Source organism: Trifolium pratense, linkage group LG2 (assembly GCF_020283565.1).
Source record: "Trifolium pratense cultivar HEN17-A07 linkage group LG2, ARS_RC_1.1, whole genome shotgun sequence".
NCBI lineage: Eukaryota > Viridiplantae > Streptophyta > Magnoliopsida > Fabales > Fabaceae > Trifolium > Trifolium pratense.
Window position 1 is genome coordinate 48,298,575 of NC_060060.1, and position 72,089 is coordinate 48,370,663.

A 72,089-nucleotide genomic window follows, 5' to 3' on the forward strand; every position below is an offset into this window, starting at 1 on the left:
TTATAGAGTTTAATGGATATGTACTGTCAGTGTAAATTAATTTTACACAGACATTCAATAGGAATCAAACATTTCTCCATGTCATACAATTATAGTGGGGTATAGTGAGATGATTTGATGGAATACACGATTGGTATTAATTGACAGTGTAAAATTAGTTTACATTGTCTGTGCATATATATTTTTCTCATTTTGATAAGTTTTAAAATATATATTAAATATTTTTGTAAAAAAAAATTAAATATTTGGACCCACTAAATATGACATAATTGTATTTATATTTCTAAAACTTTAATAATGGCAAAAAATAATTCACCAAAAAAATAAATAATAATAATGACAAAAAATTGAGAGATAAACAAATGGAGAGGATCTTGATTCCTTAGATACCTGATAAAAATTTAGCAAGTGTACTAAATAGTCGTCAAGTAATAAAATCAAAGTTCGTATCCACAGGGATTGTTTCAATCTCGACAAAATAATTAAATTAATTTAGGATTAATAATTAAAATGCAAAGGGGGGAGTTTAACTTGGTTTGGATTTTTATCATAAACTTAGAAATAACTTGGGATTCAAATTGAATGAAAGAAAAACGATTGATCCTTTTGGTTCATCTAATTACTACTTCTCTTGGTAATTTCATGTATGATTACAAATTTACTCAATTTAGTTTCACGATTAGATTAAATCAAAAATGATTATGCCCAATGTCTTGGTAACATAATCCTCTCCCTTGATCATCGATTCCTAATGTCTTAGATAATCTATGATCAATTGAGGATTACCAACTTTAATCTATAAAATCTCAATTAACAATCCGAAATGTCTTAAGTGAAAGTTAATCGATCAATTATTCCTAGATCGATGATTCATTCCTATCGTCATAGTAAAACAAACCATTAAAATCATCATATAAGTCGCGAATTTATACAAAGCATTAAGCACAAGGAAAAATCAAAGAAACTAACTTCGTAATTCATTGATCATATCAAATGATAATCACATGGTTCAAGATAAAATTGAAATTAGAATCCCCTAAGGACCAATCATGAGAATTTAGCTAGACATCATACTAAAGAAACAATGAAATAAAGATAAAACCATGTAATAGTGTGCAGGCTTGGTATGCGAGCTGCTTGTTTCAATTCATTCCTGATGCGTTCGTGATGTCCCGCTCCTGCTTGTTGCTCCCCGTGATCGGTGATCCTCCCTCCTTATATATGTGTTGTTACCTTTTTCTTAAAAACCCAAAGAAACCTAATGGTTTCTATTATTTTTCTCTCGGGTCAACAACAACAACTTAAGGCCCACGTGCTTTTTTTTTTTACTTGGCAATCCGATGCTTTCTTTTCTATTAAGACCAACTCTACACTTAATATTATTAGGATACTTTTTACTTCTAGACAATTGATCAATAATTTCACTCAATCATCAACCTGTTTAAGTGAACAAAGAAAATAAGAACTACATAAAATATCATATTAATAGAGAAAAATATATAATTGACTTAATAAATAAATAAAAACACAAGTTATTAAAAATGACTTTAAATTAAATACTAAACCAATAAAATTTAATTAAAACTTAATTAAAAAGACTCTAAAATAGCGACTGATGAGGATTCATCACAACCCCAAACTTGAACTGTTACTTGTCCTCAAGGAACACATTTATCAAATGAACGATCACAAAGGGTTGACAACTTCCTTACACTACTTCAAATACAATCAACTCGGAACTTCCTCTAAGCACCTCAATGATCAAACCTTCAATGCAATTTCTCTTCACAATGACTTCAATAGAGACAAACTCAAATAATAATTCACAATATTTGACCAAGCTCAATAATCACTTCACACACTCACTTTCTCTCAACTGTTTAATCGGGTGATCACTCAATCAACACAAACTAAACTATTCTACCATAGGCTTGCAAGAATTCTAGCAATCAATCGATAAGCAAATGAAATACACACTTTTGAGGTCTTAAAGGATATAACTTGGCTTAGGTAAAGGTGGATGTTTTTGGGAAGTAAGCTAAAAACTTGGAGTCAAGGACATACCCAATTTCGCAGAATTTTCAACACACATATTCCATTTTTCAAAAATATACTAGAGAACAACTTATTTCCACTTATTTTTCAATCTAAACACATATAAACATCAGACAACCGCAAACTATTTTTCATTCATTTTCTCAACAATCAACAACATTGCTCTTCTTATTTTTCTTTTGCGAAGAGGTTAATCACAATTATGTTTTCAAACATTTAATACACTTTTTTACCTCTTGACTTTCTCTCTTTTTTTTTTCTTTCACACATTTGTCTTTCTTTTGCTTTTATCAATCTTTCAATACAAAACATTTCTTTTCCTCTCAACCACGCCAGGCTCAGATGCCAGTGACTTCATGATTCAATTTTTTTTTCAAGCTGCGCCAGGCACAGTTAGCAGCAACATTCTCCAGTATATATCCACCCCAACTTAATTGGTTGCCAGTTCCAAAAGCAACCCCAAACTTAAGCATTTGCAATATGTATCAATCAATGAAAATCAACTTAACTCCAAGAAAATGTTTTTTTTTTTTTTTTTTTTTTTATAAAATAGGGGTTAAGTGATCAATCAACAAATAAATGTAAGGCTCAAGGGGGCTAAGCAAATGATATAAGCATGTAAGGGTAGGCTACAAAGGCTCAAGGTACCAACCAAAGTTGCCTCAGTGTGTAATCATTGCAATCAATCAATTAAAAGAACACAAGCAAATTCTAGAGAATAAGTAAAGTAGTGGACTCACAAAGCGAGAAACAATCCAAGTGTTCAGGCTCAAAATCTCACAGTTTAAACGGCCGGATTATCGAACGGTCAAAATTGTGAATTTTCCTCAGCTTGTCTTTCAATCCATCAATCGCAAAAATCCGTTGCACTGCAAGAAATTTCCCGTCAGATGCTCAAATTAAAGACCAAGATAATTGTATGTAGAAGTGAATGAAAAGATGGTGTCAAACAAATGAGACTTTCCAAAAGATAAAGGTGCTCATTAAAAACAAAGTAAAATGTGCAAGTGATCATCACAGTCATCCAAGATCAGTCAATTATTATAGACACCAGAAAGAAAAGATAAAAGTACTTGAATAAAAAGGGAGAGAAAAAGGATATAAATGGACCATAGAGATCCCATGGGTTGCCTCCCATGAAGCGCGTGTTTAACGTCCCGAGCTCGACGCACCATCATCCAAGTTAGGGAGGATACTTCAAATTTGATTCCACTCGGCTCCTCTTTTCCTCCTTCTTCAAAGGGGTGAGCAACCTACTAACGATCACCGGTTGTTTACAATCATCTCCCAAAAATACAAATTTTCCATTAGGAGGGAGTGCTTTCAAATCCGGAGAAATTGACTTTGTTGCTTCTTTCTTTGAATTCTCACTCTCATCTTCAATGACATCCGCTTTAAAGCATTGTGGAATCTCATCTTGATTTCTCATACCTTCAAAGATGTTGAAGTTAACTTTCTCATCATTGAACCTCAACATTAAATCACCCATCTCCACATCAATTAGAGCTCTCCCGGTTGCCAAAAAGGGTCTTCCCAATAAAAGAGGCACTTCGGCATTTTCCTCCATATCGAGAATTACAAAATCTGCCGGAAAGACAAATTCGGCCACTCTTACCAAAACATCTTGTAAGATTCCATAGGGGTATGTGATTGACCGATCCGCAAGAGATAATTGCATCTTGGTGGGTTTAGCTACGGCACCAGGTATTTTTTTCATCATAGAGAGGGGCATCAAGTTGATGCTTGCTCCTAAGTCACAAAGTGCTCTCCCAACATGTAAATTCCCAATAGAACAAGGTATAGTGAAACTACCGGGATCTTTCTTCTTTTGTGGGAGTTTTCTTTGAAGAATTGCACTACACTCTTCCGTCAACAACACGATTTCATCCTCTTTAGGCTTCCTCTTATTAGTCAACAACTCCTTCATGAACTTGGCATACATAGGCATTTGCTCCAAAGCTTCTATAAACGGAATTGTGACTTGAAGGCTATTAAACATCTCCATGAACTTCTTAAAGTCAATATCTTTTCTCTTACTCTTCTTTTTGTGAGGGTAGGGTAGCTTTTCATGAGGTAGAACTACTTGAGCTTTTTCTCCATCTTTCAAAATTTTACTCTTAATTTTCTTCAAATTTGAGTCGTTATCGACAAATCTTGCATCGTCTTTTTTCTTCTCTTCCACCTTTCTCTCATTTTCAACTCCTCCCTCTTTTTCTTTTTCTTTCTCACTTTTTTCTATTTTTTCATTTTCACTCTTATTTTCGACATCTTTCTCAAGCTCACCACTTCTCTCATTTTCAACTTCTCCCTCATGATATTTTTCCTTTCCACTCCTTCCTTTTACCACCTCATCCTCAACTTCATTTGACATATTTTCCTTGGAACGTGGCTCACTTACCGGTGTAGGCACCACTCTACTTCGCAAATGAATTGCATTACAACTCTCCTTTTTAGGATTATTGCATGTGTTTCCTTCAAATCTGCCATTAGATGACGACGCAACTTGCCTAGACAATTGGCCCATTTGTGTTTCTAAATTCTTGATGTAGGCTTCATGATTTTTATTTGTTGATTCTTGACTTATCTTCATAGCTTCTTGACTTGTCTTCATAGCCTCGAAATTTACTTGTATCATCTTCATGACTTGAGAAAGAGTTTCTTCCAATGGTGAAGGTCTACTTGGTGGAAGTTGAGCTTGTGATGTTGACACTTGTTGTACTTGAGCATGAACAAGCTTGTTGGTGGTCAAGTGTTTTATAAAAGTCTCCATGTGAATATTCATGAGCTTGAAATTTGCTAACAAAGCCCTTTGAGTGTCAAGCTCCATCGTACTCACTTTATTCTTAGCTCCTTTCTCATTAAGAGCTCTATATTCATTTTGCGCCATGGCTTCCACAAGCTCTTTAGCCTCGTTTGCAACCTTGTTATTGATGGAACCACTCGCGGATACATCAAGTAACATGCGAGTTTGTGCTCTTAAACCTTGAGTAAAATATTGCATTTGAGCCAAATTATCCACACCATGATCGGGACACTTCTTCAAGAGGAGTTTGAACCTTTCCCATCCGTCATAAAGAGACTCAGAATCTCCTTGTTCGAAGTTTGTGATCTCGGCTTTTTTTTCTAGGAACTTGTAAATTGGGAAAAAGCGCTCCGAAAATTTGACTCTCAATTCGTTCCATGTTTTAATTGTCCCGTTAGGCAAGGTATCCAGCCAATCTCTGGCTCTTCCGGTAAGAGAAAATTTGAATAGCCTCAACCTTTTAGCACATTCCGAGACACCCGGAGGGTCGGTGTAATCACACACATCTAAGAAGTTACTCAAATGCAGATTTGGACACTCTGAGTCGGCCCCAGAAAACTTGTTCTCCTTTAAAGCTTTTATGACGGAACTTCTGATATCAAAAGCTACCGGGTTTGCCGGTTGAAACCCTCTAAAATCTTGATCTCCATTTTCTCCTCTACCATAATCTCCCAAGGTTCTCCTTGGTGGTGGCGGTGGTTGCACCTCCGCCATTTTAATTGTACCTGAGCAAACACAAACAAACAAATACCCAAGCAGCACAACAATATATAAAAGAAAAACTAATAAGGCTAAATAATAGAAAGAAGAAAAAAGAAAAAAGAAAAAAAAAAAAAAAAATTTTGTACTAAAATCCTAAGTAAAGCTAAATTGCCTTGTCAAAATTAATCAACAATCCCCGGCAACGGCGCCAAAAACTTGATAAAAATTTAGCAAGTGTACTAAATAGTCGTCAAGTAATAAAATCAAAGTTCGTATCCACAGGGATTGTTTCAATCTCGACAAAATAATTAAATTAATTTAGGATTAATAATTAAAATGCAAAGGGGGGAGTTTAACTTGGTTTGGATTTTTATCATAAACTTAGAAATAACTTGGGATTCAAATTGAATGAAAGAAAAACGATTGATCCTTTTGGTTCATCTAATTACTACTTCTCTTGGTAATTTCATGTATGATTACAAATTTACTCAATTTAGTTTCACGATTAGATTAAATCAAAAATGATTATGCCCAATGTCTTGGTAACATAATCCTCTCCCTTGATCATCGATTCCTAATGTCTTAGATAATCTATGATCAATTGAGGATTACCAACTTTAATCTATAAAATCTCAATTAACAATCCGAAATGTCTTAAGTGAAAGTTAATCGATCAATTATTCCTAGATCGATGATTCATTCCTATCGTCATAGTAAAACAAACCATTAAAATCATCATATAAGTCGCGAATTTATACAAAGCATTAAGCACAAGGAAAAATCAAAGAAACTAACTTCGTAATTCATTGATCATATCAAATGATAATCACATGGTTCAAGATAAAATTGAAATTAGAATCCCCTAAGGACCAATCATGAGAATTTAGCTAGACATCATACTAAAGAAACAATGAAATAAAGATAAAACCATGTAATAGTGTGCAGGCTTGGTATGCGAGCTGCTTGTTTCAATTCATTCCTGATGCGTTCGTGATGTCCCGCTCCTGCTTGTTGCTCCCCGTGATCGGTGATCCTCCCTCCTTATATATGTGTTGTTACCTTTTTCTTAAAAACCCAAAGAAACCTAATGGTTTCTATTATTTTTCTCTCGGGTCAACAACAACAACTTAAGGCCCACGTGCTTTTTTTTTTTACTTGGCAATCCGATGCTTTCTTTTCTATTAAGACCAACTCTACACTTAATATTATTAGGATACTTTTTACTTCTAGACAATTGATCAATAATTTCACTCAATCATCAACCTGTTTAAGTGAACAAAGAAAATAAGAACTACATAAAATATCATATTAATAGAGAAAAATATATAATTGACTTAATAAATAAATAAAAACACAAGTTATTAAAAATGACTTTAAATTAAATACTAAACCAATAAAATTTAATTAAAACTTAATTAAAAAGACTCTAAAATAGCGACTGATGAGGATTCATCAATACCGAATGCAAATTTAAAACATTGTGAGAGAATAAATTACACACACAATTAAAGAGAATTTGACTTTCAACTGATATGAAAAAATATTTGTTAAAAAAAGTCAACTTTAAATAGATTTTAACGATGATTAGTTTTTTTGCTAAAAAAAATAATAATTAGTTTTTACAATTGCGAGTTGAAAAAATATTGGTTTATTATAAAACAAAAAAGAAAAAAGAAGTGATTAATTTTTTCTTTTGTGTTATTTCTTTGGTTTTTAGAAAAATAGATTTCTTTTGTCAAAAATAAAGAAAAAGAAAATTAGATCTTAATAATTCAGAATTCAATCATAAGGTAAGTAAAACTTTTAGTTAAGAATTATTCCTATTAAATATCAAGCTCAGATTCTCCTGAACGACTATGATTTATTTATTTTTATAAGTAGAATAACTATGATTATTTATTTATTTTTGAATGTTGAATAACTATGAATTTGAAAATAAGGAAAAGTACAAGTAATTTTCGTACACGCCACCTGAATTTATTTATTGATAAAGACATGCTACCTGATCTGAAATCATATGGTAGCTACCCACTCAAAAAATACTAATTATAATAGTATAAATTATTTTAAGATTTGTAACATAGAATATGGAGAAGTATGTAAGAGGGCCAGGAATAATGTAAGAGGAATCTGCCAAGTTTTGCGCAAAAAATGAATCTTGTTCTGAATATGATCTCATGTGCTCATTCAAAAGGATAATAATAACCGTATAGTATATCATTTATTAAATGTTCATAGTTGTCGATCTACAATGCTAGTGTATAAGATATGTGTATAAAAAGAGGGAAAATGTTATTCCAACGCAATTTTCAAATAAAAATACAATTAATATATATTTTTTGTTTTTTTAATATTATTACTATGTATCGATTTCTGTGCATATAAGTGGTAGAAAGGTGTGTCAATTTTGTATCCCCAAATTTTGTATTTAGATAACACTCCTCAAAAAAGAGCGTGCAGTGTATGTATAAAAAGATAAGTCTTTTTAACCAATTAGATTGGTTCAATATTGAAAATATAAGACTCTCATAACGTGACAAATAATGTTCGGATATCCACTGCTAGATATACTTTTTTTTTATGAAACGGCAAAATATTATTAATAATAACCGGTCTCTGCACAAGACGAACAGAGGCCGGGATAAATGGAATTACAAAATAGAGCCGTCGTATATAAGCGGAACACCAATGTGAAAGCTAAAAGACGTATACTACCAAGTTCACACTCCACAGTCACCATACCACCTAGAGCAAACACCACAAACACCAGACCACCAAAGAGGACCATCTAACTCCCGATCTCGAATCAAAAGTGATCGGCCCATCAGAATACAAAAAGCAGCTTTGTGAGACAAAAATTAATGGGGCAATGACAGAATGAAAACCTAGGCAGTTAAGTCCCCAGCTCGCAGTCAACACCGATGCGAAAAATGTCGACCAGATACAAAGAAACCTGAAAATCTCAGCAGATTTGGAAACCCTCAGAGACTCAAAAGACGAGTCCTGCAAATCTCAACAGATTTGAAAGCGGTCAGAGAATCCCGTATTGAGGAGAACCAAACACACACAACATTAACCTCCCACCGGCGGCGCCAAAACCAACGCCTCTACTTCAACACCTCACCACCACACCCTCGCAACACCTCCAACTCAGTACTGTCGCAGCCGCTACCATACACGGTATCAAAACCAACATCACCTCCACTAACAGAACATGTACAAGATACCCTCCAAATCCATCACCACCTCAACTACAGAACATGGATGTACAAGACACCCCCCCAAATCCATAACTATGAACAGTACGCAGTGAACAGTATGAAACACCTCCAGATCACCACCGTGAACAGAACATGGTATAACACTCCTTCACTGCTAGATATACTAATATAGATTATCTCCATAAAAAAATATGGATGAAAAAAATTGGTGTGGTACTTAAGTCATTAAGCTCTCATTAGTAGTTTTTTTTTTTTTTTTGACTAAAAATAAAGGATATTCATTCATTCAAACTGATAGAGTACATCGATGTAATACAAATTCAAATTTGCTAAAAACAAAAAGGATGAATCTGCAAACAAACTCACAGCATCCATGTTAATAGCATAAAACGGCAAATTACATAAGCCTACATATATGACTATATTGAAGTGTCTGGAATGTCCATGCCCCCAGATCTGCAGCGTTGATGACACAATCAAACCGCAAATACCACTCTCTTTGCATCTTTTTTTCTCTCATCTCCTAAGTTCTAACCCTAGCCGTCACTTTTTTTCTTCTTCTTAGTTTATCAAAGAGGGGTGATTTCAGGTCAAATCTTGACCTAAAATCACCCCTCCAAATTGTTTTTTCTTTCTCGTTATTAAATAAGTGTGATTTTTCACATATTTGTTTGGTTTTGTGTTATTTGTTATCCCGTCCTTGTGCGGTGTATTCTGTTGTGCCGTCTCTGTGCGGTGTATTTTGTTTTCCCGTCTTTTGTGCGGTGTTCATTTGTTTCAGGTTGAAGGATTAGATCTAATCAAGCTCTCATTAGTAGTTAAACACATGGGAACGGTGAACCCCAAATACTAATTTATTAGGCGGGGAAGTTTAATGGTTTAAATATCACCTTGAATCCTTGATCAATATGAGACACAACAATAAAATGACATGTTATGAGAAACAACACTAACATTTTGATTCCTGGAATTGTAACTTGTAACATTCACTTTCGAATGTATTAAAATTGTAAACAATCCATACGTGTATCTTGTATTAACCATTTTGACCCTCAAATCTATTTTTAGGTAGTTAATCTTAACTTCGATCAAATGTGTTTTTATTGATCAATTTAGTCATAAAGTCACTAACAAAAAGAAACTAAAGTTGTTTTGTAATTTTGATCCATGTAAGAACCAACTTGACAAAAATTGATAGTTTTGTCCAATTTGTTGATATGTTAAGTGTGGGTTAGAAGTCTCACATTGGATGAAAAAATGAATATTGAGCAACATATATAAGTTAGACGTGATATATATATCTGCTTAATGCCTTGAGATTTTTTAATATGATTTGTTCAAATTTAATTGTACGGTTGCGCTCTTGGTTCATTGTGATAATCTTCTGAGCTCCCTGATCATACATAGTAGTGGTATAAATGTCAAATTTGATCAGCTCATTGTATCGAAAGTCATCAATAGTGGTACAAGTGTATGTGGATGAAGAAGTTTTCGCATGATGAAGAGCACACTAAAACGAATGAATGAATTCATACTTGAGAAAGCGATATTGTGGATGTGTCAAATGTAAGTTAAAGCTCGACATTAAATAAAAAATCTAATATTGAGCAACATATATACTAGATGACCCACACACACACACACACACATATATATATATATATATATATATATATATATATATATATATATATATATATATATATATATATATATATATATATATATATAATATCTTATAAGTTTTAATTGAGATGTAATTAATTTCATTTGTGTAATTACTTTTGAGCTAATATGATGATCATCTCTAGAGATCTCTCATGGCCTAACACAGTTCTTGACTAAGATCACTATTTCCTCATGGCCTAGTGAAAATTTGAATTGCAAGAACACTATTTCCTCGAAACAAAATGAGAAAAAAAAATTGAACGTGAAATGTGGTTAATTCAATTAGTAGTCAACCATCTATTCAACATAATTAACATATTTGTTCACATGATTAACCAAGAGACACGGGTATGAAAAAATAAGTACTCTAAAATATATATTTGGCTTAATTAGTCTATTTGGTCCATTAAAGATATTTTAGTTCTCACAATGGTCCCTTAAAGAAAAAAAGATCCGGATTGGTCCCTTAAAGAAAAAAATGCACCGATTGGTCCTTTAAAGACATATATGTTTGTCATATTAGTCTTTTCCGTTAAATTTTAACTCCAAATATAACAAAAAATTCCAATGGTTAAATTTTAAAAATTAATAAGGTTTTTGGTGAACCACTTACACTTAATGACATCCACAATTCAGTCTACTAAAACTAACGTTTTTTTTTGTAAAAAATTGACGGAAAGGACCAATTGAGAAACAGATGTGTCTTTAAGGGATCAATCCGGACCTTTTTTTTCTTTAAGGGACCATTGTAAAACCTAAAATATCTTTAAGGGACCAAAAGACTAATTAAACCTATATATTTTTATTATGAAATAAGCACATAGCTAGATTTTTTTATTTTTTTATCATGATATATAGTTACGAAATTTCTACTACTATTAATGATTACTAATTTTCTTTTAGAAACTTGTTTAATTGTATTTTTTTTATACATAGGAGTCAAAAATCGAACTTAAGAGATCTAAAATTCATACCACTTTAACCAATTCATTCATTTGTTAAAATTGCATAGATTTAAACAAAACATAAAAATTGCATCATTTTTTTTTATAATAAAGAGAGCCTAAGCCTGAGAGAAAAGAAACTACAACGAAACTATACGAAAGGTAGGATTCTCCAATAAATCAAAGAGCAACAAATTACTAATACTACTAGGACAAGCATTAAAGAAACAAATCTCCCAACTCATCAAACATCCATAATTAGTGAAAACATCCACACAATAGTTTATTTTCCGATATGAATGATGAACAACTACTTTCCAATCGAACGCAAGCATGCGACGAATTTTCTCAACTAGAATCTTCCTTTTCCAACTGCCATGCCCATGTGAAGAAATAGCTTGCACAATAACAAGAGACTCAACATACAACTCATTGAAAAAGGTTTTTTCTAATTAACCCTCACATAAATTGAGGGTAGGTGCCCTATGATGATGTGGCACCAATGAAATTCATCCACATTTATTTAAGTCAAACATAATTAATTTTTTACCACAAAGTAATTTAGACTACTTTTATTTTCATTTAATTATATTTTAGGTATTATATTCTATGAATTTATATTTTGGACCTAATTACTTTTGATTTGTTTGCTTCTTCTTCAAATTGTATTACGTCTCAAACAATTTTCTTCTTCGCGTAAAAAAAAAAAAAAAAACTTTCTTCTTATCGTCAAAAATTTTTCTTCTTCTTCTTAATGCTTTCAATCTCTGCCGCAGCCTCCACCACCGTCATGTTAGCATTCTACGGCTCATCCGCTTTTGTGTTATCCGATGTCAATCTTTACTGCAGCATTCGCCACCGATCTACCGGATTTCTTCCAGATTCTAAAACTTGTGATTTTCAATTTCTTAGATGTTATGTTTTAGCGTATTTTTTCCTATTTTTTTTTCCTTATTTTTTCCTGTTATGTCATAGAATGTGATTCCTATTCATCGTCATTTTGTTTTTGTTTTCTTTGGTTGTCCATATCGGGAAAAAATTGAAAACAAAATAGTTTAGAGAAGACAAAACGAAATTAGGAGAATGTAATCAAGAAAATTGATCCACTTGATTGGCCACTGAGTTAAGAAGAATTTGATTTATGATTGTTGACTAATAAGGAATTATGATTCAATATTTACTATATTATTGAAAATTCAAAACTCAAATTAATCAAATTAATTGCACTAAGTAATGGGTTACAATGAGTAAACCGTCAAATACCCCCTTAAAATTTTAAAATTCGTCAAATACCTCATGAAATTTGGAAATAGGAAAATACCCCTTGAAATTTTAAAAAGTCAATCAAATTGCCCCCTTGTACTACCCGTCAAAGTCCACGCCAGAGGGCAATTTGATTGACTTTTTAAAATTTCAGAGGGGGTATTTGCCTATTTCCAAATTTCATGGGATATTTGATGAATTTAAAATTTCAGGGGGTATTTCACAATTTACTCGGGTTACAATATGCAATAGACACGGATTTTGTAAGGAATGATCTAGTAATAAATAAAAATTATTTGTTTTGCCTTTCCATAAAAGGAAATAGAGACTAGGTATATCAAGTAACGTACTCTTAAACTTGTTTAGGGTTTAGCTGATCAGAAGTAAAAATATAAATAGTTCATCCGAACTAAAAGAGAGGTCGGACCATTGTCGAAAAACAATCACATAGAAGCTTGATCGATCACAAGTGCGGTCTACCTAAAATTTATCCGATCAAAATGAAAAGGTTCGACTATTTTAGGAAGACGAACTAACTCTTGAACTTGTTTAGGGTTTAGGGTTTAACTACTGAACATAAGTAAAAATTTAAATAGTTCATCTGAACTAAAAGAAAGGTCGGACCATTGTCGCAAAACAATCACACAGAAGCTTGATTGATCACAAGTGCGGTCTACATGAAATTTATCCTATCAAAATGAAAAGGTTCAACTATTTTAGGAAGACGAACTAATTCTTGAACTTGTTTAGAAGTAAAAATATAAATAGTTCATCTGAACTAAAAGAAAGGTCGGACCATTGTCGGAAAACATACACACGGGAGCTCGCCCGATCACAAGTGCGGTCTACCTGAAATTTATCCAATCAAAATGAAAAGGTTCGACTATTATAAGAAGATGAACTAACTCTTGAACTTGTTTAGGGTTCAGGGTTTAACTATTGATCACAAGTAAAAATATAAATAGTTCATCTGAAATAAAAGAAAGGTCAGACCATTGTCGCAAACCTAAACCTAATTACTTAACCTAATTTTTTCCCCTCTTTTTTCTAAGATCGACATCATGTCAACCAACATTAATCTATGCAATGATTTAAAGAGATTGAAAAAATAAATACTATATACTCTCTCTGTTTCAAATTATTTGTCGTTTTAGAAAAAAATAAAATTAAGAAAGTGTATTTTTGCACTTAATTTCCTATTATACCTTATTTTAATTCACCAATAAGCTTAATTTGTTTTTTTCCATGCATTTTATCTTTCCAATAAATTTAATATGTTATGTACCAATTTTTTTAAAAAACAAACATTTTTTTTTTGAAAACTTAAAAAAATAAACTTTAATTTTCCAAATATATAAATCTTTTACGGTTTCGACTACTCCTAAATATTTGGAATTTACATGAGTGACTTAGATAGTTAACAATTTTTTTTTCTAAAACGACAAGTAATTTGAAACGGATGAAGTATTTACACCGGAATAGCATAAATTATTTGATTTGATTTTTTTTGAAGCATTATTTGATTTCATTTAATAAATGTACAAGTGGAATTGTATATTTAAATTAGAGATATTAGTTTTTTTTTCTTTGTTGTTTTTGTTCTCTTATTATTTTTATTTAAACTAACATTGATATATATTTATTTTTTCGAGCCTATAACATTGATTTTTTTTTTACTAATAACATTGATATTTTAGAATCAATATATAATGTTTAGAAACAAGCATTCAATGATCAAATTAATTCTAATTATATTTACACATAGTCTAAAATATAATTAAAGAAAACTAGTAACATAAAATATAATTAATTGAAAATAAAAGTAGTCAAAATAATTTATGGTAAAAAATTAATTATGTTTAGCTTAAATACACATGGATGAATTTCATTGGTGCCACATCAGCATAAAACAACTACCCTCAATTTATGTAAGGGTTGAGAAGTAGTCACCCTTGCTTAGATTTTTAAACATGAGTTATGTACAATTAAATTTTGTGAGCTAAGCGGTTTCTAATTTTGCATTGCAGCTTCATAATTTTTTCAGGCAGATAGTGGGACCATAACTTATAACACTTTAGTTTCAAAAACGACACCTCATTTATTTCTCATATTCATGTCCATGTGACATGTATGGGAAACTATAGTGTCCAATCCAACATAGAGAATAGAAATATTGCAAAGGATGGGGTTGTTGTGGTCCCTTTTTGCATGATTATTAACAATGTTAATTAATGTATGTGTTACTCTGACAAACGGGTAATTTTTCAAGCAGTTTCATAGTTTCACTTGTCGGATAAACTGCACACACTTTTTGGTCATTCCTTTCCATTCTAGCTTCTCCTCATAATCTCACATGGTATCCACTAGTTTCTTTTCATTTTCTTTTCAATGATAAAAAGATTGCATTGATAAAGTGTATGATCATAAAGTAATACATCAAATGCATACAAACACCAATATCAAACAAACAAGGGTCATTCAACTCTAAAAAAAACCAAGGGTCATTCAACTCTAGCCCAATTGACAACATAGTTATATCTCAATTCTCAAACACACCACCTAATAGTAGGCTTTGTCTAACATGCTCAAATGAAGAAAGTTCTCCATGGTGCACAAGTTAGCAATTATACTATAACGAATACGAATTTTATAAAATTCACCGTTGGATTGAAAGTTTATATCGTATAGATCATCCATAAAAAATTTGAAAATCATTTGATATGTCATTGCGACCCATCAATATTAACGGTAGTCAATAAAAAACCATAACCGTTAATCTTGATGAGTCTCAATCACATATCAAATGATTTTCAATTTTTTTCAAATTTTTTATCGATGATCTATACGATATAAACTTTTAATCCAACGGTGGATTTTGTAAAATTCGTATTCATTATAGTATAATTGCTAACTTGTGCACCGTGGAAGACTTTTTTCACTTGTGCATATTAGACTTGCCCACTAATAGTAATGTAAAGAGTATTTCTTTTCCCGCTCTCCAATATTTCTTAGGTGTCCTATAAAATGATCAAAATACACCCTTCACTATTTAGGTGAATTCAATTTGTAGGTTGCATAACGACTATTGTAAAAATACGATCATTTTGTCACTCTCACCGACCATTTTCCCACCCCATAAAAGGTTTTGAAATAAACATGTTTCATTGGTTAACATGCGAACATTTTTTCTAGAGTTCGTGGGAATGGATTGAACACGTACTTGAACCCCAGGGTACGTGATTCGAATCTCACGAAAGGCAAAAACTCCACTAGAGAGGGGGGTGGAGAAGATCGTGAGGTGGCTGTGCCGGGACCACCTAAGGTGGTGGGGCCTGCGCTGTTACAAAAAAATGGTAGTGAGAATGGATTGAACACGTACTTGAACCCCAAGCTACGTGGTTCAATTCCCACGGAAGGCAAAAGCTCCACTAGAGAGAGGGGTGGGGAAGATCGTGAGGTGGCAGTGACGGGACCACCTAAGGTGGTGGGGCCTGGGCTGTTACAGTTCGCATGTTAGATATAGCGAACATTATGTGTATGAACCTTCAAACACAAACACACCACCACCAACTTTTTCCCCTCCAATCCAAACCCTAAAAACCACTCCATTTTTTACGAAAACATGTTTCCAACACACAATCCAAGCATCAAGGGACGCCACAGACATCACACTGAGTTGAATACAAATGTAATATCACTCTAAAACCTTCCTCATTTGCTTTGTCAAGCTTTTCGTTTCATCCATGTCAAAAAACTTTCACTGGTATAGTTCGCCAGTTATCTAGTGAACTACTATGGGAGAGTTTGCGAGTTAAGTAGCGAACCACTCTGATATTGCAATTGTTATGTTTTTCATTACTACCTCCGTCCCTAATTATAAGACCCTGTTTGACCACTGCACGTACGCCAATGCACAATTTTAATCACTAATATATTTAATTGTCTACTAGTAAAAATTATAAAAATTTAATATTTTGAAAATACTCATCAAAACAAATTGAACAAGATCTTATATGCTATAATATTTACATTTATATTTTATTAAAAAAATACAGTCAAAACAAGGTAAATAAAATAGTATATTTTTGTCAAAAAGAATCTTATAATTAGTGACATAAGTAGTAACTTTTTTCAATTATTATGCTTGATGCAAAACCAAGTAATAGCTCTAAAATATGCATACTCTTTAGTAGGAGTTTTATGAATAAATGTTGCTTAAAGTGGAAATGTATTTTGGTTGATTATTAATAAGTTATCATATGAGCTTTAAGGGAGAGCTTCCTTTAAGAATGGATAGTAAATAATGATGGCAAAGGAGTTAAAATGCTGCATTATGGCAATTGTGGACATTACCAAAACCTTTTAGTGAGAAAAGCCAAGATCTAAGTGAAAAATAACAAATTTTCTAAAAGATAGTAAAAGAAAATAACACATCTAGTAAAATAAAAGTATAATAAATCTACGTAATAAAATAACACATCTAGTTAAAATAAAAATACAACAAATATAGTAAAATTAAATCTACACTATTTCCGTTTACACGCCACTTCAGCTACACCGGCGCGGCCAACCTTCCTACATCAAATATGAATTGGGATAATAATAATAATAATAATAATAATAATAATAATAATAGAGCGTAGAGACTATTATGTATGTAGGTTGATGACCACATTTCACGGGTCATGACTATGAGATATTAAGTCTATACATAGGTATAAATATTAGGAGTAATATTTATACTGGATTAACCCACCATGAGAATACTACATAGTATGTTATGAAAGTGTCGTAAGATACTCTCATAATGATAATAGTGTATATCATTCTTTCACCGAAATAACGTCGGTTAATGGACATTTGATGAATTATGCTGAGGGACATGAGTGTCCTAGATGATATTTGTCCCTCCTGCATAACAGGAGATGTCTTAGGCCTCTTGATGAAACATAAATGTAAAATTGCATGCCCATGCCGAATTTAGTCGATATAAGATATTTTACTTATTCGTTATTCAGTATGTTTCGGGATCAAGAAATATAAATATTGAACTATACAAGGGTGACAATATCTACGCCTTGTGTTCAATATAGATATGAGAGGATAAATGAGTAATATATTGTACACATATATATTATCATGGAAATGTTTTTGATCATCTGTCATTCTTGTCACTTGGATAACATTGATGCGTTGCTAGATACCGCTGACTATTTATAATATTAAAATAAGATTTAATGTTATTGTCAACGTGACAAGAACCTATATGGTGACACATAATAGAACGGTCAAAAGGCGAAATGTAACTAAGACTTATTGATAAAGTGCAGTTAAAAAGCCCTAATTAGTTAGCAAAGACTAATGGGCTTAATGAAGCCCAATAGTGATCACCTTGGCTTGCAGAACACACAAGTGATCCTATAAATAGAACCCTTATGCTAAAATCATTGTTTGCTCATGTTTTTGAAAGAACCAAATTAAAAACGCACACTCTATCCATGAACAGAACTGTTCGTGTGGACGAGTAGAGACTTTGCTACGTTTGCTCAGCTTGTGTTCAAAACGTCTCTTCCTCAGTTCGAAAGGTAACAATATTATCACTGGTTCAATATAAGTTTATAATGATCCAAGAAATTAAAATCAAATTTTTTAAATTCCGTTACATCTAATATATCGATTTCCCTTCATCACGGTCATGCCAGCTCCGGCAAAAGTCCTGGACGTTTCTGAAAAGCTCACCAGGTATATATCATGAATACTTTAAAATTGGAATTTATTAAATAAATTTGATGGTTAAATATGGTAGTATAAAATAAGAACCTAGTCCTTATTTAAAAATGTAGTGTAATGTAAACTCAACATTAATCCAATGGTATATGCTTCGTCATACCTCACAATTATTAATTCCTTAACAAAATTTCACTTCCCAATATAAGGGCAGCCTACCTTGGCCCCTTCTGGTATTGGTCTTGTAAGAGCTTGGAAGTGAGAGCTATAAAGTTAAAAAGTTTCAGAAACAAAATTAACTTGCCTTTTTCAAAAACAATTAACACCTCTGTCTTTGTCTCCTCACAATTTTAATAATCTCTCTAGTTTTAAGATATATTAAAATATTAATACATCTAATCTATAATATACGATACATTGTTACCGTTTCAGTTAATTTTTATTATCTTATTGTATTATGTTGGTTAACGTTCACTCCTATTTTGACGAATATTTTTATTAAAAAACATATATATGTTGGAGAAGATTAATTAGATGAGTGTAACAAACAATGACAATAATTACAATAAGGAAAAAACTATAGCTATAGTTCAGCTATAGGTACTTTGTATATATTTTTTTGGTACATTAACTATAGCTATAGTTCAACTATAGGTACTTTTATATTTGAACTTTTGATAGATGATACTTTCTTATTTTATTACATCATTCATATATAAAGTTTATTAATAAAAAATACATATTTATGTATACTTTTTGTATTTTATTCCTCAATTTTTAAAGATGTTAAGTCTCAGTATATGTACTTAATTCCTTACACTGTGACCCTTTTATACTTCAAAGATCCTCTTTTCCATCTAGTTATTCCACAAACAAACTTCTCTCTTTCAACCTTCTTCACCTCTCTCTCTCTCTCTCTCTCTCTCTCTCTCTCTCTCTCTCTCCCACCCTCTCTAAGGCTAATGCTTATTGTGTGATTTTCATTCTAATTTCTTCACTTAACCTTTTTCCATATAGCACTACTAGCACTTAAAAAAAAAAAAAAATAGCTCAAGCAATATAATTATTCTACAAAAAGTTACCAATTATGGGTAAGGAAAGGTATTGGGTTGGAAAATCTTCCAAAAAAAGTGTTATAGTTGAAGAAAATGAAACAAGAACAACAACACCACCTAGTGGTTGCATGTGTGCTATTTTTCAATTCTTTGATTTTCATCCATTTCATTTTCCTAACTCCATAAATCATCAACAAGAAATCACTTCTTGCATCTCAAAACACCACACTACTACTTCTACTACTATTGTCCCAAAAGGTATATAATAGTGTTTTAATGTTTTTTTTTTACTCAATGTTATAATGTTTAATTTTTTATTTATTTTTTTAAAGTTTTTCAATCATTTTTTTTGTTAAATTTTTTAAACATGTTTTAAGGTTTAATTACTTTTTTTTCTTTCTTTGTCTTTTTTTCTGCTTTTGTTATAATGTTGTTTGTACAATTTCAGGTGCTGAAGCTCCTAGGAATAGCTTGGAATCTAATGATGGCATAGTTTCAGCTTCTCTTTCAAAAGAAGAAAATTTTAAAATTCCAGTAAGTTTATTAATTACTTGTCACTCTTTTTTATCTTTTTTTTTAAGGATACTTATTTTTGTATCCTACTTCTTTAAAATGTTCACTTTATTATTATTTTTTTATAGAAATGTTCACTTTATTATGGTATGAAGTAAGTATTATAAGATGTACCAAAAAATAAAAAAGTAAATATTATAAGTACATGTATAAAAAAATTATGCATTGTATTAAATAGAAACAATTTAGCTGCTGGAAATATTTTCAGTTTTAATTTTCTTAAATTTATGTTTATTTTAAATTTGTAACAAAAATATTGGGATAGAGAAGACTTTTAAAAATAATAAAAAAAGTACTTTGATCTTTAATTTCAAATATTTTTGAAAACAATAGAACTTTTTTAAAAAAGATTAAAAGAAAATGGTGAGAGATATATTAAATCTTTTTTAGCAGCGCAATTTATTGTTCGTATACTTTTTTATTCATGTATAATTATCTTATATATAATATATAATTTTAAGTAAACTATTTAAAGTGAAAATTTAAAAATAAACTTGGCAAGTAATTTCTTTTTCTATTTTTTTCTTTCTATTTACGTTTGAGAGACAAATTTAATTTCAGTATTTTTAGTTCATTATTTCACACCAAGTTCTAGTTGGGTTTGTTTAAGTGAGTAAATGATGGTGTACTATAAAGTAATGATTTTGATTTTGACCACTTATTGATTTTTGAAAATCCAGATGAATATACAAATTAAAACAAAAAGGAGCAATGGTGGTAATTTGACTGATTTGTCCTCAGAAATAAGCACTTCACCAGGAACAAAGACACCAACTTTAGTTGCAAGATTAATGGGCTTAGAACTTCTTCCAAATTCAAGCTCACCCTCTTTTTCTTCACCTCTTTCAACACCAAATTCTCTAGGGAAGAATAATATTATTCAACATCTTAACCAAGGTAGAACAAACCAACAAAAAATTCAAACCAAAGCAAGAAATAGCATTGATAGTAGTGAAATTACAAGAATACCCTCATCTAGAAAATCAGATTTTTATCATCATAGACTCTCTCTTCAAATCAACAAAGAAAATAATCTTGGTGATGAGGATTTTGAGATACCTAGATTTTCATTTTCAAAGAGGAAAGTTGATGAGAATAATTGCAAAAGTCCAAGTCAACATGCAAAGCAAATTGTTAAACAAGTTGAGGAAAGTGTTGCTAGTAGAAAAGTTGGTCAAGACATTACCAACACTCTCAAAAGCAAGCAGGTGAACACTCTGATACCGTAAAATTTTATCATGTATAATGTCGAACATATAATCATTTAATATTATGTTATTTTTTAATATTTAATTATTTTGAAATGAATTTTAATTTTAAATTAATTTTATTTTTAGGATATCTGTACTCAACAAAACTTCAGAGTATCGGATAATTTACCAACCAAAGATCAATTACAAGCAAGAGAAGAACTTTTAGGACAATTAAGAATCAAGAAATATCCTAAAACAACAACATTGAAAGATTCAAACCCTTCATCATGTTCACAAAGGATTAGATTCATAGAAAACAAACACAAGCCAAACACAACTTCAAAAGATCAAAACACAAAACCAAAGGCTTATGCATTGAAAGAAGAGCAAGAATCCAGGGACAAGAAATTGGTCCCAAAATGTAAGAAAGATACAAATGAAAAGTTTAGCTCAAGATTCAAAAGGCCACCACAAACATCAGATATAAACATTTGTCCAACATCAAATTCTAGAGCCAATGACATCAAAAGTAATGTCAAAAGCAAGAAAACACAGTCATTATCAAGCAATCTCCTCAACAACATCAATGTTGTCCAAAATGTTCTCTCTATTAAGAGAGTGTCTTCTCCTCTCGCAACCAAAATTCATCAGAAAAAGGTACTGAATTTTTAATAGTTTCAAGTTTAACTTTTTGGTGTAATTTTTTTGATTAAAAGAACATTTTATTTTTAGGGAATTCAAATAAATTTCAAAAACATTTTTTTTTTAATTTTAAAATGGAGAAAATATCTTTAACTAGAATTTTACTTTTATATGTATTTTTTTTTTTTTACTTTTATATATATATTCATCGTACACTTTCTTAACACTTGTAGATATTTGACGGGTTAATTGAGCAAGATCGTATAATTGAATTTGATCAGATACATGTGCAAAAAATATTATACCGTGTATAAAATTAATATCCTTTAACCAAGTCAATTTTGTTTTCTATCTAATTTTAACTATGTGCCTAATTAACAAGATCAAATTATATCTTCTAGTTTATTTTCTGCAACACACTTTTAATTCCATAACCAACATAGTATTCCATCATATAGTTAAGTCCAGTAAGACTTGCTCAGTCGATGTCTACTAAAAATATTATTAGAGGAATCGAAATTTGAATCCCAAATTTTTCACTTCTCAGCAATTATAGTGTGTCTTTCTTTTCTTTTCTTTTTTGACACAAATAGTGTGTCATTCTTTTCATTCAATTTTTAACCATTTCAATTTTCATGTTGTTTGCCAAAAATAACATTAAAAACAAAACAGTCACAGGTATCTGAAACTCAATGTTGTTCGAGCCAAAGGTACAAACAAGAAGGAACAACCACACTCTCAACTCAAGAAACAAGCACCAACGTCATTGAAGACAAATTTAACGGTGTCTCTACCATAGAAACTCACAAAACAGAATTTCAGTACATCACAGAAATCTTAAACAAACATGTCACAACCACAACAACAAAAAATGTGTCTTTTAACACATGGTTCTCTCCAAAACATCCACTTGACCCATCAATCTTCAACCACCTTGAACACAATTTCGACAATAAAGATCGAAACTTTACCACAAAAAATCATTTGGGTCATCGTTGGAATCGAAAATTGATGTTCGATTTGGTGGATGAAGTTTTACAAGAGATTTTGAAGTCAAAGGGTGGTGAAAAAAATCTATGTTTTTCGCAACGGTTTTGTAACCAGTTGACAATTACGGAATTAATGGAGAGAGTTTGGAAAAGGGTAGGAGAGTTTCCATGCGCGAAATGTGACGTTTTGGATGATATCGATAATTTAATCGAATCAGAAGACATGGAAAAATCGATCAAGGATGTAGGTGAAGAAGAAAGTGAAGAGTTGGTGATGGAGATTGAAGGGAGCATATTAGACACATTGATGCATGAAATTTGGTTATGACTATATGGTTGAAATTACGATTTTGATCTTTGAAATGATTCTTACAATTTAGTTTTCAAAAAGTTTAATTAGGCAACGTGTTTGTCCCTATAGCTTTTGTTCATGTGTAATTATTAAACTCTAAAATCATCTCTCAAATTCAAAATCATATAAATCATTCAATTTTCTACATGCATATTTTGGTTGATTCTGAGTTTGATATAGTTACTTTTATATTTTTTATTTTCACAAAAACAACACTTTAAATTTTCAACAAAATATATAGTGATTTGGTTAAACTCAGAATCAATCTAATTATGAATTAAAAATTGTAAAGATGATTTTTTATTTAATAAAAGTTTACTTGATTTTGATAAACTAAATGCATGTTAATATTATTGTAGATATGTTAGATTTAGTGTGTGACTTTACAAAAATTACTAGGCAGGATTACTTTTGAAAAATCACACCGAAATACCGTAATTCTAACATATTTATCATGATATCAATGTAAGTTAAACGTGATATGGTGGGTTTGGTTTATGCCCCCACCCTTTCTTTTGTTTTTCATTTTAATAATATTTTTGGTGAGATGGTAGAGGAGTGGTAATGTATTGAGGTGCCAACATAGTTGAGATGTTGATAACTTACTATGATGCCATCCTCTCCATTTTTTTTGCTTAAAAAAAAAAAAAACGTGATATTAAATATATGCTTAAAAGATGTTTGATATTTTTCATACATTTGGCACTAAATTGTCCAAGTCAACAATTTCAAAAATAAACAACCTCATTTTGTAGGGATGGGGTGTCACGTGACTTGGTGATGTGGGACCCACAAGACATGGGTAGTGAGGTTGGACCCCTTTGATTAGTGTGTAACACATGAAGAATTTGACCCCCTCGGCAAGACTGCAAAATTGCTTAGTTATTAAAAGACAATACTTGGCAGAGGAATCCAGTCCCTACTTTACTCCTTCCCCCTTTTCATATTATTCAATTCAAGTTCAGTTCATATTATACTATTAGTATATAGTTATAGTATGGTATATGATATGTATGTTCAACTTAATGAACTTTTTCTGTGCTTTAGTCTAGTATAGTATAAGGCCAATTTTATATATGGTATAAAATAAAAGATTTTAGGTAAAAAATTCCAACTCCCGTCGTTTCTTTTACGAGTTGGGTATTCACCCTACTTTAAACTAGAATCAACAGAGTTTGTTGCAATGTCATGTTGGGGTCTCGATGAGTAGGGAGAATGAAGGCCTTCTTGTTGCTTTGTCATTCCCATGGTTGATTCGTATTCTCTAATCCTGAGGGATATTCTTCTTCTCGTTGTGGTGCATTTGAGGGGTTTTAGTTTGTTGGTGGTATGCATCCTTAGTGTTTTCTTTTCAACATCTTCACTCTAACATATTATCTTTTATTGAATGATGTTGTGAATTTGATTAAAAATCACACCAATAATAAAATTTGATGTGTGGAGCAAATACGATTAAAGCGACCAAACAATGAGAATGACAATAATAATCACAAAAAAAAAAAGATAAAACGGCAATAAATAAATAACACAATAGAATTGTGGCTTTGTCTAACATGCACAAGTGGAGAAAGTCCTCCACGGTGTATAAGTTAGCAATTATACTATAACGAATACGAATTTTAGAAAATCCACTATTGGATTGAAAGTTTATATCATATGGATCATCCATAAAAAAAATTGAAAAAAAAATTGAAAATCATTTGATATGTCATTGAGACCCATCAATATTAATGGTAGTCAATAAAAAACCATAAACCGTTAATCTTGATCTTGATGAGTCTCAATAACAAATCAAATGATTTTCAATTTTTTTCAAATTTTTTTATGGATGATCTATACGATATAAATTTTCAATCCAACGGCGGATTTTGTAAAATTCATATTCGTTATAGTATAATTGCTAACTTGTGCACCATGAAGGACTTTCTCCACTTGTGCATGTTAGACTTGCCCTAGAATTGTATACCTAGTTCGGTCAAAGTGACCTAATATGGGGAGAGAGCAACTCTCTGTTCCACTATCAAATGAAGTACTTGATTACAATGAAATCCTCCAAAGAGATTACAAGAATTAGCCTTTATCATAATTCTACCCTTTGCCCGAATTTCTTCCCGTGATCAAGAAATTCAATATGAAAGTGTTTCCCAAGGTGATGGATCAATCTCAACCCTAGTGTTTGCCCAAGAAAAGTTCTCTTATAAACCCTAGTCTTTTGTTGGCTTCAAAAACCCTAAAACCCCCTTAAAAAAGTCAGAAAACGCACAACCTATATATAGGTTCGCAGGCGCTACGCCTGGGCGTAGTCTCCCACGCCTAGGTGTGAGCAGGCAGAACTGAGCTCAGCTTTGCACGCCTGGACGCCAGCTCCCATGTCTGGACGTGAGCAGGCAAAATCTCTCAAAACATAATTTTCTGATTTTTACATGATTTCAAGGCAATATTCAATAAATGAAATAAATGTAGATACCACACATTAGAAATACATCCCATGTACTCTTCTTCACTCAATAAATCACTTCCTTCTCAAATAAAGAGAGAAGATACTCTTCAACCATGTCTTCCATCTTGCTATAACAAATCAATTTTATGGTAGGCAAAGGTGTTTGACATATACAGTCAAACAAAAATTTCTTAATCTCTAAGGCTTTTTATATCCAATGATTTGATAACTCAATTTGCTTCGAATAGAAATGAAAACTTGATTGTGTTTAGTGGGGCCTAACTCTGGTAGGATGTTTTACATTAGATATTCAGCTCAAAGATCTATTAATTTGAAAGACAAAACTCTAACGTCCACTAACGAGGATGCATTTGAAGTAATGAAAAGTCCTATTTTGACAATCAAAATTACAAAAATATGATACTAATTGAGTAATGATCCTTTCATGTCACATGAGATCCATTGCGATCCTCACCCTTTCATTATGAAGGAGAGAGAAATTTATTTTACAAAATGTAAGATTTAAGCTTTAGATGTGAACAATTGAAAAAACATGAGAGAAAAACAAATAGAGAGGATCCATTTCCATTGCTTTTTCTTTTTTGAATGACAAATATATTATTATTAATAATCGATCCGCAAAAAACGAACAGAGGCCAAAGATCTATTTCTATTACTAGTTAGAATGTGTCCCCACATTCTTACTGTGTCCCCACATATTTAAACATGCCCACCAAATATTTTAAAAATATGTAACAAACCAATTTTGAACCCTTATTTTTTTAGGGGCTGGTTATAACCAGCTAGGTCTACCCTACAAATAAACTTGTAAAAAATAAAAATCAGATGTGATTTTGCATGGATCACCACATACAAAAGCTAGATCCAAAAAAGGTTAAAAATGAAACCTGAGATAACCTTTGTACTTTTCGTGAAACTCAACTAACAAAGACCGTTAAAGTATCCATGCTCTAGTCCAAGACTCCAAGGATCTAATGTTAAACTGCTTTGATCCAAAAGCTAGAGTTATATACAAAGATTCCACAAGGACCGTTAAAGTAGTTATTTTCACACTTTTAACGACTTTTCATAAAATATTGATTCAGTTATTAAGTACATATAATAATATTTATGGTTTCAATTTCAAATTTAGTTATTAAGTACCATATCTACGGTTTCAAATTCACTTCCATATATTATCCATAACTGTGGCTGCAATATTGTTGATATAATAGTCTTTGTGACCTTATTGCACTATAATTGCAGTGTCATCTCAATGACATGTGCGGTTGTATCGTAATTGTATTAGATAGTATACTCTTAGTAACTATTTATTTTTCTGAACTTTCTCTTGTGTCTTTTTCGTTTTTATATTTATATAATATAATATATTTTTCATTAAAAAAAAAGTACAATTGCAAAATTGGATTTGGATCTCTTCAATTTTCTCTCTCATGTTTTCTCTCATTTTCTTAATTTAATGGTTGATAAATCACACAAAGAGCATAAAAGCATTTAAGATGAGAAAAATATTTTGAATGAATGGTTAAGATTATTATAACATGACCAATATTAGAGAAAAGATTATATAGGATCCAAATCTTGATCGTACAATCACCAATGTGTTGACTGCGTGAATGTAGAGTCGTGCAACCACACGAAATCTGTATATCACATAATCAACATTAATACTGTACACCATAATGTATGCTAGCTAAAGCTGAAGGTGTTGAATTAATCGTCAAAGGAATAGAGCGGGAAATTCAAACAAAAACAAGTAGTAGCATTAACATTAACATAGGAAACAGACTGAAAACTAGAGATGACTAGCTAGGGGTCCTCATTGAATGATGTTTTGTTGTTAAATTAAAGGTATGGTTTGAGTTTGATACCTGAAATGTTAATAAAAGTATAAAATATTTGAAATTAATGTTTTACTACTTAATAACAATATGATAATTTTTTGAACAAAAAAAATTATAATTTTATTAGAAAAAAAAAGTGAATTCTTCGATACATATATAGCATATTTAAATGTGTACCGATACACTTATTTAGGTGGACAATTGTGATAGGTTTACAAATTGTGTTTATTAATATTTCTAAATATAAATAATACGTATTTAAAAAAATGAGAGAGAGAGGTAGAGAGAGAGAGAGAGGCGGTGCTTCTAGGGCACACCTAGGGCAGCCGTTACGGTCACCGCCTTCACCGGAAGTAAGGCAGAAACGGGGGGTTGTTTCGATAGATAGCGGAGAATGGACCGAGGTGAGACGGCGAGGTCGGAAAGGGTGTAGAGAGGAAGGCAGAGGTCGATTTCTGTCAAGGCAGACCAGAACTCACTATTCTTCTAGATCGATTTCACCACCTGGACATCAAGGCTTTCACGATCAACATAACTTCCTGTCTCATCGCATGCGTGATCACAGTCGACATGGAAGATACCAATCTAATTACAACACAGGTCGATGTGACTTTGCGAAGCAGGGATTGCGTTATAACAACAGGCGACATGCTTCAGGATTCACTTCCAGATCGCGGTCTCCCTCTGATCAAGGACGGCGGCTGCATAAGTATGATCATGAGAGAAAGAATCATCGTCATCGATCGGAACGAGACCGGACTGATTGCGGCAAGGAACGACGTGATGAAGTGCAACAACGTGTTCATTATAACAGGCGATTTGAAGCTGGAAGATCGCGTTCAATTTCTGTTCATGGAAGGAAGCTGCAGCAACGTGATTATGAGAGAAAGAATGACAGTGATTCGGTGCGCAGTCGGTACAATTCACGCTCTAGTTCTGCTCATCGGCGTCGGAGGATGTTGTCTCATGGAGATAGAAGGTTTACGGAGGTTGGGAAGGACTCGAATAGATCGCAACGTAGCCGTTCCAAGGATGGTAGGTCGATGTCGCTTGTTGATGGCGGTGGTATGTATGCAGGCGGCAAGGATAATGTGGGTGGTGTGTTTGAAGGACGAGGCAAGGAGCTTAAGGATGGTGGTGATGTGAATGTTGGTATCAAGCATTGTGATGACTATGTTTCGGGTTCGAACCTTAAGCGGTATGTCTCTTTTTACTTTACAAATTTTCCGGCGCAATTACCAAAGTTTTTTCTTAGAAAAGGGTTTGAAGTTTGTGGCATTCTGGAGGATGTGTATGTAGCTAAAAAGAGGAATAAGTATGGCCAACCCTATGGCTTCGTCAAATTCTCTAATGTTAAGAATGTTTCTAAAATGACGAATGCCTTAAACAATGTCTGGTTCGGTAACTTTTGCGTTAAAGCAAGCGTGGCTATGTTCGAACGTAGCGATTCGAGGGCGGGCAGGAGAATGGAGCCGCAAAAGGCTAAAATGGAACAAGTTAATGCTCCATTTTTGAAGGATGGGAAGCAAGATTCTGTGAGGATTGAAACATCCAAAACTGCTGAGGAGGGCATCAAGCTTCCGGAGTGTCATTCATTTCGCGAAGATGTTCTTGTGCCAAGAGAGGAGAAGGAGATTAGTGCCCCTAAGGATGGAGTGCGGGTGGGGGACATAGTTGTCACTACAAGAAAACTGCTTTGGAGCGTCGGCCAAAAAGAGACGCTAAATGGCAAAAAGCGGACGCTACAAGGTACTTAGCGTCAGCTTAGCGTCTACATCGTGGCAGACACTTAAATGCCCGAAGCTAGACAGTTGCGTCCAGCAGACGCTATTTGGCGTCCGTCCCGTTAGATGCTAAGCGGAAGCTAGTGACATGTATATGAGGCAGACGCTAGTAGCTTCGATTTTTGGGTGACGCTACACATATATATTGGTGTTATAAAACGTCACCCTTAGAGTCCGCTTGACAGACGCTAAATGTAGCGTCTGCTCTAAATAGATGCTATATTTTAGTTTCTGAATTATATAGCGTCCGCTAAAGCAGACGCTTTTGTTTTTTATTTTTTAATTTAAAAAACTCATCCTAGAAAGGAACCTATCCTGTATTTCTAAAAATACATCAAAAAATTATTATCTTTCATAGTTTTCGACCATAATTTCTCACAACCATAAAATCTCTACCAATATATTCATTAAAATATCAAAACCAAAGATAACAATCATAAAATCTCTACCAATGTACTCATTAAGGTCATCAAAACCAAAGATAAAGAGTCAAAGGCATAAAAGAAAGCCAAGAACACAATTGTATTTATACAATTGATAACTTAGAAATGCGACAAAAATAATGTCATTAGTATAACTCATACTGCATCCTTGGACCAATATGCCTATGAATCTAGGAAAACTTTAAATACACCGGTTTAATAGATCATTCAAAATAAATTAATACTATCTTATAAAATAAAATGGCATTAACTCAATTGCATCCAGTACCTGCATTCCCATCATGCTAGATAGACATTTGTTACGATTACGGGATATCATCCCATGCATGACATCTCAAAGATAGTAGCCATAATGAAATAATTGAGAAACAAGAAACATTTGTGAACAAGATCTTCAAAGTCTTGACCACAATAACTTTTTACCTAGAGATGAGAAGTCTTGACCTAAGAATACAAGGTGTACTAAAACGTTACCATTACAAGACCAAAGCCCAACCAAAGAAACATTAAAGGACTACAAAACACTAGAAGAAAGAACTTAAAAACACCCAGCTAGCTACAGCAAAACACCAATAAAGTGTCAAAGCAAAAATTAAACTAGCACCAGTAGCAGCAATAATCCCAAACAGATGGATACACTAAGGGAAAAACGCCATAAGCCTGCACCTAAAAAAACAGAAAACCAGAAACAAATACACAGGAAAAGAGCTAGAGAAAAAACAACACATAAAACAAAAAGCATACATTAGTAGTGATGCTTTGTTTCTATGACCAAGAATTCCAACATAGTAGACTAGCACTTAATCAATTATGAATCTTACAAGATATCTAAACAAGCAACACACTCAACCAAGTAGAACAGAGAATAGAACCGAGATGAAGTAAGAATATAAATCATTAAAATATGAGGGAATGAAGAAAAATTGAAAAGTTTTACCAATGACAGTACACAAACATTATTTTCCACTGCTATATGAGTGTGATTCTGTCCGCAAATCCTAGCTCCTTGTATATTTGATCACTTTCCTAATTATACGCAGTCAAATAAATTAGCTGATAACAAGTGAATGATAATTTATAGAAAATAGAGAACTAATTTTAAACCATAATTAGGATGGGCATCGATACTCAAAGCAAAAATGAAAGAAGAAAAAGATATACTAGGGGTTGAACAATCATAGAAGCTTAGAAATCCTAGGGGCTGAACAATCATAAAACAAATGAAAGCCAGCTTACGTGCGTAGTAGACCCACTAAAATCTTGTCCGAGAATCAAAGGAGTAGCATCTTGAGTATGAGTGCATACACTCTTGACAATATCTTATGAATTCAATTGACTGGTAAAACGGTTTTTAAAAAAACAAAAGCAGAGTTAATCAACACTGATATAGCAAAGACAATGATAAATGGAATTAAAAGTAATTCAAAAAAACAGGCTAGGTATAAACCTCATTAGCTGAAACAAACTTTTTTTTTTTTTGAACAAGCCAAAATGAGATATATTAATATAAAACTAGCTGAAACAAACATTATCTAGGGTTGCTTTAGAGGATGTTTCATCTTTGAGATTTTTATTCTCTGCTTAATTATAACATAAGTCAATAATTATCAACATTTAAATGACAATGAATGACATTTACAAAAGAAAAAAAAATAAGGAACTAGTGAAGTGGGAAAAATATGGTAGTAATAATTAGCAAAATAAAAAGAGAATGTCTCCTAGACCAGTTACACACAAGCAATTCCTGAAACCAATAGAGACCAAAGCTACCAAAATACTCTGTCTATGAACTAAGAGTCACACAGTTTGATCTTTCAAAGAACAACAGTTTATAAGCTACATTCAATTTAACAATCACAGCAAGAAATTCAAACAAAAAGATTGTAATTGATTATAGAGATAGAAATCAATTAATGGTTCAATTCTTTGTGTATCCAAACAATGAGATGAAGTAACCAATGAGATAACTGAAGCAAAATAGGATCCTCTTCACTTCTTTTATATCCTATATAGTAAAACCCAAAAAGTTGATCAATTCCTATGAGAAAGACTTTGTTATTTATTATGAGATGAACTATGTACCTTTGTCAAAACATATGTCATTCTAATAATGCAAAATTAACATGTGTACATATACATATACATATATTATACATATACGAATATAATATTGATTAATGCAAACTTAAAGAACTTACCACTCCAGTGGTGCTGTAAGAGGCGACGGTGAACTTCTGATCGGAGTTATATAGTCCTTTGTCAAAAGATCTAAAAGCAAATAATGATTTTGATTTTAGCTATGATAAAAATATAATCGAATCAATAACGAAGAACAATTGATTCATCTCTTGATTCTTCAACAAATGAACAACAAATGACTCTACATAATTAGCAAAATCCAAAGAGAGAGCCATTGAAGTACAACTACCCAAATGGAAAACTAGACTTTATATGAGTTATGATAACAAATTTAGTGTTCACAAGTAAAGCATAATTAAAAACAAATCTAGTATTCACAAGTGAAGCATCTGACTTACTTCCAAAGCTCACAAATAGCTTTCCACACAAGCAGAATTCAATACCTTCAACCAAATGGAATATGAATTAACTTAGAAGTACCAAAATAATGCTGCACATATCAAATATCTAAAATACAGCTTACATAAGAATTAAAAACCACCTTATGTGGTATGTTTCTAGGAGCTGCTGTATATTAGTAAGACCTATTGATGGAAAGCCCAAGAGCACTAATTTACTGAAACTAAAAAAATAAGATAATGAACCCAATTTAAAACTAACATCTCAAATCAATTAACCAATTCAACCAAACCCATGATGAACTCAATAATGAAATTAGAAAGCTTTAATTAATTTACCATATTATCAAAACCATCACGTAATGATTGAAAAAGCTTGAGGAGAATATGGTTGATAAACCTCAACCTTGAGCATGTCAAACATGGCAGTCACTCTTTTGCAACCACATGTACATCATGTGTTGCATCAATGATTCTTCAAACCATGGGGGTCATAATAGAAGCAACACTCTATAAATTTGCTAATCACACAAACAAAACTAAAAGAGTGTTTCAAGATATTTTCAGACACCATTAGTATTGAACCATGAAAAGGCCACCTTAGACATTACCTTCTTGAAATCTTAATTTGTCAATGGTTCATGACATTATCTCCAACCAAGGGCCAAAAATTACATGGTAGTCTTTCATTTCATTTAATTAAAACACATGGTAGTCTTTCATTTCATTTAATTAAAACACATGGTAGTCTATGTTTCATTTAACACATAGTAGTCTTTCATTTCATTTAATTAAAACACATAGTAGTCCTTGAGATGAATTCGGCCAATGGTAACATGAAAAACACTATTATCACTTTGATTGTTTTTACTTTCTCTTTTTGCAGGAAGGACCATTGTGTTTATTTAATTACTAAGTTTATACCATCAGCCAAAATGAACACTAACAAAAATCAGTAACGTATATAGTGACAGAAACAATAGTCAGTTCTAATTCAGAAAAATCACATGCTCTAACAATGTGCTTCTACTCAAAAGAATTCCGCTAAATCCTCAGAAAAATCATATGAAGTTTTAATTTTTTTATAAAAACTGAAATATATTTTAACAGATTAAAGTAAAATTAATCAAAGGCTAAATTTATTTGCATAAGAGTTATTAAAGAGAACTAACTCACCACAATAGAAAATGAACCTTTGAGAAACCTTTTCGTCGGTGAGTGAGACATGTTTGAGAACCTCTCAAATCGATGGGATCTGACAAGAGCTGATGTTTGAGAATCGCTATTTCAAAAGTGGTTCTCAGAATCATTGGTGACATTTGAGGGGAAAGAGGAACGAGGGTTACAAGCGAATACGAGTGAGGGATTCCATGGATGGGTTTGGTGATTCTCAGAACGATGAACGGAGAGAAAGAGGATTCTGATTGATGGGTTTAGGGATTCAGATTTACAAACGAGTGAGGGTTTGGTGAGTGAAGAAAAAAAAATTAGGGTTTTTATTGTGAGTGAGGTAAAAAGAAGAGAGAAACGTGAGAATGATGAATGAATGAGAGAATTTGGAAAGGTTTTTGCTGAAAAATAAAAAAATAGAGAGAAAAAGAGGAAATATAGAATTAATATTTTTCAAGTAAAAGTAATAGCATCGGATGGGCCGACTCTACCAATTTTTTGAACACCCAGCATCAGTCATTTTGTTCTATAGAGTCGGTGAGGTCGACGCTAATGTTTTAAAATAATAAACAATGAATTTTAATTGGTTAGCGTGAGAAAATCTGACTCTAGGCCGACTCTATTAGCGTCGGTGTCGGGGGCCGACGCTAGTTTTGGAGGCTAAAATTGTGTTTTCTAGTAGTGTGTGGAGCTTGGGACTAGGAAGATTAATTTAAATCATAAGACAACCCAAAAAGAGGGGAACGTGCAGCTCCCTAAGAAGGTTGAGACGCAAGCAGATACAGTGAAGGATTGTAGATGCTTTTTGAAGAGCTATCGCACAAAACCTGCTGATGTGAAGTGGGCTAGCAACGGTGTGGTGGCTACCATAATCAATGGAGATGTGGTACCTCTGGTGCAGGATAGAATCGCGGATGCAGGTTTTAATGACTTGGTTCTCATTCCTATGGGGGCTGACAAAGTTTTTTTGCGGAGCTTGGTGGGTACGGATGTTATAGGGACGGTGAATAAAGCCAAAGAGTTTTTCCAACTATTCTTTTCGAACTGGATACGCTGGGAAACAGATGCGCAACCTTATCGGAGAGGTGCGTGGGTTCGCCTATACGGGATTCCACTTCACGCTTGGAACGAGGATTTTTTCAAGCTCTGTGTTTTTGATTGTGGTCGTTTTCTGCGCTCGGATTGTTGTTCAACTGAAAAGGACAGACTTGATTTTGCTAGGGTCCTGATAGCTACACCCGATCTGGACATCATCAATAGAGTAGAGAGTGTTCTGGTAGATGGTGGTCAGGTGAAGGTTAAGATTGTGGAGGAGTGGGGGTATGCTATGGGAGAAGATTATTGTCTTGGTGAGGAGGAAAGCGGATCGGAGGCGGCTCAATCAGATTGTGGCGAGGGACATGGGGATCCGGAAGTTCGTCGTGAGGTTGACTTGTTGATTAACAATATAACAGAAGGGCTAGATGATGAGGCTTGTGCTGAGGTTCAAGGCTTGTGTGAGGAAGAATCCGTAGATAAGCTAAATGAAGGGGAACCCAAGGAAGAGTTGGAGCAGAGACCCGTTTCTCCGAATCTAGGTCTTAATAATGTTGAGTCCTCATCTAATGTGTGGCTGAGCCCTCAGGAAGAGTCTAGGGTTCAGGCTGTTAAGCCAGATAGGCCACCTGTTGTGGTGGTGGATCAGGTTCGTCCCTCTGTCCGGAAGATTCGTATTGAACGTACGAATTCTTGTCCGCCTGTGGCAAGACGTTCTGTCATCTCGGGGCCATGGAGTTTGGAATGGCTAAAAGATCAGAATCATGGGGATGCTGGCGTGATTTTTTCAGCGAGTAAAAAAGGGAGGAAGGGGAGTCATTCTGCTCAGAGTCTTATTTCGAAAGGGTATCAGGATCCTTTGAAAAGGAAGGCCAGTGGGGTCCTTCGTCACCCGCTTCATAGTATTAAAAAAGTCGCTAGGATGCCACCCAAAGATCGTCGTGAGGTCTTAAAAGTTTTAAAAAAGAGTGTTCGGCGGCGTAGGGGTGGGGACGATATCAACCGCTCTTGTTCAGTGAGACGCCAAGTTTCCAGTGGAGAGTCTTCCTCATCCGGATCCGTTAATAATGACTGGAAGAATTGGGTGGCTGTTCAAGGAAATGCTCATATGGCAGTGGACGATGTTTGGGGCATAGGAAAAGCGATTGGGGTTAAGTTTAAGGGAGACAACGTGAATATGTTTAATATTTTATCCAGGGCGGGCAAAGGCAAGAAGGACAATCCAGGTCGGGGTCCGGTTGCTTCGGCCGGGGGAGCGAGAGTTCGTAAATGAAGATCGTCTCTTGGAATATAAGAGGGTTGGGTGGGTTAGAGAAGAGGAAGGCAGTGGGAAATTTGGTGGGGGAACTGAAGCCCTTTATTCTCTGTCTGCAGGAGACGAAATTACAAAATTGCGACGTTCTCCTTTGTTCTAATCTTTGGGGTAGCTCTTTTCACGGGTTTTCCTTTCGTCCGTCGGTGGGGGCTTCGGGCGGGATTTTAACTTTGTGGGATTCTTCTGAGGTGGAGATGTGGTGGACAGAGAGTCGTGAGCATGTGTTGTGGTGTCATGGTCGTTTCACTAAGTCTGGCGAGGAGTTTTTTGTGGCGAACATTTATGCCCCTTGTGATGATTTGGCTAAACAACGGCTGTGGGAGTCTATTTCGGAGCGGCTGCTCTCGCTAGTGGGGAAGAGAGTGTGTGTTTGTGGGGATTTTAATGCCGTGAAGCATGTGGATGAACGTCGTTCGGTGCGGGGTAACCATCGTTCTTTAGATCACATTCCTTTTAGTAGGTTCATCGAAGATAATACCTTGGTTGATCTTCCTTTGATTGGTCGTAAGTTTACTTGGTTTAAAGGGGATGGTCTCTCGATGAGTCGCCTAGATAGATTCCTTCTTACTGAGGAATGGTGTTTGGCTTGGCCTAACTGTAGGCAGGTAGCCAGGCTGCGAGGGCTATCTGACCACTGTCCTCTGGTTTTATCTGCAAATGAGGAAGATTGGGGTCCCCGTCCGTCTAGGATGCTTAAGTGTTGGAAGGATGTGCCTGGCTATCATTCGTTTGTGCGAGAGAAGTGGAGTTCCCTTCAGATCGATGGTTGGGGTGGTTATGTGCTTAAGGAAAAACTTAAGTTGATTAAGGCAGAGCTAAAAGATTGGCACATGGCTCATACTCAAAATCTCCCTAGTCGCATTGATAAGTTGAAAGCTAGGCTTTCGGCCCTCGATGTGAAGGGTGAGGAAGAGGCTCTTTCTGACGAGGAGTTAGTGGAGCTTCAGGGGGTTTCGGTGGATATTCACTCGCTTTCGCGGTTGCACGCCAGTATCAGTTGGCAACAATCCCGTTCTCTGTGGCTTAAGGATGGAGATGCTAACTCGAAGTATTTTCATTCGGTTCTGGCGAGCCGCCATCGAAGGAATGCTATGTCTGTAATTCAGGTGGAAGGGGTTACTATTGAGGGTGTGGAACCGATTAGGCAGGCAGTGTTTTCGCATTTCGAGTCTCACTTTAGGGCTTCTAATGTGGATCGGCCCGGGGTGGAGGATCTTCAGTTTAAAAGATTGAACCACGTGGAGTATGGTAGTTTAATTAAACCGTTTACAGAGGCAGAAGTGAAATCCGCTGTATGGGATTGTGATAGTTTTAAAAGCCCTGGTCCCGACGGAATTAACTTCGGTTTTATTAAAGACTTCTGGACTGAGATGCGGGGTGACATTATGCGGTTCATTTCCGATTTTCATCGGAATGGAAGGCTTGCTAAGGGTATAAATTCCACCTTTATAGCTCTGATTCCTAAAGTTGATAGCCCCCAAAGGTTGAACGATTTCCGGCCTATTTCGCTTGTGGGATGCCTTTATAAAATTTTGGCAAAGGTTTTAGCGAATAGGTTGCGTCTTGTGATTGGGAGTGTGATTTCTGAGGCTCAGACTGCATTTGTAAAGGATAGGCAAATACTTGATGGTATTCTTGTTGCTAATGAGGTGGTGGATGAGGCGCGGAGGTCTAAAAAGGAACTTATGCTGTTCAAGGTTGATTTTGAGAAAGCTTATGATTCGGTGGACTGGGGCTATCTGGATGATGTTATGGGGAGAATGTCTTTTCCTGCCTTGTGGAGAAAGTGGATTAGAGAGTGTGTTTGTACGGCCACGGCGTCTGTTTTAGTTAATGGTAGTCCGACTGATGAATTCTCTCTTAAGCGTGGTCTTAGGCAAGGCGACCCGCTGTCTCCTTTTCTCTTCCTTCTGGCTGCTGAGGGTCTCAACGTGTTAATGGAGGCTATGGTAGCGCAAAATTTGTTTACAGGGTATAGCATTAGCGAGCATGGTTCGATTTCGGTATCGCACCTTCAGTTTGCGGATGACACTCTCCTGCTAGGAGTTAAAAGCTGGGCAAATGTTCGGGCTTTACGAGCTGGTCTTGTGTTGTTTGAGACTATGTCAGGTCTGAAAGTTAATTTTAATAAAAGCATGTTGGTTGGAGTTAATATTTCTGATTCCTGGTTGAGCGAAGCTGCGTCTGTTCTATGCTGTAAGGTGGGAAAGATCCCTTTCCTTTATTTGGGTCTTCAGATTGGGGGTGATCCGAGGCGTTTGAGTTTTTGGGATCCGGTGTTGAATCGAATAAAGAATAGATTATCTGGGTGGAAGAGTCGATTCTTGTCTTTTGGTGGTCGTCTGGTTTTGTTGCGATCTGTCTTGACCTCTCTACCTGTCTATGCTCTTTCTTTCTTCAAAGCTCCCTCAGGTATTATTTCCTCTATTGAATCTCTTTTTATTAAATTTTTTTGGGGGGGGTGTGAGGACTCTAGGAAAATTTCTTGGGTTAATTGGAAATCTGTTAGCTTACCTAAGGAGAGTGGAGGTTTGGGGGTACGGCGGTTGCGGGAGTTTAACCAGGCCCTTTTGGGCAAGTGGTGTTGGAGGATGTTGGTGGACAGCGGCGGGCTGTGGTTTAGAGTGTTGGCAGCGAGGTATGGGGTTGAGGGAGGCAGACTTCGGGATGGAGGTCAGAGGGGGTCCTTGTGGTGGAGGGAGATAGTGCGTATTAGGGAGGGAGGTGGCGAGTCAGGGGGTGGATGGTTCGAGGAGCATGTTGTGAGGAGGGTGGGGGATGGGTCAGAGACTTTTTTCTGGACCGATCCCTGGGTGGATGGTTCTCCTTTGTGTGTGCGGTTTGGGCGCTTGTTTGATTTGACAGCGAACAAATCGTGTACGGTGGCAGAGATGTTTGCTTTAGGGTGGGGTGCGGATGGAGGGGCGTGGGAGTGGCGGAGGCAGTTGAGGGCGTGGGAGGAGGAGATGTTGGGGGAGTGTCAGTCTTTACTTTCTAACATTTTCTTGCAGGCCTTTTCTTTGGACAGGTGGCAGTGGTATCCTGATCCTGACTCAGGTTATACGGTTAGGGGGGCTTACAAGCTCCTGATATCTCATGCTCTGGTTACTATGGATGCTGCAGACAGTCTCATTTGGCACCCTCATGTTCCTTTGAAGGTTTCCATCCTTGCGTGGCGGTTATTGCGTGACAGGTTGCCCACGAGGGTGAATCTGGTTACTCGACGGGTGTTATCTCATACAGCTCACATGTGTGTTTTTGGATGTGGTGCGGCTGAATCGGCACATCACTTATTCCTATCCTGCGATTTTGTTGTTTCTCTATGGGATTTAGTGCGTTCGTGGATTGGCATTCCTTTGGTAGATTTCGTTTGTTTGCGTGATCACTTTATTCAGTTCACATCTTCAGCAGGTGGATCTCGAGCGCGTCGATCTTTTCTACAGCTCATTTGGCTTGTTTGCGTTTGGGTTGTATGGACGGAGAGGAATCACCGATTGTTTCGAGGCTCAGCAGATATGCCCCAGGTTTTGTTGGACAAGATCAAGCTATTTTCATTTAGGTGGTTGAAGCCGACGAGTGTTACGTTAGCTTTGAACTACCATAGCTGGTGGTCTAGTCCTCTACTTTGTTTGGGCCTTGTATGACCTTTGTATATGTTTTGATTGTTTATTTCATATTGTAAACTTTTGTAGTCTACTTCGGTACGTCTTGTGCTGAGGAGACTGGTTTAGTTAATATATATCTCATTTTGGCTTGTTCAAAAAAAATATTTCTAAATATATTTGTGGACTTATTAAAATTGAAATTAAATAAAAGGTGTACCGGAGCATTAAAAAAAGAAAGCAAATGATAATTTTAGTCCAACCGAACAAGGTGGGTAGAGTTTTTTTTTTTTTTTTTTACGAAAGGTGCGTAGACTGTAGAGTTTCTCACCGAGAAGTTTGGTTCGGGTTTATTCCCTAAAATTCTAATTATAAAATAAATGTTTAATTTCCTTTCTATATTTTTTTGAGTACATTTATTTCTAATTATATATTAGTAATATAACATAAAAATATGAATAGAAATTATGTATTAAAATAATTATTTTGCTGCATATAACTGCATTAGAAAAAGAAAAAAAAAAAGCTGCATTAGAAAAAACTCTTCAAGACCTAGGCTCGGTCCAACTAAAAGCCCAAGAGATTGAGGGTATGTTATTAGAGAATTTCGTTTCCCACCTCTTAAGTTTATCGAACACCCTATGAATTTCTAAAAATACTCTATTTGAGTTCTTCAATTTGAACTATATTTTACACGTTCAAGTTCTAGAACTCGAGCACCCCTATACATATATGAAATTCCAGATTTTACGCATTCAGGTTCTAGAACCCGAGCATGTAATTTACACGTTTCAGTTCTAAAACTCGAACGCCTCCTATACATATCTGAAATTTTAGAATTTTACACATTCAAGTTCTAGAAATCGAGCATGCAATTTACAGGTTCAAGTTGTGAAGACAAGCTTCTAAATTGAAGTTATTTTGATGAAGACAAATATGCGAAAAGAAGAAAAAGATTGGTCATGCTCTCAAGTGCTCAAGGTTGTAGCAATCCATTTTACCATATAAAGATGATGATCAAGTTAATGGAAATAATCATAGGTATATGCAATTCAGAATAATAAACTCTAAGTGCTCAGGAAACTTTAATCTAATATGAAAGTATGCAAGACAGTTTCAAAGAGTTTTGTGAAAGTTTGTACAGAGAATTGTTATGAAAAAGTTAATGAAAGTGATAAGTGATTTTTCAGAGAGAATTCTGATGCAAATTTATATTGAATATGACACCTCTTAAGAGAAAAGAAAGGCAACGATTTGGAAAGATGTAACTACGAAGAGGTGTGAATGAAATCAGAATTTTTCAAAATCGTAACAGGGGAAATCGATTTAGTTTGGTAACTTAAAACAAGATTTGGCTGGGGTTTCATCAAGGATGGATCGGTTTGAAGCTTTTCAAAGGGGAGAAGGACATGATAATATAAACCAAGACTGATAATCTGATTATGTTTTAAACTCATTTATGATGTTGTCATAAATCTCAAAGGTTTTTAACATCATATCTCCATAAAGCAAAATGGAGAATAATTTCAAAGGTTTTTTTTTTTTAAGGAAAAATAATTTCAAAGGTTTAGTTTAACGGTTAAATGACATATTTTCAATTTGAATGTTTTAGATTCAAACTTCGTTGATGGCATTGGAAGCATTAAAAATAGATCCTTTTGCAAGTGTTCTTAATTTGAACTAAGCAACAATCATTTACCCTAATTTTGGTTTAACTAAAAGAACAAAATGGAGGAAAATAAATTCATAAAATTCTGTTTATGTAACTGGATGACTTTTATTATATATTATATTATTTTTTTTATATATTAGACAGACAATCAAGATTACTCATGTGTCCATTGTTTTCAGGCATATCATGATTGGAATGTTTGTTACAATTATTTAACAATGGTTTAATAAATATATATATTTATTTGACTATACTAAATTTCCATAAACCATTACTATAGGGATGGTGGGAAGTATTTAAAATACATAGGTTAGTGTCCACGATAATTGTAACCATCCATTGATTTTTTGTTGTTGTGATTGTTGGGATCGTCCTTTGTTCTTGTTACTTTCCCCTTTGAAGTAGCTTCATGGTATAAAAAACCAGCTGCAACAAATATTTTGATTATCAAGCCATTGTTAGAATTTGTTAGATTAGATGTTGCAACAATAAAATAACAATGGAGTAGAAGAAAATAATTATTGTTACACTTATAAATTTTAAAGCATGTATACTACACTAATTTTAGGTTCGATTAGTTCCACCAATAAATGGAAAAACAATATAAATTGACTTAAATATACTTTGAAATCTTGCCTGGGTACATTGCACCCCCAATCTTGGCAATGGTCATGCTTGGTTGGGCACATGTGCCAGCCGTAGCGAACCCTGCTATGAACAACCTCAAATATCTCACTGTGTTTAGGCGCCTTTTTGTCAAAAAAGGGCGCCATGCATTGTGTGTTGGGACTTTCAAATATTGAAACGGGCAATGTCATTTATTTTTTATAAGTAAATATTCGTAGTCAGTTTATTAGAATAAAAGAGATTGAATTTTGAAGTTCTTACATTTAACTTCTTTAGTGTCCCAATTCACACCACTGGGCTAATCCTTCGTGATCAATTTTTCAATTTTTCTTATATATTATGTAATTGAGAATATGATATATATATATATATATATATATATATATATATATATATATATATATATATATATATATATATATATATATATCAAACTAAAAGGACAAAAGAAAAATGGGCATACATGATTCTTTTCAAGGTTTTCCCTTATTCAAAATGATTGGCTTCTATAGCTTCCAATTGAATATGGCTTGTTTTGTCAGCAAGAATGTTTGAGAATTCATCTATTACCTGCAAAATAAATTTGAAAATGAAGTACATACTACATAAGGATTTGTATTTTTTCACCCCAAAAATTGAATTGATTGATTAAATGGGATATTTTTGTTATAGAGAAAAAAAATCTAAATATATGAAGAGAAGAGCATTATAATGTAAAATATTCCGCAATATTTTTTTTTTATAAAGATGATAAAAAATAACGCATTCCAAAATTTTATTGTATTCCTTAACTAATGACATGAATTTTGAAAGGAAAAACCTTAGGCTCCAATGTTTTGTTAAGCTCCTCTAAGTTATGGACCTGCCAAATGAAGTTATATATATTGTCATTGTGAGGGAGTCAATTTTATTAATTTTAATTATAAAAATAGAAAATTGGACTACTTCTAGTCTCTTACTGCACACATTCATACTGAGTGACTACATGCTCATTCGATTCAGAATTTGATATCAAATTGTTTAAATTTTAAATAGATATTATTTTTGAAATTAAAATTACCGAATTTGAGATTTGAGTCAATAACTATAGATAATTCGGTCCTAAAAATAGTAGATTTGATGCCTTATTATCAAAATTATGATATTTTTTAGACTAAAAGCGATTGTCTCAATTACAGTTGTTAAAATGGGCTACCCGACACTAAACAGCCCAATTCATATGGGCTTCGGGTTTCACCGGGCCGACCCATATGGGCTTCGAGTTTAATCTTTCCGGGCCAAACACCCATGTTTTAAATTCAGGCTTTTTCGAGCTAGGCTAAATAGCCCTAAAAAATTTGAGCTAATATTTTAAGGCCCAATACAGGCTAGCCATACAGGCCGAGCCATACAAGCTAGCCTATTCGACAGCTCTAGAGCTATTAAAAACGAACTACTCGGCCCTAAGCTGACTAACCTGAATGGGCTTCGAGTTTTATTGGGCCAGGGAAAAAAACTCATTTAAATTCGGTTCTTTTCGAACCGGGCTAATATTCTTAAGTCCAAATCCTATATTTATTTGGCCTTAGCGGATCGGCCCTAAACTAACCAACATGAATGGACTTTGGATTTTATCGGGGCAGGGCAAAAAACTGATATTTTAATTTGGGTTTTTTGGAACAGGACTAATATTCTTAGGTCCAAATTCTATATTTATTTGGCCTTAGTGGATTGGTCTATTTTGATAGCTCTACTCTCGATTACCTTAACTTTTGTCCATCTAGCAAAGATTTGAGTGCCAAAGAGTTCAAGTGGTCCTATTGTCGGAAAATATTAATAGTTGACTCAAGCATTAATAAAACAAGAAGAAGGAAAAAAAAACTTGACAAAAAAAAAAAAGCAAAAACAATTAACATTGCATCAATAGAACAAGCAAAAACAAATCAACAAAAAAGAAGCAATAAATAATTTAAATAATTGCATACTTTTTCACGTAGTTCCTCTGCTCGTGCTGATAGCTTCTTTATCTGCAATTTTACAACGACATGATAATCATGTTAAAAAAAATACAGTAATAATAATTTAGCAACAAAAGTGGTATGGTAATAGATGCAAAGCATGCGGTAACTGACCTATATTATAGATTAGATACATCAGTTTTTCAATGAACTTAATTTTTTTTTTTTTGCTTATAATAATGACTGGAATGAATACTTAATTAAGATTATTTACCTACTCAAGGATTAACCTACCGTAATTAATGTCAAAAACCTAATCATAGTTGGTTATAAGAAAAGCATAATAAAAAAAACCAATATATAAAGATGATACATACTATATTACCCCTTAAAGAATTGAAAATATTTATCTAATAATAGCAACATGTCACACAAGTTAATTTAGATGCAGTTTTAACAAATTAACTTTTATTTGTAATTCTACTCATATGACATATATTCATTCGTTGTTGAATAAATATTTTCAATTCTTTGAGAGTAATTTAGAACAAACCATATACAAAAGTGCTACTCGTGTTTAGTAATAATACTTGTAGTTGTCGAGCTTGTGTGAGCGTTATGTCTAGCTGTTCCTCAAGGCTCTCCAATTCTTTCATGCTAAGTTCCTCAAGGTCTTCCCCATAAATATGCCTTTAAACAACAAAAACAAATATTTAAAGTTGTTCCCTTAGATGAACGACATTTAAACAAATCATTTTATTTAGAGAGGAGTAATGTGAAATTTCTCTCTAAATCCATCACTAAATTTAATTAATTACCAGAAATTAAACACTGATTTTTATTTTCCGTCACTAATTTATCACACTAATTTTGTTTTTTCTATTATTATTTTCTAAAATATGTATAGATTTCGTAGGTACGAGGTGTTTTCCTTTGAATTATAAGGACTGAGTACCCCTTGTACTCCTTATAATTTAATCCTTTGCTTATCAAAATATTATGTAAAAAAGAGCCAAAATGTAGAAAGAGGATTAAGAACGGAGATGAACATTGCGAATTTGAAAAACAAATGGAGAAAAATTGATTAAAAACCGAGATGTAAAAATTCAATAAACATAAAAGAAAAAGAATGGAGAGGATTTATTTCTTATTTAAGCATATCATAAGACTGTGACTTCTCCAACAAACATGGTTGATGTACATTTTTTGTCATCAAAGCAAAATTAACTTATTTCACTAAATAAAATATATTTCCTCAAAAGAAATATTAAACAAAATATGTTGAATTATATTTAATAAATAATTACGTACCTCTGCTTTCGGTCAAGAGATTCATATCTTGCCTTTAGTTTCAAGTACTCCTGGTATAAATTCTGCAAATCACAATGAGAAGTTAAAATAATTCACTTAATTTTGATAATTGTATTTTTCTTTGACACAATTTTGATAATTTTGTTTTTTTTTTTTTTGACAAAACTGTTTTTACATTTTTATTTAGAAGATTTAGTTGGTAAAAAAAAAGTAGATGTAAGATTTTGTCAAAAAAAAAAAATAGTTGAGGGTAAAAAAAGAAGAGAAAACCTGTGAGTCATTGTGTCCTAAGTTTTCAGCTTGTAACTTGCTGTAACGACATTGGCGATACCTTTCAATGATTTTGTTGATACTGAAAACAATTTAAAATAAATCAAAACAATTAGTTAACTAATAATAATTTGTGAAATATTGCTTTTATAAAATAGTCTAAATTGCACTTTTGACTCTCTAAATTTCAAAAACTTGCAATTTTAGCCCCAAATTTTTTAAATTGCAATATACATAAAAACTTAAATGATGATTTTTTGTTTTCCACAAAAAAGTAAAAATAAATTATATTAATTTGTATTTTGCAGTTATATTAACTAATTAAAAATGTTTAGTTCCTTTTTAAAAATAATATTTTCATGTTTAAGATGCAAATTTCTTAGAAGACTATTTTTTGTGGTCTATATGTGTAGTATTTTACTGTATTGCATGTTGATTTTTTTTTTCTTTTGACTCTTATTCCATCATAAGTCATCTTTTTATTCCTCACAAATTCCAGAAAACATTATCATAATGGCATAAATAAATTGATTGATCAATCATCTAAGCCTAATTCTAATTAAATCAAAAAAGTAAAACTAACAACAAATATTTTATATGCATATAATAATATATTAAATTCATATGTAATCATTACAAAAAAAAATTGCAAAACTATATATCAATAGTATTTAAGATGCCAAAATTTAAAATTAATCTTTTTGTCTCTAATTTTTGTTTGCTATTTAATTTTTTAATACTTAAGACATATCATCTCAATAACATATAGTAGCTAGTGTAAGGTCAAAAAAAAAACATATAGCTAGCGTATGAATTCAAATTATAACCTAATTAAAAAAAAATAAATATTTCAAATTATATAACCGAATAATTATTAGTCGAATTTTATTTATCGTTTAACTAATTGAATTCTGAATTTTCAGACTCTTTTTTCATGGGAACTGAAGATGATAGTTAAGGGGGAAAAAAATGATAAACTAAAGAAAAGGAAAGAAAAATACTCAGTGCTGCTGTATTGAAAAAGCTTGCCACGGCTTGAAAAGATGATAAGTGCTACTTCAGCATCACATAGCACACAAAGCTCAAAAGCTTTCTTCAACAATCCACTCCTTCTCTTTGAGAATGTTACTTGCCTATTGATCTTATTCTCTATTCTCTCCAAAACTACTCTCCCTCTTCCCATTCTCTCTCTCTCTCTCTCTCTCTCCCTAATTATACACTATTTAGTTCTATGTAACACTAATTATTTTTACTCATTATATAATATGTTCATATGCATAGAGAGAGAGAGAGAGAGAGAGTTAAGATACTACTACTAAGATTCTATATTCTCTATGTTTCTAGAAAATGACACCTAGCCACTTTTGCCCCCTTAATGTTAGACCAAGAGAGTTTCATAGTAAAGCATAGGTTTCCCTCATTTTCACTCTACTATGAGTGCATCACTTATTAAAAATAAAAAAAGACCATAATTTTGTTAAAAATAAAAAAAAAGACTAACATAACCTAATTCACACCTTGACAAAAAAATGTTTGATATATTATATATATATATATATATATATATATATATATATATATATATGAAAAAAGGTTTTTGATAGCGACGAATGTCGTTGACAAAAATACAAAATTGCCGTGAAATGTATTTTTCGCAGCAAAAAAATTATCGCTACATAGATGCCGAAGTTTTGCAAAGACAATCATTGTCGCTGTCATAACTAGTGTTTTCGCAACAACAAAGATCGTTCAAATGACACCTAGTGCCTTTTGCCCCCATAATGTTAGACCAAGAGAGTTTCATAGTAAAGCGGAGGTTTCCCTAATTTTCAAACTACTATGAGTCTAGCATGCATCACTTATATTAAAACAATTATAAAGACCATAATTTTATTAAAAAGACTAACTTAACCTAATTCACACTTTGACAAAAAAAGATCAAATATATGCAAATCAATAATATCTAGATGAGATAATACTTGTGTATATCTTTTAAAATTATTTGTTTTAGATCACTACAATTAATTAAAATAATTATTTCGTTAGTTTTCATTACTTGGTGACAAGCTCAAGATGAATCACACAATGGAAGTAATAGAGTCATTGATAATATTGAAGAAAGTTTTCAATAAAAAAATTCTAAGAGGAGACGTTGTTCACTAACCTTTCTTATTAAGAGAAAATTCAAATTTATTTAATAGTTTGAAAACGAGAGTCTTACAAGTTACAACCTATTATTCTTAAAATGGTTCATAAGACTAATTATCTAGTCCCATATATTAGGCTTTTTAACACTTTTTTTTTTGAAGGATGAGGCTTTTTAACACTTAATTAAAATAAAACTAACATTAATATTACAATTCAAATTAAACATAAATAAAACTACTCTAAAGTTGAGATTTTCTTCCTAATTTGCTCATTAATTAGGTCCTCATCACAAAGTTAATTTTTCTAGTTGTAATTCCTATACAGAAAGAATAAAAAAAAAAATTATTTTTCTCTGAAAACTCGTTATCCGGTCCAAGGACCGACTAATTCGAGGGGATCAACTCCACCGTCCATTTGCGGGGGCCCCGTTTAAAGCCAGGGTATTTTTTACTCTGTATGGACTAGTCCACCGAAATTGACACCAAAGGAAATCGAACTTGAGACCTTAACAGGAACCTCATATAAAAATGAAAAACCACTAGTCTCAAGCCAACACCACTAGGTCAACCCAAGTCAGAAAGAATAAAAAATGAAAAACAATTATCATATAAAAATTTCATAAAAGGATTTAAATGGTTATGTAATTACTTCCCTAGTCAATTTAATTGTTTTTCTTTTGGTCCATAGACAAAGTAACAAATAATACTATAGTATTGTCGGTTGATTTAGGATTTATAGAACAATAATTAAGATAGGCATGCAAGTTTTGGAAACATCATAAAAAAAGATATTTTTGAAACTCACTCACTATAGAAAGGGTTCTCCAAAATTAGAACCTCTAAATAACTTAAAAGAAATACTTTTTTTTTTTAATGGCAAATAGGTATTATATATATAAATATATAAACCAGAGTCAGAGTACAAAACAGGAGTACCATATACTCAATGAAGAAAAAAAGACATAATAAGTAAAAAGAGATACACCACATAAAAATAAAAATATAAGAACTTCGAGAAGCTAGAAATCATCGCGACCATCCAGAGTAGCCACCAAGAAGAGAGAGAGAACGAACCAACATAAAGGAGCACCCCAGGAAATACTAAGTTCGCTAGCCAGTAAACACACATATTGCCTTTGTGCCAAAGTATGATTGATATGGTCCTACCATCTAAAGCTAATTAAATTACAGTTTTGGTGATACTAAATTCGCTATATATTCCTATTAAATTTGTAATTATTAAAGATAATATCTATAAAAATCTTAGTCACTTTCCACAATTAAATAAAATATATTCGCCCGTCAAACCTCGGGTATAAGTCCCACATTTCAACATATATGAAGAACATCATAAATTCCAATCTTTCAAGCATTGTCTTTAATCCATCTTCCGTTAGATATAATAACTTTAATAATGTTTCCATTAAATATAGATAAATTAGTTCAATTTATTAATGCTTTGTTTGAGAAAACAATAAATACAACTAATAATTTAATTAAAATAGTATTTATATTTTTTTTCCCCTTAGGGACAGAAGGATATATTGGAAATATTCAATTTGCCGCCATTTTTTTTTCTTCTGATGAGACCTTGCATATTCCCATCCAACGAACAAAAGTAAGTGGAATTAAGAGATAAGTAGAAAGGAAAGAATAAGATGTGGTGCTCACTTACAAAAATGGTCTCTCAAGAAAAAACATTAATTAACATTGTTGTGTATGATGCGGTTGAAATCACCAAAATATGTCTAATTTTTCTTTTTAAGAAATCTGTAAAAAACCATATTATCTTGAAAAGTTGTACGATGCAGTTTGCAATCACCAAATTATGTCTAATTTATCATTCATTATTGTTTTCTTTATCATATTATTATTACAGCGATGCTATATAGTGCGAATCCTGTTCCACGAAATTTCACGAATGCTTACATTTACTTTTTTTCACGTGCGCAACATTTGTTATCTCACTCTTTTTTCCCTTCTAAAAGATTTAATAATTAATTAAATTAAATATAAAAGGAGAAGAGCACCGTTCCATCCAGTTCAGTATCTAACCAATGAATCAAATGCTTAATTAGAGATTAAGAACCAGTGTTATGGTCCTTACCTCTACCATCACTGCTGATTCATAATTTCATATAAATGAAAGTGACACAATTTGTTTATCACTACTTTGCGCCTATGCAAAAGACAAGACAATAAACTCCATGAAACTCATTCTGTTTTATGTATGAAATTCTCAATCCATAAGTATTATTACTTGAGCTATCTAATAGCCATCCAAGTTATGAGTTTGTTGATTAAAACCCCCAGAAAATAAGTGTGCGTTGATGTCTAAATTAAACTGGCAAGCTTGATAAAATGGGAAGGGTGGTTGGTGGTGGTGGTAAGTAGAAAATTGTCTTTCATACACTTGAAACCTCTCAACCGTTCAATTGGTATAATATAAGATGGTGTATATATATGGACGTTTGAGATATGCTTAAAGAAAAGGAGAAAGCGGTGTTATGGATGTGGGCCACGATTTCCATAGTATGCCATGTCATTCGCGAGACTTTGTGAGATACTTTTTCGCTCTATTGAGCATTTTCCTTATTATTATTGTACTCCCTCCGTAATAATAATATATTTTGCTGTTTAAAAAAAAAAACTCCCTCCGTAATAAATTTTTTTTTTGGATTTATTGTATAAATTAATGTATATGATTTATAATATAGATCAGATAATTAATGTAATAAATCTAAAAAACTTGATTAGATGTTTTTTCTTTTTGAATGACAAATATATTATACATTAAGATAAAATACGAAAAATACAAGAGAAGTTTTTTAACAACAAAGAGGTACCAGCAATCTATTCCACCAGCATCCAATAATCTTTAAAGTAAGACATGAAAACAAGCAGATAAATAAAACTACAAGAAAACACCAACAAACTAGAACCTTCAAAATCACCACCACGAGAAAAAGAAGAATACCCCTCGTGAAGAGAGAGGCAATGATCAAACAAAGGTAAGACAAAACAATAAACGAACCTCCAATCCCCCTAGCCCATCGAGATCCAATACGACACCCTAACAAACTCTTCCGGTTCCAGCATAAAGCTAGTAGGGTGAATACCCGACTCGTAAAAGGAATAGGGGAGTCACGGTTCTTATCTAGAAATCATTTCCAAAATAAAAGTTTCACCCTATCGATCAAACACTCGACAAAAAATGTCCCTTTCAAAAAGAAGACGTCATTTCAAAACAATCTACAAATACAGTTACAAATCAACTTAAAACCGCTTCGCGTAAGGTGGTCAAACATGAGAAAACATGTTTTGACAATCAATATGCTTTTATACCATATGTGTTTGACAGTTGTGCCTTGCTAACATCATAATTTGTAGATCTTCTGAAAATAGTACAAAAAGTCATGCACAAGTAATATGGTGTTCCCTAGATCATTGGAAGTGGCTAATTTTTCAAGAGTTTAATTTTACCATACAAAAAAGTTTAGCGATGCAGTTTATTACTCGTTCAAATAAATATTTTGATATATATAAAAAATTATGCGACCACATAAATATGATATTTTTTCAAAAGAAAAATATATTTAACTCCTTCATCTCTTAGCCCTTGTACGACAATTTTTCCATCTCTGTTTGGTGGGATCCTTTAAGAGAGCTAAATCTATTGTACTAGAAACATAAAGAAAATTAAACTCAAATAAATAATTTTTTTAAGGTGTCTCAAAAACACTATAAATAATGGACTAAAAAGTCCAATTAAAAAATTCAACTAAAATAGTTCAACTAAAATAAATTCTACTTACCTAAAATATCTAATTTAATTTTTTTAAATTTTTTTTCAAATTTATTTATTTAACTCTAATTTAGTTTAGTTGATAAGAATATTGCATTATATATACAGTGTTGAGGTACAAATTATTTGAGATAACCCGAATTTAATTTTGGTAGGAACAATTCTGAATTAAGTTTTACTTATCTTGTGACCAAACTTTAAAATATCAAAAAAAATAAAAAAATCTCTCCCACTTTTCTACCAAGTTAAATTAGACTCTGATATAATTGTTGGGCCATAAAAAAAGCCTCACTAGAGTGCCACAAAACAAATGAAATTTAACACCATTTCTTCACACAAAACCTAAAAATATTGATGTTATAAATTCTCTTACTTTTATATTATTGAGTCTCAATTCTTCCATTTTGCTTGTCTAACAATTGACATATCACAACCAGAATAAGAGTTTGTATTATTGCAAATCTTTTTCCACTCTAATGCTGAGTTAACCGAAAATCACTTTTGCTAAAGTTACATTCTTAAGAAAATAAGAATTATTGAGGAAAGATATTGGGGATTCTCTTAATTTTTACAAGAAAATGTCACTCCCATTATGATGCTTTCTTGTCAAAACAGCCACTTTATCAGACAGTAACATGGTTGTTGTCAAGCCATGTCAACTTATCAAAGTATTTATACCTATATGAAGATAACTAAAGGAAGTGACAAAACTGATACGTGTCGATCAACCTCATAGAAATTTTAACATATGCTTCATTTTTGATTCCTAATAGCCATTGAAATGTTCAACATTTTGTTTTCCATTAAGTGAACAATGTCTTCCTTTTTGATATATGATTCCAAAGTCATTGTGTCACCTCAATCTCATTGAAAACGTATACCCTACATGTCATTGAACCATAGGTGATTTTTTATCATGACATAGGTATCACTTCCATTGAGATTGGCCACGTTTCATAATCCTAGTAGCTCTTTTCATGTTATAGTTTCAAGAAAAAAAATTCATCCAATTTGAACATGACACATTTTGAGGCACACAAAGTTAAACTCAACATTGGAGAGTGTTTTCTGTTAGAATATTTTTTAATATTCCGTGGGCTGCAATCAATTGTGGGTTTTGATTTTAATAAAAATAGGTTGATGTTGTTGTGATCCATTTGATGATGTTTAAGCTCGATAATTATGATCAGTAATAATGAGCTTGAACACTAATTCTGGTTTGTGTAGAAACAAAGTGTAGGCCCAACTCTAGAGTCTATGATGAGTGGTACTAGGGTTGTTATCTTATAAATAGATAGGCTAGGTCCCCTTTGCCGTCACGTTGTCAAGCTACGTACAAAGGAAGACCTTGTCTAATATATCGATGTTTTCGATATTGGTGCGCTTCCGGTAACGATGGTTTGTGATTATGATTATCAAGTAAGTGTGTTCTAATTTCATATAATATATCTATCTCTAAATTGTTAATTATTACATGTGGTATCAGAGCTTAATATTATATGATTGGAACCCTTGTGATTGTTAAATTGAATATATGAATTATATGAACATAATTGATGTATGCGGTTTGTTTGTTTTCAATCGTGTGCTTCTGACATAATTTCAAATTTGATTATGGGTCTTGAATCTTGATTGTTATTTTGTGTTGTGGCTCATATATTAAATTGGTTTTGGCCGTAACGATTGAAAAGTGATACTGATATATACATATATTCAACCCTATTTCTTATTCTATGAACCCTAAAATATGACCTTTTATGTTGGAATCTGGTGATCTCTTTTTGTCAATATGAAACTTGAATTCCTCTATTTTGTCGTGCAATTTAATCAGTATCGAAACAGTTGATTTTGGGATGACCATGATTTTGCGGACTTGTTTTAATTTTGGCCAATACATGTGATAATTTTATTATTATTATTATTATTATTATTATTTGGTCAATACTTGTGTTAAGTATCATTGTTTGCAGCTTTATTTATAAGTTTAGGCCAAGAAACATTATGTTTGATTTTAGAACGTGAGGTGTGATATTTTATTTGTTTTAAAAGAAACTAGTTTTACGATTTGAGACTTTTGGTGTTATTATTAGTTTTACGATGAGGTGTCATTATATGAACATGGGCTGCAGTATATTGTCCTTGAAATTTGTATGATAAAACAATTATTTGTTATTAATATTGCACAATTAGTATGATAAGCAAACTGACAAACAACATCATATGGGACTTGAGGCAATGAGCTTTATATTGTTCAAGAGGTTAATGTAGTATGGCTTTGTGACAGTACTCTTAAAATCAATTATTTGTTTTGTCATTCTTTATTTTCTTTATTGTGATACACTGCTTCAACAATATTGAGCAAGAACGAGCCGGAATTCACTTCGTGTCATCGTGATCCAGTTTCAGGCAATCAGGTGAAGAATATAAAGTTTCCAATATTTTGTTTTCTTGGCCATATGATTAATAATTAATATTCTGATTAATTTTGGCACCATTTAAGGAATGTTTGACATAGTCACAATTTTGATATAGTCTACTCCCTAACTTTTATGTGATAAGAGTTTGGTCCATCTATCTATTTTCTAATATTTGAACTTTGATCACATCTTTTATTTGATCAAATTTTGTGTGACTATTAATAAGGTGTGCTTATGCTTTGGATCGTGATGCAATGTTATAAATATTGGTTTTATGTATGCCGCATGGTTCCTGTTCATGATGAATGGATCTAGGTTTTGGCTAATTCAATATATTTTCTTTTTGGAAATCTAAAATTAATGCATCAGATATTTTGGGCATGGATATTCGTTGTTTCTATATGTACTCCAAAGTTGATTGAATAATGATGCACCAGATATTGTTAATTAAACCAGCCAATCCTAGAATAATGTTGATCAATCGTATATATGATCCATATTTGCTAGCATTATTCAAATGTACAATTATATATGAAAGTTTTATTGTTATTCCAGAATATTCTAAAATTATAAACTCTACAATTATCAATTGACTTCTTGTTTTATACTCCAATTTTTTCAATTTTACTCTATTGAGTGGGAGTATTTTTCAAGTTTAATATTTTGAGAGTTCTATTCTGAAAAAATATAAATTTAGTGTGACATTGTTTGACATGTCTATTGTGTGATAGAGAAAATAGTTGAATATTTGTTTAAATATTTTAACACTTTTGGATTGGTAATTCAACTATAATTCTCTATCAAGTGAGAGAGTTTTACATGTCAACTATTTATAAATGTTTATAGAGACTTATATTGAGGAGTCCTATGTTATTTATTAAAGTTCGAAACTATTTGTTTTATATCCTTAATTGATTTAAAATTGAAGTCTCTTAATTTTCCGCTGCGTAAATTTGCATATATTATTATATTGAGTTGATTGTTTCACAGTAATGATCTCTTATGAGTTGACTGTTTAACAGTAATGATCTCTCTCCCCAACTAAAGACATATAGTTATATGTGAAAACTTTTAATTATTGATTCCTATGCAAGAGAATTTTGTGTGTTAGTATAAACTGTTACCGCCAAAGTGGGACCGCTTATATCGATTGATGAGATTTTCTTTGTAGTTTGAGGAATGTTTTTAATTGTAACGTGTAGTTTTCTGCCCAAAGGTGATTATTATATGTTACGATTAAAAATTAATTTTAGATGAAGTTATTGGAGGATGTATTGATCGGAGGAATTTGCCTGCCTAAAGGTGACAAATTTCAAAGTTCAATGTATACTCATTGATTAACTCATATGAGGTTTTGACTAAGGTTTTGACCTTAGTTGGTGCATTCTGCCCAAATGTGATTGTACTATTATATTGGCCTCTTTTGATAATACTAATTCAATTTGGTTTTGATTCAAATGAATTTCTCCAGTTATGTTTTCATTTAAATGTTGAACATCATAGATCACTTGATTAGTGGGAGATAACTTATATTCTTTTGATATACTTGATTAGTGGGAGTTTGAATTTTATATTAACTCCTTTTATAAATTAGAAATTATTTGAAATATAAAAATATTTGAGCTCAGTGTTGTTGGGATCACTATGCCGGTGATCAACACTATTTTGGAGCTGAGGCATTATATAAATAAATATTATAGCTCAGTGTTGTTGGGATCACTATGCCGGTGATCAACACTATTTTGGAGCTGAGGCATTATGTGAAAACATAAATAAATAAGCTCAGTGTTGTAGGGATCACTTAGCCGGTGATCAACACTATTTTGGAGCTGAGGCATTATGGTATCTTAAGAACTATGTAATTTCTCTGGCTTTGAGGCATTTGAGAGAAATTATGTCTAAAATATTGGAGCTCGATGTTGATTAGATCGTTATACTGCAGTAGTCAACATCATTTGGGAGCTTGGACTTGTGGTATCTTATGGACCATATAATTTCTCTGGCTTTAATGCATTTGAGAGAAATTGAGGACTGACGAAGAAAATGATAGTATGGTTGAGATCACAAACATATCATTTTCTCGCTACACTCTACACGAATGACTAGTCGACGGAGTTTGGTGTTATTTGTAACCATGGAAGGTGTTGTATCGATAATGATATAATTACCGCTATGATTCGATATCATTTAATTTTTGTTGGACGGAGTCTTAATTAGATGTTGCATCTTGGGATCAATGTGGCCACGTTAAAATATGTTATCAACCCGAGAGTCGTTTTTCAAAATGTTTCTTCAAATTAAATATACACAATTGATTTTGCCCAAGTGGGAGAATGTTAGAATATTTTCTAATATTCTGAGGGCTGCAATCAATTGTGGGTTTTGGTTTTAATAAAAACGGGTTGATGTTGTTGTGATCCATTTGATGATGCTTAAGCCCGATAATTGTGATCAGTAATAATGGGCTTGAACACTAATTCTGATTTGTGTAGAAACAAAGTGTAGGCCCAACTCTAGAGTCCATGATGGGTGGTACTAGGGTTGTTATCTTATAAATAGATAGGCTAGGTCCTCTTTGCCGTCACGTTGTCAAGCTACGTACAAAGGAAGACCTTGTCTAATATATCGATGTTTTCGATATTGGTGCGCTTCCGGTAACGATGGTTTGTGATTATGATTATCAAGTAAGTGTGTTCTAATTTCATATAATATAGCAATCTCTAAATTGTTAGTTATTACATTTTCCCCTCCCATTGTTCTTTTGTTACAACTTATGACCATATATATGTAGATGAAAGGTGGATACATGAACCCTACATTGATTTTGAAATATTTTATTCTTCAATATAAAGTTCAAGATGTTTTTTTCCAATAACACTAAACATTCAAAACAAATTAAGTTATTTTAGTACAATAATAAAACTCTTTTGTTGTTTTTCATTGGTATATTTTGTGTGGTGTGATTTCACCAATTTATATTCATAAAAATATAGTATTATTGGTGTGTTAAAAGTAAATGTTAGTACCATAGGTAAAAATTCATATGTCTAAAGTCATTGAGTTTTGAATGAAGATGTATTGTCGAAATCACTTATGTATTAATTTATTCCAATGTAATTTCTCATAGATTCTCTTTACAATTCAATACAGCTTGGTATCAGACGGATGGTTCAACTGATCCATAAGATGTATAAATATTTCTTGACAATATGGTGGTCATACAGTGTTTCCCCTGGATATTTAGTGCTAATTAAGGAAGCTATAAATTGATACTTAGGAAAAAGCTTTCACAACCTCAAAATAATAATAAAAAAAGCTTAACTACACATGTGGTCCCTTACGTTTATTTTAGGTTTCAATTTATTCCCCTACATTTAAAAAGTATCAATTTGGTCCCTTACGTTTATTTTATGTTTCAAGTTAGTCCTTTCCGTCAATTTTGTAACATGTGGCAGCCAATTTGCATATGTGGACTGACACGTGGCACTTGGACACACTGACACGTGTACTGTTCAAACAGTGTTAGTGACAAAACTAACGAAAATGAGTAACTTGAAACCTAAAATAAACGTAAGGGACCAAATTGATACTTTTTAAACGTAAGAGACCAAATTGAAACATAAAATAAACGTAAGGGACCAAATGTGTAGTTAAGCCTAAAAAAAATTTAAAATCTTTTCACTTGAAAGAAAACATATTGAGATAAATGGATGAACTCACACGAAAGGGAAGATTCTTAGTGTGTTAACTGCTAATTAAATTTATCCCACATATACACTTAAAACGCACGCCCTCCATCAACCACCACTTTTTGAAGAATAAATAACATATTATATAATCAACAATGGGACGAGAACGATAACATACCAAAAACAACAGTGCAACAATAGAAGAGAATAACGGAGGAGAGTGGGGATGAGAGAGGAACTCATCGATGATCATAAAGAACCAATGAGCCACCATCGAAATAGATAAAATAATCACCTTTTTCTTCCTTTGTCCCCTTTAACAACGGACGAGGAAGAGTATCTTTCGATGGATGACCACACTTCCTTCCCATTGCCACACCAACATTGGGAATATCGAATCTGATTATTGGAGTGTTCTAAGATACCCTAACACCTCCGGTCATTGTATTACTGGTTGATGAATCAGTTGTTGCCATTGTTCTATCGAATCTGATTATTGGAGTGTTCTAAGATACCTTAACACCTCCAGACATTGTATTACTGGTTGATGAATCAGTTGTTGCCACTGTTCTTCCATCGTGGTCAATGAGTGAGAGAGAGAGAGAGAGAGAGAGAGAGAGAGAGAGAGAGAGAGAGAGAGAGAGAGAGAGAGAGAGAGAGAGAGAGAGAGAGAGAGAGAGAGAGAGAGAGAGAGAGAGAGAGAGAGAGAGAGAGGGTTGTGTGTGTGTGTGGTGGGGTGGGGGGTGTGATAGAAATCCAAATTGGGGACATGGTGGGACTGAAGCAAAAATTTTGAATAGTAGAACCACTATATATCTCTTTTAAACTATTGTCAAAAATGTAAATAGCACGAAAAAAAACTAAACAAATTTATTTAAAAATAATGATTTTAGTCTAAATATGTAATGTGTTGTCACTAAAATATCTTAACTTATCAAAATTATCAACATATCTTTAAATATTTGTTTTATTATTAATTGTATAGACTAAATTGACATACATTTGAAGATTAAATTAAGTGACCCAAAGATGTTGAGAGGTGCATAGTTGTGAAGTCTCGATACTCTAAAAATGGTAAAGTATCGTGTTCGATACGTACTTGATATTGATACTCGTCAGATACTTTTCGATACACGTATCGGGGAAGTGTCGTATCAAAGAAGTATCAACAATTAATATTATTTTTTAAAATAAAATATAACCAATACTTGTCGGATACTTCTCTGATATGCGTATCGATCGAAAAAGTATCGGACAATTAATGCTCTTTGATGATGGAAACGTATGAGAGGAGACTAATACAATTCGTATTTTCTCATAAGTATTGAATGTTAGAGTATGATGTTACCAACTATGTCTTTATTAGTTTTTCTCCTTGTCATGATTGAACTATGGACCACGAATTCCTTAACCCTTAGCTCAACTAGCTTAATCAATTAAGTTACTCATCCCACCCCCCTTTTGGGTAGTACTTAACTTAATATATGTAATTGTCATTTGTTTTCTTATTTTGAGTAATTTGAATGTTAATTTTTATTATTATCGATTTTAGTTATGTTTATATATTGTGCATTTATATATTTAATTTTAAATTTAATTTTTAAATAATGTATCCCGAACATATCGTATCGGTATCGTGTCACGTATCAGGACTTCATAGGTACATAGCCTCGTGCTTATGTTTTAGCTTAATATGTGGGCCATAAAGGTTAACAAAACTTTCTTTTCAAGAAATTTCATTAAATATAACTTAAATTGTCGTTTTTGTCCTTAGATATGGTTCAGATTCTATTTTTGAAATTAAATAATAGTTTGAAAATATTTTCCGTTCGGCTGGATTCAAATTCTAATTTTCAGACTAAAAAGTAGTTTGGTTTATATTCTATCTTCGTTTGCAAAAAAGAATCCGAACCAAACTACTAGTTTTAAAAATAGTTATGGACCCTACCGAGCAAAAAATAATTTTTTAGCTATTACTCTATTTGAAAAAAGAATTCGAGAATAACATAAAAATTTAGGGGAACTGAGAGTAACATGGGAACTAATAAGAAAACAATTTTTATTATAACTGCATTGGGAAATTTTTTTCCCACCCCAACAATTATACGTCTAATCCTACAAATCAATTTTTTTTTTAAATTTTACCCTTTACTTTTTTTGTCAGAATAATTTTACTCTTTATTATTTGTGTTTAAAATATATATGACTTATACTGACAAACAAACCTGTCACTAAAAGTAAAAAATTTGTAAATAGATCTCGTTTTCACTTCAACCGGAACACTTTTCAAAGTAATTCAGTTCATTATTTCTTACCGGAACATCTGCTTTAGAATTTTCGGTATTTATATTTCAATACAAAAAATATGACTTATAGTGACTGACAAAATCGTCATTAAAAGTCAAAAATCTCTAAATAGATCTTGTTTTCACTTATATCAAAACTCTTTGTTCAAATTAATTCGGTTCAAAAAACTCTTGTTCAAATTAATTCGGTTCAATATCTCTTATCGGAATATGTTCTTTAAAATTTTGGTCTTCTATTTAAATACAACAAATTTCACTTATAGTGACAGACAAGACTGTCACTAAAAGTGAAATTTACTTCAAAGTAATGAACTATTTACTTCGAGAAATAAGGTGTTCCGGTAAATGATATTCAACCGGAATACTTTGAAAAAGAGTTCCGGTATAAGTGAAAATGAGATCTATCTACAGTTTTTTTACCTTTAGTGATAGTTGTGTCTGTCACTATAAGTCAAAAATCTTGTATATAAATAAGTATACCGGAAATTCTAAAAGCAGCGCAGGTATTCCGGTAAGAAATAATGAATCAGATTATTTTGAAAAAGTGTTTCGATAGAGTTGAAAATCGGATCTATTTACAGATTTTTACTTTTAGTGACGAGTTTGTCTGTCACTATAAGTCAAATTTCTTTTAAACTCAAATAATAATGCGAAAAATTATTCTAACAAAAACAATAAAGGGTAAAATTGAAAAAAAATAAAAATTGATTTGTTGGGGTAGAGGTATAATTGTTGGGGTGGAAAAAAAAAATTCCCAGCATTGGTTGCGTTTTGGCTGGAGCCCAGGCTTTTGATCCAATTGGCTTTTTGCAAAGCCCAGTTCTAAAATTATATCCAATTGACAACAAATGACCCTCTTATCATAATGGGTTAAATATGTTTACTTTATATGATAAGTTGTTTTCTCTCTAGGTCTCCCGTGTATCTTTTATACCCTCAAATATTCCAATTTTGTCCTTGATAAAAATTTCGGTTTGCAGAAACCGAAGTTTTTTCTAGTTCAAATTCAAGGAAAATTCGGTTAACAGAAACCGAAAAAAAAATTTCAAGGCAAAAAAAATTCGATTCGTAGCAACCGAAGTTTTTATTAAAGGGAAAAAAAAGTAAAATCCAAGGGGAAAAAAGAATCATGGGGGACCTAAAGAGAAAACATCATATGATAAGGAATATAGCTAGAAATAATGCTAACAATTATTATAAGGACACTGTAGTAAAAAACAATATTATAAGGACACTTGATATGTATATAAAAAGTATAAACTTAGCATAAAGAATGACAAATTTTAAGTTTGAAAAAGAATATTGAATACACTATTTTTCAAATCAAAATATTTATCTTTCTTTTTGAAACAGAAAATTCTTAAGCATTTTGTCTTTCTTTTTATTTTAATAATCTGATTAAAATGGACAAATGTGATAGTTATAGTAAAACAAAGGAGATCATCAAAAGAAATCACATAAAAAAATTATGCAAATTTTTCCTTTTTATTATTGGTTGAAATTTAAAAGGGCATTGTCGTCATCTTAAATTTGATATTTTGTCATGAAAAGTAAATCAATAGATGCTCCTTTTTGAAACGATGAAAATGGACATATGATATGTTATCTTCAGACAAATGTTTGTCGAAATATAGTTGATTTAATTTTGTAATTGAAAATAATTTATGTTGACTGAAACGGAGCACAGGTGATATATATCATTGATAAAAAATATATTGTGTCTATGATATTGCCGAATACTTGTTTTCATGTCTAATTGTTTTTGTTGTGAAATTGTGAGTTGTTTGTACGTATGTTTTTAATGAATTCTTGAGATGAGAGCTTTTGTTAAATATATGCTTATCTCTTACATATGATTGTTAGTATATGTGTTGACATGCATGTTTGATTTTACATATGTTGAAAGTTCCATTATATATAGAACAATATGATAAAGAGAAGTACTTGTCTCATAGGGTTGGTTTTATACAATATCAACAAGAGAAGTATCATTCCGGATATGGCAGCATCATAGAGAGAAGCGATCATATGGTGCAGTATCATAGAGAGAAGCACACATGTATTTCTATTTTAACAAAAAATTATACACTCATGCATACATGGAGATCGTAGTACAATATCATAGAGAGGGAAGTATCATAGCGCGTGTACTACAACATGACAGAGAGAAGTACGCTTAATTAGTAAAATACTCCCTTAAAGACATTTTTGGTTTCATATTGGTCCCTTAAAGAAAAAAAGTTTCGAATAGGTCCCTTAAAGACATCTCCTTAATATTGCATTATATATGCAGGGGGTCGAGTTTCGAACTCTGATCATGCCACTTATCCACCTTAAGAGTGAAATATCTAACTACTAGACTACTTAAAAAAAAGAGACACAATGCAATATCATAGAGAGGAGCACACCCAAGATCGGATATTAGTACTGCAATATAATAAACAGAAACACGACTCTCTGCGGAGAGGTAAATTCAACAATCATACATGTTACGATCAGTGATTGATGTCACGCATATAGTGGTTCATTGAATATAATTGATGTATTTGGATTATATTATAATCCAAATACATCATTTATTCAATGAATCTAAAAAGTGAAATTTTGCTTATAATTAAAGTTGGAGGGAGTATCTTATACTGTTGAAATATGCCTTGAAATCTCAGTTACAAGAAGTCAGAAAAATCTTTGTTGAATCATTTTGCATCTTTGCCGTTTTGGAAATTTTTTGGGGAAAAAAAATCTTTTCTTGGAAGACACTCTGACTTGGATTTGTTTTATTTTAAAAACAGATTTGTTACTAATTTTTAGGCATATATTTTTCTATAAATAGGAAGTGCTTTATTCATAGAAAAATTAAGAGAGCAACTCAAGAGAGTAGAGATGTAGGGAATCAATTAGGATTTGCCGCCGACACAAGACTAGGGTTTTGGAGAGAAACAAGAGGAGTTGTCTCTCGGGTTGACTCTAGGGTTGGGCAAAGGGGATTGATTACACATTGGAAAACAGGTATCAAATTGAGTCTCTTTGACCACGGGAAGAGATTCGGGTTTTGGGTAGAATTAACATTAATTCCTTGTAACCCAATTGGGAATTTCTTTGTAAATTTACTCTTTGATATAGTGGAACGGAGGGGCTGCTCTCCCCAGATTATGTCATTATTGGACCGAACTGGGTAAACAAATATTGTGTTCTTTCTTCTGCTTTATCTTGTTTATTGGTTATTATTATTATTATTATTATTATTATTATTATTATTATTATTATTATTATTATTATTATTATTGCTTATTTCGCTTGTTATTTGGTTGCCGTTCTATTGCTCCATACATCAAGTTATTCATTGGTGTGATTTTACGACGAATTCACAAAATTATACAATGTATTTATAATTGGTGTTTTGTTTAATATATTTTTGGAACAAAAGATTCTCTAATTATTTTCTAATATACTGTAGTTTTGACCCATTTTTATTTATATTAGAAGTACATGCTAATTCAACTAAATGAAGAATTCCGTTAAGATTTAACTAAATCAATGAGCATGAAACTATTGAATATCTTTAAATGAATTTAATCTCAAAATTTCATATTTATATATGTAAATTTTACGTAGTATTTGCCATTTAATCAACGGACAGAAAAAAAAGAGACATTATTTCATTTAATAAAATAAGTGGAGCAAGTACTATCATCTAAAACATATAATAGGTTCATGTGATTGGTTCCTACCTAGTGCGATAGCTAGTAATATTGCTACATCCTACCCAAGCATACTTGCATGACAAAGTAGAAAAAACAAAACAGAAAAAGGAAGGGTACATGGAAGAAATTAGAAAAAGACACATCAAATATATGGGCATGTGTATACCTGTTTTAAACCATGATTGGTTTTCAAGAAAGATACTTGAATATAGGGCGGACATAGACATAAATTATCGGTGAGACTAATAATTTTTTGGTTCAAGAATAAAATTAATTATATTAAATTTATTAAAAAGTTATATTAAAAATTTGTTATAGTAATTAAATTTACAAACAAAATAGTCATTACTAAATATTCTATGAACTTATCTTCAATAGAACTTACAAGACGATCATTTAAATATGGGTTAATAGGTCTTTACCCTCCTGTAATATGAAAGAATTTTAATTTGGTCCTTGTAAAATAAATTTTTTCAATTACCCCCTCGTATAATGTCAAGATTTCAACATTAACCTCTGAGTTGACAACTTTGACGACAATTGTTCATTTAGGATGACGTAGCAAGTACTTGAGAAAACACGTTCAACACTTACGGTTGCCACAAACAAAACTAGAGCTAACTTCAGAAGCTTGTAGACCACATCCAAAGTAGTGCACTTGTTTATTTTCACAAGCTTTGCACAATAGTTTGAAAGTCCTTTTAACTTTGCAAAATTGGGGTCACCTCTACGAACGGAGATGTAATTACTAATTTCTAGCTAGAATTGCAAGGGGGCCAATAACATGTACACTCTACAAAACGACGGCATTTTCATTTTTAATGAAAAATAAAAAATTTGGGCGTGGCTGGTGTGGCTATATATAGCCATACCTAGCCTTAGAGAGACCCACCATGCTTGAATATACATAAGAGTTTGATTGCAAAAATTGGTCACGCTTAAATAAAAATACATTTTATTTAATTATTTAAAAAATATATATTATATAATTATTTTCTCTTTTAATCTTTCATTAATTTTATGTGAAATACCTAAACTCTTATGACTAGAGTTTCTCGGTTATCAATTGTTTTCTGATGTGCAAGGTCTAATTAAGTTCCCAAAACATATACATTATTATCTTTTGTGCAGATTTTCCTTTGTTAATCCAAATGAATGAGCATTATTATGCATGGTTGAAGACAAATTTGTCATGTCATATATCCATCTATAGCTCAACATACTTGGATTATCATTATCAAAAAACTTGGCCTTTTCTTCAAAACATGCAAAGCAAAATCAAAATGGTTTTGTCTTGCCCCCATATTTCTAATGCAAAATTTTCCCACGTGACACAGCAACAAATAATGATACATACCAATGTTTTTTAGAGCCAGCCCAAAGGGGGCCGATAACACACGGGCATTAGGCCTCCCCAAATTATTTTGTTTCTCTATAATAATTATAGGAGTATTATATATATATATATATATATATATATATATATATATATATATATATATATATATATATATATATAAAGTCTATTTTTCCGGATATTTTCTGCACTCACCTGCAGATACTAATTCTTCAAATCGTAAGATCTAAATGGATGACAAACTTTCTCTAAGAGTTTTAACAATGCATGTCCAAGCCAAGGATCCAACTCGGGACCTTGATTAAGTTAGAAGAGACCCGTTTATGTCAACTAAGTGCTCTTGGGTAAATATAAGTCTTTTTTTAATAAGAGAATATAATTCCTTTTTTCATTAATTGTAATATCCATTAATTTTATCCGCAGATATCCATTAAGCTATCTCTCCGTGCCTGTGGCGGATTTTATCCGCATATACTTGTGGGTACGGATTTTTTTGCATTCCCTAAAATTGGCTTGTAAAGTGGATGCAATGATATAAATAGTTGGTGGCCCAACAGATCTTGGAGAGGCTCTGATACCATGTTAGAATTGGAAGTTGAGCTAATTCAACCTTACAAAATCGGCTTGTAAGGTGAGGATTGTTTCTTACTTATAAACCTATGTTCAGACCAACCACTACAAGAAAACATTCATTTACCGGCGGAAATTACTGGCGGTTTTGGCCCTCAGTAGCTTACTGGCGGCCTAAGCCCCCAATGATTATATAAAACCGCCACAAACTTAAAAAATAATATTTTTTAATGTGTATAGGAATTTACTGGCGGTCCTGGCCGCCAATAACTTCCTTTGGAGTTAGTGGCGGTCCAGGCCGCCACAAAAAGTGTGAGAGGAGGCATTTACTGGCAGTCCAGACCGCCTGGAATTATCTTGGGAATTAGCGGCGGTCTAGGCCGCCACAAAGTTGGGGAAAATTCAAAAAAAAAAAGCTGGCGCGTCTTGAAGACCGCGCAACATTTATTGGCGGCTTGGACCGCCACAAACGAGGCGAGAACCAACCTGGCGCGTCCTGGATTTCTGGCACATGAATTACTGGCGGCCTAGGCCGCCGCTAACTTGTTGAAATTCAAAAAAAAAAGCCCGTTGTCATTTCCTAGGATTTTGTGGCGGTTTTGACCGCCAATAAGTTGCAAGCCAGCTTCGATCATATCACCCTCCCCATCTATATATACATTTCATTCATTCCATACTCTCTTTTACACAATCCATTATCTCTCTAAAAATTCTCCAACATATCTCTATAAATTCTCCAACTCTTTATCATTTCACTTTTGTTCTATACTTGTGTAAGTATTTTTTTTTAATATTTGATGTTTATATTTAGATGATAATTTGTGTTTAATGTTTGTGTGATCTTTTAAACTTAGTAATTTTTTCGTTATTATTAAAATATGTTAGTTTTAGAAAAAAAGTTCATTTTTTTTCCGAATAGTATATGTTTAATAACTTGACCATGTGCATGTCATATACTAATTTTGTTTTAATTTTTATTTTAAAAAAAGTTAAATATTTTTTAAAATAATAAATAATGATATTTTATAAATTAATAAACAAATTACTTAAAACAAGTAATTTTTCATTTAAATAAAAAAAACGTTTTTTAAAATAATAAATAATTATGTTTTATAAAATAATAAAATAAACAATTATGTCATATAATTAATGTACTTAATTATTAATTTTTTAAAAAAATATTATATGATAATTCTGTTTTATATAAATAAAAAAATGGCACAAATTTTTAAAAATAATAAATAATGATGTTTTATAAATTAATAAACAAATTACTTAAAAAAAAGTAAACTTTTTATTTAACTTAAAAAAGACGTTTTTAAAAACAAAATAATTAATTAAAAACGTTTTTTTTTTTTTTAATTTGAGACAACATTAGTGGCGGCTCAGGCCGTCGCTAATTATTCAAAAATTTTGGCCATTTATGGCGGTCCAAGCCGCCAGAAAATATTCAAAAGTTACGCGCCCTTGTATTTTGCGGCGGTCAAGGCCACCAGTAATTCTTATGGTCTTGACATGACCGTTACTCACTTGTGACGGCCAAGACCGCCAGTAATCGTCGCCAGTACAGTTTGCGACGGTCTTGGCCGCCAGTAAAGCTACCAACGCCACATTTACTGGTGTTTTGCGACCGCCAGCTGGCCGCCAGTAAATTATGACTTTGTGGCGGATTTTGCCTCTTCTAGAGGGCTTTTGGCCGCCACTAATTGCTTGTTTTCTTGTAGTGAACTCACATCTGATGTGAGACTTCTTAACATCCATCTTAGAATTGAGAGTTGAGCTGAACTCAACCTAGAAAACCAACTTATAAATAAGAATTGTCTTTGCTTTATAAACATATAATTATGTGTTCTTACATCCAAATAAGACTCGTTAACAAGTATATTTGTGTATTACTTCCTCTCATTGTTTTTTTTTTTTTTCCTTGAATACTATTCTCACCGTTCTTAATTATGCATATCATATATTATATATATATATATATATATATATATATATATATATATATATATATATATATATATATATAAGGTTTAAAGGATATCATCTTAGTTGTAAAAACTTAATTGTATTTTTAATAGTAACTTTCCATTCTCCAATTTAAATTAAAAGAAAAAGTATGAAACTTACTATGTATGCCTTAGTCCTTACAAGTTGTAGAGGAAGTCAATTTCATTTTATTTTTTTGACCGTTATTATATTTTTGTACGGTAATGTTATAAATTTTATGTCAGACTTTCGAACACATGATTTGATTGGAGTTTTGCAACCCTTCATAAAAAGTAGGGTATATAGCATTCTTCTACTATGATTCTGGGTCCGGACTACTTACCCTTGTATTCTAATTAATAAATTTTGTTGATAGGTTAGTAAATTTCATTGGACTTTCTCTTCAAGAACTCCTTATCCCTATATCCTATATTTGCATGATCGATAATACTATGAAAAATACACTATCATGCATGCATGTTAGTTGCCTCTTTAGATGGACCTATATGTTTTGCTCCCCTATCTATTTTCTCCACCCAATATCTATTGTCCTCTAGTGAGAAATTTTGGGATTTGAGGAAGTTTGGTATTTAGGAAAAGTTTAACAATTTTGGGGACATATATGTTTGGCAACTAAGAATTTGAATGGACATGGAAGAATCTAATTTTATGTTTGAGAAAAGAAAAAAAATTATTTTCATTAGTTGTAACATAGGGACCACTGGTTTGAGATATTAAAGAAAAACTATAAATGAAATGAATTATGGATGGAATTCTTTCTAAACAAAAAAATGACAAACCAACCAATGAGGATATTGTTTTAGATATGATGAATCTTGTAGGGATAATTTTGGGAACAACATAAAAGATAGGGTATGAACAAGTGATAGTGAAAGCAATATGACAAAAGTTCATAGTTGACATTTCTTTTTATAGGCAAAATGTTAGAAAATTAATGATTATGTTAGTTTACATGTTCTTGACATTATGTTTAATTTACTATTCAATACATTTGGCGATTTAGCCCGTTTGAATTAGCTTACTTTTGAGCTTATGCAAAATAACTTATGCAAATAAATAAGATTTTATGTTATGGTCTGTTTGGCTTGACTTTTCTAGCTCTTTTTTAGAGTTTATGCAAATAGCTTATGAATTTTTATATATTATTATAAGTTTGTCAAGGTAGTTTATAATAAAATAGCTTATAAAATTACAATTTTCATTAGTGTGAACTTATTATAAAATAGCATAAAACCTAATTTATATTGCATAAGCTGTTTGCATAAGCTCTAAAAAAGAGCTAAAAAAGTCAGGCCAAACGGAATTTATAAGTTTTCACTAGTAAAAACTGTACTTTTATTAACTATTGTTTCATAAACTAATAACTTTGAAAAACTTAAAATAATATATAAAAACTTATTTGCATAAGTTATTTTTCATAAACTCAAAAATAAACTAATCCAAACGGACCCTAATTAGAATATTTGAGTGATTTAGCTTATGAGATAGAGTATTGAGGATTGAATTTTATCTAATTTTGTAAATATGGTTTTGCGGTGAGTTTTAAAGAATTACGGTGAATCATAAGAATTTTACAAAACTACATTTAGAGTTTTAAGTGAAATTCATCCACTACAAGAAAACATGATATTGTTGACCAAATTTATTGAGGGCTAAAAGCCCTCAGTAATGTATTTTTACGTTATTGAGGGCCATGGTCCGTCAGTAATGCATTTTTCCTTTCTTGAAGAATGAAAAAATTCTGACTGGTCATTAGTGGCGGCTACAGGCCGTCAGTATTGCAAGAAAGCGTGTAGGAATTAGTGACGGCTACAGGCCGTCAGTATTTCAGGTTACCGTTGTGCTTTTATGGCGAACCATGGCCGTCAGTAATGCATGTTAATTTATGACGGCTACAGGCCATCAGTAATGGTTGACCGTTGTGCATTAGTGGCGCCTGCTGGCCGCCAGTAATGCATGTTCGAAATTTGAAAAAGAAAGCAACGGTCACTTACACTTAACACTTAATAATTAATTCACTTCTCCTATATATAACTCCTCAACAAATTCATTTCACTTTCACTTCATTTTTACATTTTCATTCTCTCTCTAAATTTTCTCTAACTTCTCTCTTAAATTTCATACTTTCAACTTTCATATTTTCATCCAAAAAGTGGTAAGTGTTGTGTTTTACTTTTCCAAAGTTAAAATTTTTTTTTTGTTATTTAAATGTATATGTTCTAATATTTGTTGTTTACCATTTTTATTAGCAAGTCTTATTATCGTGGTCGTCGGAGGTTGTGGGTTGGGAGCGGAGTTCGTGGGCTAGGAGCGCGCCAAGTAAGAATCTACTCGGCACCCAAGTAAGTAACGTAATTTTAATTTATAATACTTAGTGATAGTTTTTTTTTTACCGTATGCTTAGTAATAGTTATTAATTAGTATTTTGTAATTTGTTACTAATATTTTCTTATCACTATGTATAAAAATTATTGTTTTTGAAAAAAAATAAAACAAATATATTTAAATTTGATTATTTCGAAAAAAGTAAAAAAAAAATTTAAAAAAGTTTTTTTTTTTTAAAAAAAAAAACAGTATATTTATATTCTTTTTTTTAAAACCGAAATTTTTAAAAATTTCTTTTTTAAAAAGATAAATTTTAACAGTTTGTGTATTTTTAAAAAGAAAAAGTTAAAATTTTTGTTTTGTTATTTAAATGTATATGTTCTAATATTTGTTGTTTACCATTTTTATTAGCAAGTCTTATTATCGTGGTCGTCGGAGGTTGTGGGTTAGGAGCGGAGTTCGTGGGCTAGGAGCGCGCCAAGTAAGAATCTACTCAGCACCCAAGTAAGTAACGTAATTTTAATTTATAATACTTAGTGATAGTTTTTTTTTACCGTATGCTTAGTAATAGTTATTAATTAGTATTTTGTAATTTGTTACTAATATTTTCTTATCACTATGTATAAAAATTATTGTTTTTGAAAAAAAAAATAAAACAAATATATTTAAATTTGATTATTTCGAAAAAAGTAAAAAAAAAATTAAAAAAAGTTTTTTTTTTTTTTAAAAAAAACAGTATATTTATATTCTTTTTTTTAAAACCGAAATTTTTAAAAAAGTAATGTAATTTTCATATCTCCATCCAAAAAGTGGTATGTTTGTGTTTTACTTTTAAAGTTAAAATTTTTACTTTGTTATTTAAATGTATATGTTGTAATATTTTGTTGTTTACCATTTTTATTAGCAAATTCTCGTGGTCTTCGGAGGTCGTGGGTTAGGAGCGGAGTTTGTGGTTAGGAGCGCGCCAAGTAAGACTCTACCCGGCACCCAAGTAAGTAATATATGTAATTTTAATTTATAATATTTAGTGATAGTTTTTTTTTACCGTACACTTAGAAATAGTTACTAACATTTTATTATTACTATGTATTTAAAAAAAGAAAAAAATTATATTTTAAAAAATTATAATATATATGTTAAAAAGTCGGTAGTTTTGTCAACTAAAAAACTTAATATATATATATATTTGTCATGTATTTCTTAATTATATATATTTGTCATGTATTTCTTAATTATATAAATATATTTGTCATATATTTTTTTATTATAGATGAATCCAGATGAAGAAAATTTCGATGATGACAATGTCGATGATGACATTGATGATATTCCACCACCACCGGGTGTCGGACGCGGAGGACGCGGACGCGGTGGACGTAGACGTAGATTACCCCGCCGCGTTGTTCGGAATCGATGGTTGGAGGGTATGCCCAAGTCTCGAACCGTAGATGGTGTGGAAGAGGAGTACGACTCCTACGACGACGATGATGACCACGAGGACGAGGAAATTGCCGATATTGCACTTCTAGCTCCTCAAAATGAATTGTTGGTTGACCGGTATGGTAGACCCATCATCATGCCATATACCGCCACAGAGTAAGTTAATTATTATTAAGAATTTGTGTTTAATAAATTAATTGGATATATATGATTATTATTCTTAACTAATATATATATATATATTGTGCAGTTTGCAACCCCAAAATGCGGCGACGAAGGCAATCAATAATGCATTGAAATCCAAATTCCAGGCTCCATATCTCAACTGGACGGAGGTCAGGGCAGATGAGCGTGGATATCAACAATTTTGGAATGGCTTCAGGGTACGTTTTTATTTATAATTACTTTTTTATCCAATCAATTTTGTTACTAAACATATATTTACTATTTTTTTAACAATTTTTCTTTATTTTTCGTAGTCGCAAGTAACTTGGCTAAATCACCACACAGCGGCTATTGAGGCTATATTCAACAAAAAAGCCACCAAGCGTCTGTCGACCTTACTTTTTGAAGCGCGGAAAAAGATTAAAAAGGATCCTTCAAAACCACCACTTTGGCTCGCTGGTAATTCATACCCTATGTTGTGCCTCAGATGGGAAGAGGAAGAGTATAAGGCAAAGTGTATAAAGAACAAAGCCAACAGAAATACCGATGAAGCCAATCGTGCGTGCGTACACTCTGGAGGGTCGAAATCTGCCGGAACGCTTCGTCTTGAGTTCATTCAACAATTTGGTCGTCCACCCACCTTTATGGAAATGAATGACATGATGCACAAGTATGCAGATTCCGGTGAATGGACGGGGGCAAGGGCGCAAGAAGTTTCGGTAAGTATTTATATATATTATTTATTATTTATTTCTTATAACATTATTTTTTAAACATTATAATTATATTTAAACATTATAATTAATTAATTATAATTATTTTTTAATTTATTGTAGAGGTTGACGCAAATTTGGGCTGAAGAATATAATGCAAGCCAACTACGACTACCACCTCATAGGCGAGATAATGAGGAGGTTCGTCGAAACAAGATGTCGTTGGCTTTTGTTAAGAATGCTGGT

At 32.4% G+C, this 72,089-nt stretch overlaps 4 protein-coding genes and 1 long non-coding RNA gene across 7 annotated transcripts in view; 3 read left to right on the forward strand and 2 right to left on the reverse strand.

The window, feature by feature from the left end:
- Positions 1 to 19,314: 19,314 nt before the first annotated feature.
- On the forward strand, positions 19,315 to 23,525 carry LOC123911435. The gene is made up of 5 exons (XM_045962847.1): positions 19,315 to 19,696; positions 19,887 to 19,972; positions 20,692 to 21,219; positions 21,349 to 21,861; positions 22,519 to 23,525. The coding sequence occupies exons 1-5, from the start codon at positions 19,471 to 19,473 to the stop codon at positions 23,161 to 23,163; spliced, it is 1,998 nt and encodes a 665-aa protein (XP_045818803.1). The 5' UTR covers positions 19,315 to 19,470; the 3' UTR covers positions 23,164 to 23,525.
- A 6,122-nt stretch (positions 23,526 to 29,647) lies between these two features.
- On the reverse strand, positions 29,648 to 33,846 carry LOC123910218. 2 transcript variants are annotated; one of them, XR_006810163.1, is made up of 5 exons: positions 33,433 to 33,846; positions 32,257 to 32,301; positions 31,918 to 31,987; positions 30,956 to 31,055; positions 29,648 to 30,740 (listed from the first exon to the last, which is right to left on the reverse strand). It is a non-coding gene; the product is annotated as an uncharacterized LOC123910218 (long non-coding RNA). The 2 variants fall into 2 exon arrangements; XR_006810162.1 differs by having other exon boundaries at positions 29,648 to 30,745.
- Positions 33,847 to 35,730: 1,884 nt separating this feature from the next.
- LOC123904833 (exodeoxyribonuclease-like) lies at positions 35,731 to 36,641 on the forward strand. The gene is made up of 2 exons (XM_045954443.1): positions 35,731 to 36,585; positions 36,633 to 36,641. The coding sequence occupies exons 1-2, from the start codon at positions 35,731 to 35,733 to the stop codon at positions 36,639 to 36,641; spliced, it is 864 nt and encodes a 287-aa protein (XP_045810399.1).
- A 4,494-nt stretch (positions 36,642 to 41,135) lies between these two features.
- Positions 41,136 to 46,572, reverse strand: LOC123908453 (MADS-box transcription factor 6-like). Of its 2 annotated transcripts, XM_045959093.1 has the most exons (8): positions 46,197 to 46,568; positions 45,196 to 45,277; positions 44,926 to 44,987; positions 44,205 to 44,304; positions 43,642 to 43,683; positions 42,498 to 42,539; positions 42,141 to 42,247; positions 41,157 to 41,476 (listed from the first exon to the last, which is right to left on the reverse strand). In XM_045959093.1, the coding sequence occupies exons 1-7, from the start codon at positions 46,376 to 46,378 to the stop codon at positions 42,164 to 42,166; spliced, it is 594 nt and encodes a 197-aa protein (XP_045815049.1). In that variant the 5' UTR covers positions 46,379 to 46,568; the 3' UTR covers positions 41,157 to 41,476; positions 42,141 to 42,163. The 2 variants fall into 2 exon arrangements, with proteins under 2 accessions (XP_045815051.1, XP_045815049.1); XM_045959095.1 differs by lacking the exon at positions 42,141 to 42,247 and having other exon boundaries at positions 41,136 to 41,476; positions 46,197 to 46,572.
- A 23,900-nt stretch (positions 46,573 to 70,472) lies between these two features.
- The window catches only part of LOC123909037, a 2,532-nt gene continuing 915 nt past the window's right edge, over positions 70,473 to 72,089 (forward strand). Inside the window, exons 1-5 of the mRNA XM_045959815.1 lie at positions 70,473 to 70,516; positions 70,796 to 71,121; positions 71,216 to 71,348; positions 71,445 to 71,849; positions 71,967 to 72,089. The exon at positions 71,967 to 72,089 is cut by the window's right edge and continues 915 nt beyond it. Coding sequence (XP_045815771.1) covers positions 70,796 to 71,121; positions 71,216 to 71,348; positions 71,445 to 71,849; positions 71,967 to 72,089 — 987 coding nt within the window. The 5' untranslated portion in view covers positions 70,473 to 70,516. The remainder of the gene's footprint in view (positions 70,517 to 70,795; positions 71,122 to 71,215; positions 71,349 to 71,444; positions 71,850 to 71,966) is intronic.

Coding starts and splice junctions, on each gene's coding strand:
- LOC123911435 (XM_045962847.1), top strand. CDS start 19,471: ATGGGTAAGGAAAGGTATTGGGTTGGAAAATCTTCCAAAAAAAGTGTT. Junction 19,697..19,886: donor TACTACTATTGTCCCAAAAG/GTATATAATAGT, acceptor GTACAATTTCAG/GTGCTGAAGCTCCTAGGAAT. Junction 21,220..21,348: donor ACACTCTCAAAAGCAAGCAG/GTGAACACTCTG, acceptor TTTTATTTTTAG/GATATCTGTACTCAACAAAA.
- LOC123904833 (XM_045954443.1), top strand. CDS start 35,731: ATGAAGATCGTCTCTTGGAATATAAGAGGGTTGGGTGGGTTAGAGAAG.
- LOC123908453 (XM_045959093.1), bottom strand. CDS start 46,378: ATGGGAAGAGGGAGAGTAGTTTTGGAGAGAATAGAGAATAAGATCAAT. Junction 45,278..46,196: donor TTTCAATACAGCAGCACTGA/GTATTTTTCTTT, acceptor AATTGTTTTCAG/TATCAACAAAATCATTGAAA. Junction 44,988..45,195: donor TAGGACACAATGACTCACAG/GTTTTCTCTTCT, acceptor TGTGATTTGCAG/AATTTATACCAGGAGTACTT.